The following is a 72,089-nucleotide window of genomic DNA, read 5'->3' as shown; positions in this document are numbered from 1 at the left end:
TGAGGATCTAATGTATAGCATGGTTACCATTGTCACTTTGGGAGGCCGAGGCAGGCGGATCACGAGGTCAGGAGATCGAGACCATCCTGGCTAACATGGTGAAACCCCGTCTCTACTAAAAATATAAAAAATTAGCCGGGCGTGGTGGCAGGCACCTGTAGTCCTAGCTACTCGGGAGGCTGAGGCAGGAGAATGGCGTGAACCCGGGAGGCGGAGCTTGCAGTGAGCAGAGATCGCGCCACTGCAGTCCAGCCTGGGCGACAGAGCAAGACTCCGTCTCAAACAAAACAAAACAAAACAAAACAAAACAAAACTGCATTGTATTCCTGAAATTTGCTAAGAGAGTAGGTCTTGCATTCACACCCAAAAAATTGAAAAAAATATAACTATGTGAGGTAGTGTTCTGTTAATTGACTTGTCTTAATTATTTCATAATATGTAAGTATATGAAATCATCACATTGTGCACTTCAAATATATGCACTTATGTTTTTGTCCATTATGCCTCAATAAAGCTGAAAGAAACTAATGAATAATAAGGACAAAAAAAGAGGGTGAGCTCTAGGCTCAGGCACCAACACCACCACTTACTAGTTCTGTAACTTTTGTCATATTAACATCCTCAACCCCATGCCTTAATTTTCTCTCTGTAAAATTGATTTAATGTTTTCTACAACAAAAGACTGTCATGAAGAATAAGAAAATGATGTGGAAAGTATCGGAGTTTTTCAAAAGGTAGAAATCCTAAAAATTAACTCCTTAACACAGTCTTGACACCCCTCCATTATTTGGCCCCACTTCCATCTTCAGTCCCATAAACTGCACCCTAGGTTCCAGCCTACAGAGCTACAAATAGTTACTGAATATTTAAGGTTGCTTCAGAACTCTAAGTCTCAATTCATGCTTTCTTCCCTTCATGTCTTTCCTGAACCCTATGCACACATTTTATTAGAGCATCTACTTTATTGCTCTCATTCATTTACTTCTCTGCCCATCTGTAATAGATTGTGAGCTCCGCAGGAACAGAGGCTCTGCCTGAGTTGTCTTAGTCTAGGCTCAGAGGCAGTATAATTTATTAGCGGCAGTAGGGGAAGTTAGGATAGCAGTGGTAGTATTAATAATACAGTCGTTCCTCAGTATTGGTGGGTAATTGATTTCGGGACTCCTTGAAGGATAACGACATCGATGATATCATGGCAGACAGAAGGCAGGACTACATTGCATCTCTGGATAGAGCAGCATGTGGTGGCTTGCATTGTGAATTTGAGCTCCAGATCGACTGCAAGAACAAACCAGCAATCCTGAGAGGACCCACAGACCCTCTGAAGGAAGTGAATTGCTCCTGCAGGACCTGAGAGACACCTCAAATACTATGAGTGTTGCAACTGCGGAAGTGGGAAAGGGAGAACCTCCTCTCCTGAACACAAACCCCCACTGGAGAAACTGAAGGTCTGTTTGTGGGATAAGTTTCTGACCTTACCTGGAGCTGAGTCAATTTAGAGAGCCGAGTAAAATAACAGGGGTAGAGGAAGCAGCAGAAGTGCCCTGGAAGCTCGCTGGTTCCCCAAGCAGCCCATTCCAGCCTGGTACCACAAGGATCCATCAGGAGGGTGGCCAGAGGAACAGGGGATAAAATGCCATAGGGAGAAGGAAATCTCTAGCTGAACTTTATAACAATTTGAATGAGGTGAGAAGCCTCCTGGCCAGAACTTGGGGGAGGGTGCAAATCCGGTGTGCAGACTCCACAGGCTGGGGAAAAGCCAAGCCCTTTCCTTTTGCAGCTGGGAGGTGGACATCCTGGGACAAGTTTTCAAGCCCATCTCACCCACCACCTGGAAACAGTCTCAGGGCTGTCAGGGGAGGACACGGTGGGAATGAGACTGGCCCTTGGGTTTGCTTGGGAGCTGGGTGAGGCCCATGACTGCCAGCTTTCCCCACTTCCCTGATAACCTGCTTGACTCAGTAGAGGCAGCCATAATCCTCCTAGGTACACAACTCCAGTGACCTGGGAATCTCACCTCCATCTCCCGACAGCAGCCAAAGCAAAATCCACCCAAGGAGAGTCTGAGCTCAGACAGCCAAACACTGCCCCCACCTGATGGTCCTTCCTTACCCACCCTGGTAGCTGAAGACAAAGGGCATATAATCTTGGGAGTTCTAGGGCCCTGCCCACCACCAGTTCCTCTCCATAATACCACAGCTGATGCTCTCTGGAAAGTGCCACCTCCTGGCAGGAGGCCAACCAGCAGAAAAATAGAGCATTAAGCCACCAAAGCTAAAAACCTTCATGGAATCCATTGCGCCCCTGCCCCCACCACCTCCACTGGAACTCATGGTGATATCCATAGCTGAGAGACCCATACACGGTACACCACAGAACTCTGTACAGACAACCCCCAGTACCAGCCCGGAGCCAGGTAGACTCGCTGGGTGGCTAGACCCAAGAAGACAGACAACAATCACAGCAGTTCAGCTCACAGGAATCCACATCCTTAGGAAAAGGGTGAGAGTACTACATCAAGGGAACACCCCATGGGACAATAGAACCTGGACAACAGCCTTCAGCTCTAGACCTTCCCTCTGACAGAGCCCACCCAAATCAGAAGGAACCAGAAAACCAACCCTAGTAATATGACAAAATAAGGCTCTTTAACACCCCCAAAAAATCATACTAGTTCACCAGCAATGGATGCAAACCAAGAAGAAATACCTGATTTACCTGAAAAACAATTCAGGAGGTTAGTTATTAAGCTAATCAGGGAGGCACCAGAGAAAGGCAAAACCCAATGCAAGGAAACCCAAAAAACAATACAAGAAGTGAAGGGAGAAATATTCAAGGAAATAGATAGCTTAAAGAAAAAACAATAAAAAATTCAAGAAACTTTGCACACTTTTAGACGTGAACTGCTTTGGAAAGTCTCAGCAATAGAATTGAACTAGTAGAAGAAAGAAATTCAGAGCTCAAAGACAAAGTCTTTGAATGAACCCAATCCAACAAAGACAAAGCAAAAAGAATAAGAAAATATGAACAAAGCCTCCGAGAAGTCTGGGATTATGTTAAATGACCAAACCTAAGAATAATTGGTGTTCCTGAAGAAGAAGAGAATTCTAAAAACTTGGAAAACATATTTGGGGGAATAACTGAGGAAAACTTCTCTGGCCTTGCTAGAGACGTAGACATCCAAATACAAGAAGCACAAAGAGCACCTAGGAAATTCATCTCAAAAAGATCATTGCCTAGGCACATTGTCATCAGGTTATCCAAAGTTAAGATGAAGGAAAGAATCTTAAGAGCTGTGAGACAGAAGCACCAGGTAACCTATAAAGGAAAATCGATCAGATTAACAGCAGACTTCTCAGCAGAAACCCTACAAGGTAGAAGGGATTGGGGCCCTATCTTCAGCCTTCTCAAACAAAACAATTTTCGCCAAGAATTTGGTATCCAGCAAAACTAAGCATCATATATGAAGGAAAGATAGTCTTTTTCAGACAAACGAATGCTGAGAGAATTCGCCATTACCAAGCCACCACTACAAGAACTGCTAAAAGGAGCTCTACATCTTGAAACAAATCCTGGGAACACTTCAAAATAGAACCTCTTTAAAGCATAAATCACACAGGACCTATAAAAAAAATAAGTTAAAAAGCAAAAACCAAAAACAAAAAATCCAAAGTACACAGGCAACAAAGAGCATGATGAATGCAATGGTACCTCACATTTCAAGACTAACATTGAATGTAAATGGCCTTAATGCTCCATTTAAAAGATACAGAACTGCATAATAAATAAGAACTCACCAGACAACTATCTGCTGCCTTCGGGAGACTCATGTAACACATAAGGACTCACATAAACTTAAAGCAAAGGGGTAGAAAAGGCATTTCATGCAAGCGGACACCAAAAGCCAACAGGGGTAGTTATTCTTATATCAGACAAAACAAACTTTAAAACAACTGCAGTTAAAAGAGACAAAGAGGGACATTATATAATGGTAAAAGGCCTTGTGGAACAGGAAAATATCACAATCCTAAACATATATGCACCTAACACTGGAACTCCCAAATTTAAAAAACAATTACTAATAGACCTAAGAAGTGAGATAGACAGCAGCACAACAATAGCGGGGGACTTCATTACTCCACTGACAGCACTAGACAGGTCATCAAGACAGAAAGTCAACAAAGAAACAATGGATTTAAACTATACCTTGGGACAAATGGACTTAACAGATATTTACAGAACATTTCATTCAATAGCCACATAATACATGTTATATTAAGTACCCTGAACAGCCCAATAACAAGCAGCGAGATTTAAATGGTAATTTTTTTTGGCTTGGTCATCCCCAGAGGATGCAGTTGTTTTTATTTATTTTTTATTTATGTATTTTTAAATTTTATTTTATTATTATTATACTTTAAGTTTTACGGTACATGTGCACAATGTGCAGGTTAGTTACATATGTATACGTGTGCCATGCTGGTGTGCTGCACCCATTAACTCGTCATTTAGCATTAGGTATATCTCCTAAAGCTATCCCTCCCCCCTCCCCCGACCCCACAACAGTCCCCAGAGTGTGATGTTCCCCTTCCTGTGTCCATTTGTTCTCATTGTTCAATTCCCACCTATGAGTGAGAACATGCGGTGTTTGGTTTTTCGTCCTTGCGATAGTTTACTGAGAATGATGATTTCCAATTTCATCCATGTCCCTATAAAGGACATGAACTCATCATTTTTTATGGCTGCATAGTATTCCATGGTGTGTATGTGCCACATTTTCTTAATCCAGTCTATCATTGTTGGACATTTGGGTGGGTTCCAAGTCTTTGCTATTGTGAATAGTGCCGCAATAAACATACGTGTGCATGTGTCTTTATAGCAGCATGATTTATAGTCCTTTGGGTATATACCCAGTAATGGGATGGCTGGGTCAAATGGTATTTCTAGTTCTCGATCCCTGAGGAATTGCCACACTGATTTCCACAATGGTTGAACTAGTTTACAGTCCTACCAATAGTGTAAAAGTGTTCCTATTTCTCCACATCCTCTCCAGCACCTGTTGTTTCATGACTTTTTAATGATTGCCATTCTAACTGGTGTGAGACGGTATCTCATTGTGGTTTTGATTTGCATTTCTCTGATGGCCAGTGATGATGAGCATTTTTTCATGTGTCTTTTGACTGCATAAATGTCTTCTTTTGAGAAGTGTCTGTTCATGTCCTTCACCCATTTTTCATGGGGTTGTTTGTTTTTTTCTTGTAAATTTGTTTGAGTTCATTGTAGATTCTAGATATTAGCCCTTTGTCAGATGAGTAGGTTGTGAAAATTTTCTCCCATTTTGTAGGTTGCCTGCTCACTCTGATGGTAGTTTCTTTTGCTGTGCAGAAGCTCTTTAGTTTAATTAGATCCCATTTGTCAATTTTGTCTTTTGTTGCCATTGCTTTTGGTGTTTTAGACATGAAGTCCTTTCCTATGCCTGTGTCTTGAATGGTAATGCCTAGGTTTTCTTCTAGGGTTTTTATGGTTTTAGGTCTAACGTTTAAGTCTTTAATACATCTCGAATTAATTTTTGTATAAGGTGTTAAGGAAGGGATCCAGTTTCAGCTTTCTACATATGGCTAGCCAGTTTTCCCAGCACCATTTATTAAATAGGGAATCCTTTCCCCATTGCTTGTTTTTCTCAGGTTTGTCAAAGATCAGATAGTTGTAGATATGCGGTGTTATTTCTGAGGGCTCTGTTTTGTTCCATTGATCTATATCTCTGTTTTGGTACCAGTACCATGCTATTTTGGTTACTGTAGCCTTGTAGTATAGTTTGAAGTCAGGTAGCATGATGCCTCCAGCTTTGTTCTTTTGGCTTAGGATTGACTTGGCGATGCGGGCTCTTTTTTGGTTCCATATGAACTTTAAAGTAGTTTTTTCCAATTCTGTGAAGAAAGTCATTGGTAGCTTGATGGGGATGGCATTGAATCTATAAATTACCTTGGACAGTATGGTCATTTTCATGATATTGATTCTTCCTACCCATGAGCATGGAACGTTCTTCCATTTGTTTGTATCCTCTTTTATTTCATTGAGCAGTGGTTTGTAGTTCTCCTTGAAGAGGTCCTTCACGTCCCTTGTAAGTTGGATTCCTAGGTATTTTATTCTCTTTGAAGCAATTGTGAATGGGAGTTCACTCATGATTTGGCTCTCTGTTTGTCTGTTGTTGGTGTATAAGAATGCTTGTGATTTTTGTACACTGATTTTGTATCCTGAGACTTTGCTGAAGTTGCTTATCAGCTTAAGGAGATTTTGGGCTGAGACAATGGGGTTTTCTAGATATACAATCATGTCATCTGCAAACAGGGACAATTAGACTTCCTATTTTCCTAATTGAATACCCCTTATTTCCTTCTCCTGCCTAATTGCCCTGGCCAGAACTTCCAACACTATGTTGAATAGGAGTGGTGAGAGAGGGCATCCCTATCTTGTGCCAGTTTTCAAAGGGAATGCTTCCAGTTTTTGCCCATTCAGGATGATATTGGCTGTGGGTTTGTCATAGATAGCTCTTATTATTTTGAGATACATCCCATCAATACCTAATTTATTGAGAGTTTTTAGCATGAAGGGTTGTTGAATTTTGTCAAAGGCCTTTTCTGCATCTATTGAGATAATCATGTGGTTTTTGTCTTTGGTTCTGTGTATATGCTGGATTACATTGATTGATTTGCGTATATTGAACCAGCCTTGCATCCCAGGGATGAAGCCCACTTGATCATGGTGGATAAGCTTTGCGATGTGCTGCTGGATTCGGTTTGCCAGTATTCTATTGAGGATTTTTGCATCAATGTTCATCAAGGATATTGGTCTAAAATTCTCTTTTTTGGTTGTGTCTCTGCCCGGCTTTGGTATCAGCATGATGCTGGCCTTATAAAATGAGTTAGGGAGGACTCCCTCTTTTTCTGTTGATTGGAATAGTTTCAGAAGGAATGGTACCAGTTCCTCCTTGTACCTCTGGTAGAATTCGTCTGTGAATCCATCTGGTCCTGGACTCTTTTTGGTTGGTAAGCTTTTGATTATTGCCACAATTTCAGAACCTGTTATTGGTCTATTCAGAGATTCAACTTCTTCCTGGTTTAGTCCTGGGAGGGTGTATGTGTCGAGGAATTTATCCATTTCTTCTAGATTTTCTAGTTTATTTGGGTAGAGGTGTTTGTAGTATTCTCTGATGGTAGTTTTTATTTCTGTGGGATCGGTGGTGATATCCCCTTTATCATTTTTTATTGCGTCTATTTGATTCTTCTCTCTTTTTTTCTTTATTAGTCTTGCTAGCGGTCTGTCAATTTTGTTGATCCTTTCGAAAAACCAGCTCCTGGATTCATTAATTTTTTGAAGGGTTTTTTGTGTCTCGATTTCCTTCAGTTCTGCTCTGATTTTAGTTATTTCTTGCCTTCTCCTAGCTTTTGAATGTGTTTGCTCTTGCTTTTCTAGTTTTTTTAATTGTAATATTAGGGTGTCAATTTTGGATCTTTCCTGCTTTCTCTTGTGGGCATTTAGTGCTATAAATTTCCCTCTACACACTGCTTTAAATGTGTCCCAGAGATTCTGGTATGTTGTGTCTTTGTTCTCGTTGGTTTCAAAGAACATCTTTATTTCTGCCTTCATTTCGTTATGTACCCAGTAGTCACTCAGGAGCCGGTTGTTCAGTTTCCATGTAGTTGAGGGGTTTTGAGTGAGTTTCTTAATCCTGAATTCTAGTTTGATTGCACTGTGGTCTGAGAGACAGTTTGTTATAATGTCTGATCTTTTACATTTGCTGAGGAGAGCTTTACTTCCAACTATGTGGTCAATTTTGGAATAGGTGTGGTGTGGTGCTGAAAAAAATGTATATTCTGTTGATTTGGGGTGGAAAGTTCTGTAGATATCTATTAGGTCCACTTGGTACAGAGCTGAGTTCAATTCCTGGGTATCCTTGTTAACTTTCTGTCTTGTTAATCTGTCTACTGTTGACAGTGGGGTGTTAAAGTCTCCCATTATTATTGTGTGGGAGTCTAAGTCTCTTTGTAGGTCACTCAGGACTTGCTTTATGAATCTGGGTGCTCCTATATTGGGTGCATATATATTTAGGATAGTTAGCTCTTCTTGTTGAATTGATCCCTTTACCATTATGTAATGGCCTTCTTTGTCTCTTTTGATCTTTGTTGGTTTAAAGTCTGTTTTATCAGAGACTAGGATTGCAACCTTTGCCTTTTTTTGTTTTCCATCTGCTTCGTAGATCTTCCTCCATCCTTTTATTTTGAGCCTATGTGTGTCTCTGCATGTGAGATGGGTTTCCTGAATAGAGCACACTGATGGGACTTGACTCTTTATCCTATTTGCCAGTCTGTGTCTTTTAATTGGAGCATTTAGTCCATTTACATTTAATGTTAATATTGTTATGTGTGAATTTGATCCTGTCATTATGATGTTAGCTGGTTATTTTGCTCGTTAGTTGATGCAGTTTCTTCCTAGCCTCGATGGTCTTTACATTTTGGCATGATTTTGCAGTGGCTGGTATCGGTTGTTCCTTTCCATGTTTAGTGCTTCCTTCAGGAGCTCTTTTAGGGCAGGCCTGGTGGTGACAAAATCTCTCAGCATTTGCTTGTCTGTAAAGTATTTTATTTCTCCTTCACTTATGAAGCTTAGTTTGGCTGGATATGAAATTCTGGGTTGAAAATTCTTTTCTTTAAGAATGTTGAATATTGGCCCCCACTCTCTTCTGCCTTGTAGAGTTTCTGCCAAGAGATCCGCTGTTAGTCTGATGGGCTTCCCTTTGTGGGTAACCCGACCTTTCTCTCTGCCTGCCTTTAACATGTTTTCCTTCATGTCAACTTTGGTGAATCTGACAATTATGTGTCTTGGAGTTGCTCTTCTAGAGGAGTATCTTTGTGGCATTCTCTGTATTTCCTGAATCTGAATGTTGGCCTGCCTTATTAGATTGGGGAAGTTCTCCTGGATAATATCCTGCAGAGTGTTTTCCAACTTGGTTCCATTCTCCCTGTCACTTTCAGATACACCAATCAGACATAGATTTGGTCTTTTCACATAGTCCCATATTTCTTGGAGGCTTTGTTTGTTTCTTTTTATTCTTTTTTCTCTAAACTTCCCTTCTCGCTTCATTTCATTCATTTCATCTTCCATCACTGGTACCCTTTCTTCCAGTTGATCGCATCGGCTCCTGAGGTTTCTGCATTCTTCACGTAGTTCTCGAGCCTTGGCTTTCAGCTCCATCAGCTCCTTTAAGCACTTCTCTGTATTGGTTATTCTAGTTATATATTCGTCTAAATTTTTTTCAAAGTTTTCAACTTCTTTGCCTTTGGTTTGAATTTCCTCCTGTAGCTCGGAGTAGTTCGATCGTCTGAAGCCTTCTTCTCTCAACTTGTCAAAGTCATTCTCCATCCAGCTCTGTTCCATTGCTGGTGAGGATCTGCATTCCTTTGGAGGAGGAGAGGCGCTCTGCTTTTTAGAGTTTCCAGTTTTTCTGCTCTGTTTTTTCCCCATCTTTGTGGTTTTATCTACTTTTGGTCTTTGATGATGGTGATGTACAGGTGGGTTTTTGGTGTGGATGTCCTTTCTGTTTGTAACTTTTCCTTCTAACAGACAGGACCCTCAGCTGCAGGTCTGTTGGAGTTTGCTAGAGGTCCACTCCAGACCCTGTTTGCCTGGGTACCAGCAGCGGTGGCTGCAGAACAGTGGGCTTTCATGAACCACGAATGCTGCTGTCTGATCGTTCCTCTGGAAGTTTTGTCTCAGAGGAGTACCCGGCCGTGGGAGGTGTCAGTCTTCCCCTACTGGGGGGTGCCTCCCAATTAGACTGCTCGGGGGTCAAGGGTCAGGGACCCACTTGAGGAGGCAGTCTGCCTGTTCTCAGATCTCCAGCTGCGTGCTGGGAGAACCACTGCTCTCTTCAAAGCTGTCAGACAGGGACATTTAAGTCTGCAGAGGTTACTGCTGTCTTTTTGTTTGTCTGTGCCCTGCCCCCAGAGGTGGAGCCTACAGAGGCAGGCAGGCCTCCTTGAGCTGTGGTGGGCTCCACCCAGTTCGAGCTTCCTGGCTGCTTTGTTTACCTAAGCAAGCCTGGGCAATGGCGGGTGCCCCTCCCCCAGCGTCGCTGCCACCTTGCAGTTTGATCTCAGACTGCTGTGCTAGCAATCAGTGAGACTCCGTGGGCGTAGGACCCTCCGAGCCAGGTGTGGGATATAATCTCCTGGTGCGCCATTTTTTAAGCCCGTTGGAAAAGCGCAGTATTAGGGTGGGAGTCACCCGATTTTCCAGGTGCCATCTGTCACCCCTTTCTTTGACTAGGAAAGGGAACTCCCTGACCCCTTGTGCTTCCCGAGTGAGGCAATGCGTCGCCCTGCTTTGGCTCGTGCATGGTGCGCTGCACCCACTGTCCTGCGCCCACTGTCTGGCACTCCCTAGTGAGATGAACCCGGTACCTCAGATGGAAACTGCAGAGATCACCCGTCTTCTGTGTCACTCACACTGGGAGCTGTAGACCGGAGCTGTTCCTTTTTGGCCATCTTGGCTCAAAATGGTAATTAAAAAATTACCAAAAAAAAAAAAAAAAAGGCCAGGACCAGAGGGATTCACAGCAGAATTCTACCAGACATTCAAATAATTGGTACCAATCTTTTTGACACTATTCCACAAGATAGAAAAAGAAGGAACCCTCTCTAATTCATTCTATGAAGCCAGCATCACCCTAATACCAAAACCAGGAAAGGGCATAACCAGAAAAGAAAACTACAGACCAATATCCTTGATGAACATAGATGCTAAAATCCTTAACAAAATAGTAGCTAACTAAGTCCAGCAACATAACAAAAAGATAATCCACCATGATCAAGTGAGTTTCATACCAGGGATGCAGGGATGATTTAACGTACACAAGTCAATAAATGTGATACATCACATAACCAGAATTAAAAACAAAAATGACATGATCCTCTCAATAGATGCAGAAAAAGCATTTGACAAAATCTAGCATCGCTTTATGATTAAAACTCTCAGCAAAACTGGCATACAAGGGACATACCTTAATGTAATAAAAGCCATCTATAACGAACCCTTAGCCAACATCATACTGAATCGGGAAAAGTTGAAAGCATTCCCTCTGAGAACTGGAACAGACAAGGATGCCTGCTCTTACCACTTGTCTTCAACTTAGTACTGGAAGTCCTAGCCAGAGCAATCAGACAAGAGAAAGAAATAAAGGACATCCAAATTGGTAAAAAGGAAGTCACACTGTCACTGTTTGCTGATGATATGATTGTTTACCTCGAAAACCCTAAGGACTCCTCCAGAAAGCTCCTAGAACTGATAAAAGAATTCAGCAAAGTTTCCAGATACAAGAGTAATGTACACAAATCAGTAGCTCTTCGACACAGCAACAATGACCAAGCAGAAAAGCAAATCAAGAACTGAACCCCCTTTACAATAGCTGCAAAAAAAAAAAAAAACCCGAAAAACAAAACTTAGGAATATACCTAACCAAGGAGTTGAAAGACCTCTACAAGGAAAACTACAAAACAGTGCTGAAAGAAAACATGGATGACACAAACAAATGGAAACCCATCCCATGCTCATGGATGGGTAGAATCAATATTGTGAAAATGACTATACTACCAAAAGCAATCTACAAATTCAATGCAATTCCCAGCAAAATACCACCATCATTCTTCACCAATTGGAAAAAAAAATCCTAAAATTCATGTGGAACCAAAAAAGAGCCCACATAACCAAAGCAAGACTAAGCAAAAAGAACAAATCTGGAGGCATCAACTACCTGATTTCAAACTATACTATAAAGCCATAGTCACCAAAACAGTATGTTACTGGTATAAAATTAGGCACATAGACCAATGGAACAGAATAGAGAGCCCAGAAATAAACCCAAATACATACAGCCAACTGATCTTCGACAAAGCAAACAAAAACATAAAGTGGGGAAAGGACACCTTTTTCAACAAATGATGCTGGGATAATTGGCTAACCACATATAGGAGAATGAAACTGGATCCTCATCTCTCACCTTATACAAAAATCAACTCAAGATGAATTAATAACTTAAACCTAAGACCTGAAACTATAAAAACCCTAGAAGATAACATTGGAAAAACCCTCCTAGTCCTTGGCTTAGGCAAGGATTTAATGACCAAGAACCCAAAATCAAATGCAGTTAAAACAAAGATAAATAACTGGGACCTAATCAAACTAAAGAGTTTTGCATGGCAAAAGAAACAGTGAGCAGAGTAAATAGGTAACCCACAGAGTGGGAGAAAATCTTTATAATCTATACATCTGACAAAGGACTAATATCCAGAATCTGCAATGAACTCAAACAAATCAGTAACAAAAAACCAATCCCATCAAAAAGCGGGCTAAGGACATGAACAGACAATTCTCAAAAGAAGATGTACAAATGGCCAACAAACACATGAAAAAATGCTGAACATCACTAATGATCAGGGAAATGCAAATCTAAACCACAATGTGATACCACCTAACTCCTGCAACATTGGTCATAATAAAAAAATCAAAAAACAGTATATGTTGGCACGAATGTGGTAATCAGGGAACACTTCTGTACTGCTGGTGGGAATGTAAACTAGTACAGCCACCATGGAAAACAGTGTGGAGATTCCTTAAAAACTAACAATAGAACTACCATTTCATCCAGCAATCCCACTACTGGGTATCTACCCAGAGGAAAAGAAGTCATTATTTGAAAAAGATACTCGCACACGCATGTTTATAGTAGTGCAATTCACAATTGCAAAATCCTGGAACCAACTCAAATGCCCATCCATCAATAAGTAGATAAGGAAACTGTTGTATATTTGTATGACGGAATATTTCTCAGCCATAAAAAGGAATTAATTAATAGCATTTGCAATGACCTGGATGAGATTGGGGACTATTATTTTAAGTGAAGTAACTCAGGAATGGAAAAACAAACATCGTATGTTCTCATTGATATGTGGGAGCTAAGCTATGAGGAGGCAAATGCGTAAGAATGATTCAGTGGACTTTGGGGACTTGGGGAGAAGAGGGGAGAGGGGCAAAGGATAAAACACTACAAATATGGTGCAGTGTATACTGCTCTGGTGATGGGTGCACCAAAATCTCACAAATCACCACTAAAGAACTTACTCATGTAACCAAATACCATCTGTACCCCAATAACTTATGAAAACAAAAAAAAACCATAAAACAAAATTGACAGATGCTCAAGTCACTGTTATAAAAAAATTTGCATATAACCTATGCACATCCTCTTGCCTACTTTAAATTATTTCTAGATTACTTATACCTAACATAATGTAAATGATATGTAAATAGTTGTTATACTGTATCATTTGGGGAAAAATGACAAGAAAAAATGTCTGTACATGTTTACTACAAAGACTTTTAAAATATATATACTTTAAGTTCTGGGATACATGTGCAGAACTTGCAGGTTTGTTACATAGGTATACATGTGCCATGGTGGTTTGCTGAACCCGTCAACCCATCATCTAGGTTTTAAGCCCCGCATGCATTAGGTATGTGTCCTAATGCTCTCCCTCCGCTTGCCCCCAACTCCCAACAGGACCCAGTGTGTGATATTCCCCTCCCTGTGTCCCTGTGTTCTCATTGTTCAACTCCCACTTATGAGTGAGAACATGCAGTGTTTGGTTTTCTGTTCCTGTGTTAGTTTGCTGAGAATGATGGTTTCCAGCATCATTCATATCCCTGCAAAGGATATGAACTCATTCTTTTTTATGGCTGCATAGTATTCGATGGTGTATATGTGCTACATTTTCTTTATCCATTCTATCATTGATAGAATGATATCATTCTATCATTGATATCAATGATATCATTGATTTGGGTTCGTTCCAAGTCTTTGCTATTGTGAATAGTGCTGCAATAAACATACATGTGCATATATCTTTATAGTAGAATGATTTATGATCCATTGGGTATATACCCAGTAATGTGATTGCTGGGTCAAATGGTATTTCTGGTTCTAGATCCTTGAGGAATCACCACATTGTCTTCCACAATTGTTGAACTAATTTACACTCCCACCAACAGTGTAAAAGCGGTCCTATTTCTCCACATCCTCTCCAGCATCTGTTGTTTCCTGACTTTTTAATGATCTCCATTCCTACTGGTGTGAGATGATATCTCATTGTGGTTTTTTCCTCATGACCAGTGAAGATGAGTTTTTTTCATGTTTATTGGCCACATAAATGTCTTCTTTGAGAAGTGTCTGTTCATATCCTTCGCCCACTTTTTGATGGGGTTGTTTGTTTTTTTTTGTAAATTTGTTTGAGTTCCTTGTAGATTCTGGATATTAGATCTTTGTCAGATGGATAGATTGCAAAATTTCTCTCCCATTCTGTAGGTTGCCTGTTTACTGTGATGACAGTTTCTTTTGCTGTGCAGAACCTCTTTAGTTTAATTAGATCCTATTTGTCTATTTTGTCTTTTGTTGCCATTGCTTTTGGTGTTTTAGTCATGAAGTCTTTGCCCATGCCTATGTCCTGATGATGTTGTCTAGGTTTTCTTCTAGGGTTTTTATGGTTTTAAGTCTTATGTTTAAGTCTTTAATCCATCTTAAGTTAATTTTTGTATAAGGTGTAAGGAAGGGGTCCAGTTTCAGTTTTCTGCATATGGCTACCAGTTTTCCCAACACCATGTATTAAATAGGGAATCCTTTCCCAATTGCTTCTTTTTGTCAGGTTTATCAAAGATCAGATTGTTGTATATGTGTGGCATTATTTCTGAGGCTTCTGTTCTGTTCCATTGGTTTATATATCTGTTTTGGTACCAGTAACAAAATGCTGCTTTTGTTACTGTAGAGTTGTAGTATAGTTTGAAGTCAGGTAGCATGATGCCTCCAGTTTTGTTCTTTTTGCTTAGGATTGTCTTGGCTATATGGGCTCTTTTTTGGTTCCATATGAAATTTAAAGTAGTTTTTTCTAGTTCTGTGGAGAAAGTCACTGGTAGCTTGATTGGAATAGCACTGAATCTATAAATTACTTTGGGCAGTATGGCAATTTTCTTGATATTGATTCTTCCTATCCATGAGCATGGAATTTTTTTCCACTTGTTTGTGTCCTCTCTTATTTCCTTGAGCAGTGGTTAGTACAAATACTTTTCAAAAAATATTTTTGATTTGTGTTTGGTTGAATCCATGGAGGTGGAACCCATGGATATGCAGGGCTGAATGTTAATGATAGTAGTAGAAATATTATACCATTAACATCAGCAATAATTGTTAATATTTATTATTTGTGCTTAGCACTTTATGTTATCTCTTATAATGCAATAACTTTATGAGGTATTTATTATACTTGTCCTCACTTTACAAATGAGCAACTGAGATGCATAAATATCAGGTATTCTGTGCAATGTTTTACCATCAGTAAATAGTAGCTCTAGGACTCACCCCTGGTTGCTCCAGAATGCACGCTCTTAATACTGATAGTGTCCTCTCTTCAGTGAAGGATGACAGGAGGTAAGAAGGTCAATCATGGGCTTACTGCCAAAAATCTTTTCCTTTAGAATCATAGAAATTCAGTTTGGGGAAATTGCTTAGCTATCTCTTCAGGTATACATCTTAAATTGATGCAGAAAATATATGAACAAGCTATTTATGAAAATAATTCAATCATATTAGATTGAAGCTCCAGGGATAAGTCATTGGAGGAGTTCATATCTGCCTGTAACAATGGGGGCATTGTGTTAACAAATGAAAAATGTTGACATACAGATTTCTTTATCCCACGGATGAGCAAACTGACAAAGCTGGACATTCGTCTTGTTATTTGTAATCATTCTCCGATTTTCTGTTTCTTTGATAATTGGCATGCTTATGGACATCTGGGACTTTGTCTGTTGGTCTTGGGAGGCTTCATGGCCTGTTATGCCAAGTCTGCAGAGCAGCCATCTGAAGATATCTCAACAGGTATTCATTACACTTACTTATGAGGTCCTGTCTCAAATCCTCTCACTGTGTAGATGTTGGTGGGGGATAGATTGTCATGCAGCCAGTACTGAAAGAATGTAAGAACATATTTACCCCCAGTGATATGAGGCACATTAGAATCTCTGTTTTTATATTACAATAACTCACAAGCTTTGCAACAAAACAGTTGAGGGTTAAATAAAAGTTGCAATTTTGAAATGTTATTAAATGATATATAAAATTTATGATGAATACTTTCAAATAATACAGTAGCAGCCAAAGAAATTGAATGAGGGTAAAAATTTACATAATATTTTTCCAGTATAAAAAACATGTTTTTGGAGTCCCCAGAAGAGAAAAGAGGGAAAAAATTGTAGCAGAAAAAATTATTTGAAAAAATATCTGATAAATTTCTAATTTTGATGAAAACTCTAAACTCACACACCTAAAGAGCCCAATTAACCTCAATCAGGATGAATACAAATAATTATACACCTAGGTACATTATAGTCAAATTTATAAAAACCAAAGATAGGGAGAAAATCTTAAAATTATCTAGAGGAAAAAAGGCATATATACTAAAACAACATTAAGAATGATCGCTATCTATTAAGAAATAATGTAATACAGAAATTAAATTACCCCTTTAAAAAGAATCCCCCATCCCCAAACTGTCTATCTGAAGTTCTATATCAAGAAAAATTATCCTTCAGTTTAATATAATTGTGGTCTACATGTATGACTATCTTTCTAAAGGGGAATTTAGTGCCTTGTGTGTCAGTCTTTTATATTACATTTTGCCTTTTAATGTTGTCATATTGGTTCATATCTTAATACAATGTAAATAGTTCTAATCTATCCTCTAGTATCTTCCCTTAAGATGTGTGAATATAACAAAATATGCACCCTTTTATCTTTTTTTGTTCAAGGAAAGAAACAATGCCTTCAATAGTTCCTCACATGACTTAATTTTAGAGCCTTCAGAATTCTGGTTACTCTGTTTGAAATATATTTTTGTTTAGTTTCTATCTTTCTTAAAATGAATGTAATTCCAGAAATAGATGTCATTCTCCAAGTATCATCTAAACAGAGGAAAGTATGAGAAGAAACTTCCTTATAAATTATGAAAGATTATGCAGTTACTGTAGAATTATTTTGTGTAATTTGAAAAAAAAAAATCTTATCTATCTATCTAGAAAGGAAAATAAAATCTTAGGGCTCCAGACTCCCTATGTCAAAGGGAAAAGTCAAGCTTGGGAACTGAGTCATGCAAAGCTGCCTCCCATTTTTTTCCTAAATAGATAGCTACAGAGATAAAAGGCTACATACGTCTCTCACAGTTTGCTCACAAGTAAATTCCTTGTGGGCCCCAAGATATATAAATAAGAGACAGAGGTCTTACTCTGTCACCCAGGCTAGAGTACAGTGGTACAATCATAGCTCACTGCAGTCTCCAACTCCTGGGCTCCAGCAACACCCCTACCTCCTCAGCCTCCTGAGTAGCTAGGACTACAGGCACTTGCCAATATGCCTGGCTCTCTCTCTCTCTCTATATATATATACATATACATATGTATATATTTGTGTATATATATGTGTGTACATATATACACGTATATATACATATGTGTGTGTATACATATATATGTGTGTGTGTGTGTGTGTGTGTGTGTGTGTGTATATATATTTATAGAGATGGAGTCTCACTGTGTTCCCCAGGCTGATCTCAAACTCTTGGCCTCAAGCGATCTTCTGACCTCAGCCTCCCAAAGCACTGGGATTGCAAGCATGAGCCACTGTGCCCAGCCTGACCCCAAGATCTTTACCTTGTAACAGTTGTGTTGAATTTCATCCTGACAAAGTAAATTAATAGCTTATGTTCACAGGTATGGAACAAAGGACAAAACTAGAAGTCATCCATCTGCTCACCTGAGACAAATGCATATTTGATTGTTTCCTCTCCTCTGTGTTTACTTTGTCTTATGTAAAAATGCAGATTCACTGAGCACAAGATGAATGCATAATTGGCTATTTCTTTATCTCTCCGTTCACATATAAAATGTGAATTCAGAGAAAGCTGATCAAAGACTCAAAAGAATGCAACTGCTTGCCACCTTTATCTACCCTTGCCCCCATTTTTTCTTTCTCTTTTCCCTACTGCCTGCTCTTTCCTCTTTAAATACAGAAGTCCCTGAACCCTTTTTGGAAAAAGCATGAATCACAGATATTGCCTGTGATTTTGTGTTCCTTTTTCCTCAGCATGTCCTCAACTTAGCAAAATAAACCTCTAAAATTATTGAGACTCACCTCTGTCAATTTCTTTAATTTAATATGTATAAAACAATGTTATACCACTGTTTATTTATATGAACTCATAGTCAACTAAAACCTCTTAGTCTTTTTAAATGTAGTTTGCTAAGACACCTTTGCTCTATTTTGTTCTTTCTTTTATTAATTTTAGGTGTCCTAAATCTTAAAATCTAAAGCCAACTCTTAAACAATTTAATCTGGTAAAATTTAGCTTCATTTTTTTAATCTGCATTTTTTTTTCTGAGAACTTGTGTTTGCCAGTGAATTTAAACTTTCACATCAGAAGACCCAGGTTAAAAATGACGTTTGTTTTTATAGTGTATGCATTCTACTTTTCTGCAGAATTGATTTTTTTTTCTTTTTGAAAAATATTATATCAGTGAAGAATTTCAGTTTTAGGATATACAGACCACATGCTGGACCAGAGTATGACACTGAGAATCATTTTAGAGGACTCAACCAACTGAATTCATGTAGGAAAAAAAATTACTTTAAACATAACCAGCACTATCAAAGCTGATAAATTTAAAGGCTTCAGAAATGATATCTGCTAGAAATCTAGGGCTTCACTTGAACACATACCAGTGCATTTGAATGAAAAAAAAGTAAAGAACCAAAACATTTTTGTATTAGTCCATTCTCATGCTGCTGATAAAGACATAGACTGGGAAGAAAAAGAGGCTTAATGGACTTCCAGTTCCACATGGCTGGGGAGGCCTCACAATCATGGCAGAAGGCAAGGAGGAGCAAGTCATGTCTTACATGGATGGCAAGAGGCAAAGACAGAGAGAGCTTATGCAGGGAAACTCCCATTTTTAAAACCATCAGATCTCATGTGACTTATTCACTGTCATGAGAACAGCATGGGAAAGACTCACTCCCATGATTCAGTTACCTCCCACCAGGTTTCTCCCACAACATGTGGGAACTGTGGGAGTTACAATTCAAGAGATTTAGGTGGGGACACAGCCAAGCCATATCATTCTGTCCCTGGGGCCAAGCCATATCATTCTGTCCCTGGCCCCTCCCAAACCTTATGTTCTTTTTACATTTCAAACCAATCATGCCTTCCCAACAGTCCCCCAAAGTCTTAACTCATTTCAGCATTAACTCAGAAGTCCACAGTTCAAAGTCTAATCTGAGACAAGGCAAGTCCCTTCCACCTATGATCCTGTAAAATCAAAAGCAAGTGAGTTACTTTCTAGATACAATGGGGGTACAGGCATTGGGTAAATACAGCTATTTCAATGGGAGAAATTGGCCAAAACAAAGGCTACAGGCCCCATGCAAGTCCAGAATCCAGCAGGGCAGTCAAATCTTAAAGCTCCAAAATGATCTTGATGCTGAAGCAAGAGGTGGGTTCCCATGGTCATTGGCAGCTCCAACCCTGTGGCTTTGCAGAGTACAGCCTCCCTCCTGGCTGCTTTCACGGGCTGGTTTTAAGTGTCTGAGGCTTTTCCAAGTGCATAGTGCAAGCTGTAGGTTGATCTAACATTCTGGGGTCTGGAGGATGGTGGCCTTCTTCTCACAGTTCCACTAGGTGGTACCCCCAGTAGGGACTCTGTGTGGGGGGTTCCTACCTCACATTTCCCTTCTGCACTGCCCTAGAGAGGTTCTTCATGAGAGCCCCATCCTTGCAGCAGACTTCTGCCTGGACATCCAGGTGTTTCCATACATCCTCTGAAATCTAGGTGGAGGTTCCCAAACCTCAATTCTTGACTTCTGTGCACCTGCAGGCTCAACATGATATGGAAGCTGCCAAGGCTTTGGGCTTGCACCCTCTGAAGCCACAGCACAAGCTGTACCTTGGCCCCTTTTAGTCATGGCCGGAGTGGCTGGGACACAGGACACCAAGTTCCTAGACTGCACACAGCCCAGGGACCCTTGGGCCAATCTAGGAAACCACTTTTTCCTCCTAGGCTTACAGGCCTGTTATAGGAGGGACTACCATGAAGACCTCTGACATGCACTGGAGACATTTTCCCCATTTTCTTGGAGATTAACATTCAGCTCCTTGTTACTTATGCACATTTCTGTAGCCAGCTTTAATTTCTCCTTAGAAAATGGGATTTTCTTTTCTATTGCATTGTCAGGCTGCAAATTTTCCAACTTCTATGCTCTGCTTCCCTTTTAAATCTAAATGCTTTTAGCAGCACCCAAGTCACCTCTTGAATGCTTTGTTGCTTAGAAATTTTTTCCACCAGATACCCTTAATCATTTCTCTCAAGTTAAAAGTCTGCAAATCTCTAGGGCAGGGGCAAAATGCCACCAGTCTCTTTGCTAGAACATAACAAGAATCACCTTTGCCCCATTTCCCAATGAGTTCCTCATCTCCATCTGAGACCACCTCAGCCTGGACCTTATTGTTCATATCACTATCAGCATTTTTGTCAGAGCCATTTAAGAAGTCTCTAAGAAGTTCCAAACTTTCCCACATGTTCCTGTCTTCTTCTGAGCTCTGCAAACTGTCCCAAACTCTGCCTGTTACTCAGCTGCAAAGTAGCTTTCATATTTTTGGGTATCTTTTCTGCAGTGCCCCACTCTACTGGTACCAATTTACTGTATTAGTCCATTTTCATGCTGCTGATAAAGACATAACTGAGACTGGGAAGCAAAAGAGGTTTAATGGACTCCCAGTTCCACATGGCTGGGGAGGACTCACAATCAAGGCAGAAAAGAAAAAGAAGCAAGTCACATCTTAGATGAATGGTGGCAGGCAGAGAGAGAGAGAGAACTTGTGCAGGAAAACTTCCATTTTTAAAATCATCAGACCTTGTGAGACTTATTCACTATCAGGAGAACAGCATGGGAAAGACCTGCCCCCATGATTCAATTACTGCCCGCCTCCCATGACACATGGGAATTGTGAGAGTAACAATTCAAGATGAGAATTGGGTGGGGACACAGCCAAACCATATCAATTTTTTTCCTAGGTAGACCTCCCCTTGTTCTTTTACTCTGAGACTGTTAACTTGTTGCCTTATCTGTTGTGAACTCCTGTTGAAAACATTCTCATTTGACAAAGGCATTTTTGTATTCAATGTATACATTTTTTTCTACAAAAAGATCGATATATATATGTTTTTTTTTCTTGAGGTGAGAAATGAAAAACTACAAAAGCTTTACTGGTTACTGCCTTGCTGTGGTAGCCTTTATGAGAGCAGGCTTTTCAGTAACTCATTGTCAGGTTATCTCACACTTGTCAGCTGAACAGCTGCACACTTCCTTCTCCAAGGCCATACTCATTACTGAGCATGGCATGGGGTCCTCATTCCATCACTTAAGTGTGGCTGTGGAAAGAAACTGCTGCCTGGACTTCCGGGCAGCTATACAATCCTTAGAAGAAGTGGTGAAAGAAGCATCAGAAGTGGTTCCCTGAAGGTACTCTTCTCTGAAAGCAGTGCCAGGCAGCTAGTAGGGTGCCCGAATGAATGGAACAGGAAAAGAATACACCTTGAAAGGATAAAAATCCCATATCACAGGCAGAATTCAGACAGCATGGATTAGAAGTAGTGTGTATAATATACAATCACTTACGTTTTGCAGATGGTCAATTAACACAAGGATAGGATTTTAAAATATCTTTCTTTTAAGATATATTTTCATATGGTGAAATGCACAGATCTATTTTTTACTATGGTTAAAAATGCATAATGTACAAATTGCCATTTAAACCTTTTCTAAGTACACAGTTCTGTTGCATTAAGTACATTCCAGTTGGAAATGCACAGATCTTCAGTGTACAATTCAATGAGTTTTGGCAAATACATACACCTGTGACACTAATATATCTTTCAAGATATTGAACATTTTTGTTACTCTGAAAAGTACTTTTATTGTCCCTATGTCCCTCAAGCATAAAATTTAAATAACAACTTACTTTTCTCCATTATATGATCTTTTTCATTAAATAGCATGTAAAAAGATTTGTAAGTATAGAAAAATAACACAAAAAGAATCATCCACAAGGCAAATCATAACCCATATTGATACATCAAATCCTTAAGTAAGCCAATGACACAGCAAGAAATAAAATACAGAAGTAAAGAAGTTTAAGAAAAAAATTATTTAATTTTATTTTTAGAGACAGTATCTTGCTCTGTTGGTCAGGCTGGAGTGCATTGGTACAATCACAGCTCATTGTAGCCTTGAACTACTCGGCTCAAGCGATCCTTCCACCTCATCCTCCCAAATAGCTGAGACTACAGGCATGCACAACTATACCCAGCTAATTTTTACCTTTTTTTTTTTTTATGTAGAGATGGGGTCTTGCTGTGTTCTCCAGCCTGGTCTCAAACTTCTGGCCTTGAGCTTCCTCCTGCCTCAGCCTCCCAAAGTACTAGAATTACAGGTGTCAGCCACTGTGCCTCACCTAGAAGGTGTTTATAACTATAGTGCAACTATAAATTTTGTTTTAGGATAATAGAATAATTCTTGAGGTCACTGTCTCACTCATCTCTCCCAAGAAAGTTTAAAATAGTGTAGGATCACTAAGCCCACAATTCCAGGCTTCTCTCACCTCGAAGATTTCCCATTCTATATAAGCTGCTGAAATCACCAGCTTTTGGATACACCTCCAAGAAGAACAAGGAAAGCACCAGGGGGGCGAAATGGATTCATAGCATCATTTATCCCTGATGAAAATAACGTTAACTGGGTCTGATGTGTTACTCTTGATAATCTGAGAACCTGGCTGAACCTTTATTTCTTTGTTACTTTGGTGCAGTTGGCAGCATTGGCCAGAATGACCAGAATGACAATGTGGTTTAGATTGGGATTGTGGAACAAATGAAATAATGGTTAGAGACACCCCGTCCTCCCAATCACTGAGCAGAATCAATAGATGCTTACGGTTTAGGTGTGGCCTTAGAAGATACTTCTGGGCATATGCTAGTGCATGAAAGGGTGGAGCTGTTAGGGCAGAAGAGCAATTTATGGAGATAATGACCTCTCAGGGAAGAGAATGTCCCCATTTGTGTCAGCATGAGATAGAAATGGCACTGGGTAGTTACAGGAAAATGGAAAACCTCAAACAACAGCTAAAACAGAAACTAGGCAAAGAAACCACAGGATAACAGAAAATCCAAAATAAGGGAGAGAAAATGGCCAAAATCCTGGTCGGGTGACATGTCCATGACTCTTCCAGGCAAACCCAAATAGGGGAGAAAGGGGCGGTAGGAGTGGAGGCACATCCCTGAAATCATCTCCTTTTCCAGAACATCTAATGATTATTCCACCTTTCAGTTAAAGAAACACTCATAAAATTCGAAAGTCAAGCTTTGTATGCATGACTTGTTCTCACAAGCGTGCCTGGACTTCTCTCTTAAGTGTGTACTTTCGCTTTACAATAAAAGCTTCCTGCCTTTCACCTCCTTCTGACTCATCTCTGAATTGTTTCTTGTGATGGTGTCAAGAATCTGGAAACTAGCTGGGGCTGGGGTCTCACTGGCATGCAGAGACTCTCCTGGGATCACACTGGCATCCACAGAGCCTCTTGAGCCCTCCAGCAACAAGTTGATCTGGTAATAGCTTTGGAACTTTGAGGGGAAGTTGGAGACTTGGCATGAGGGATAAATGCAGTGGACTGAGACTTTAGACAAGTGGGGATGGGGTCTTTGACCAGGCGCCAGTGGTAGCTCTCCATGCAAGCTGCTCGTTTCCTATGGATCCCCCTAGCTGTGGTGGGCATTGCAGTTGCCCTTGGGTATTTCGAGTGGCAGGGTCTGCTCACCCTGGATAGACCATCACTATCCAGCTGTGCCACTTTGCATGCTCCATCCTTCCTCTGCTCCTTCTCGGCTGCTGATTTTAGAAACAAGGTAGACCAGGGAAGTCTGACTGTTTACAAATACTCCAGTCTAGCCTGATCTTCAGGCCTCCGGCTGCTAGACGGCTCCAATGAAGGGATCTCGACTATGTTAGGGTACCCCCGTTCACTTGAAAAGCTGTCTTTCTCTGGAAGCAGATGGCTCAGAGTCTGTTGTGTGAGCGAGGGTGAAGGCGGCCTCCAAACTTAATGCCAGATCTGGCTAGTTTTAGCATCAGAACACCAATGGAGAGTAGGTCCTGTGCCTTTAAAAAGTTGGCTTCCAAGGGGTAAGGAAGACAGATGTCTTCGTCATCTGGATTTAGTAAATCAAGTGCCTACCATTTTAGGTGATCCCCTTCTTGAGCATGCACTTTTGGAGCGTATCAAAACCTGGGGTTCATTGTGAGGGCAGATAGATGAGGAAATTGGATGCACACCTGTTCAGTCTTTTAACATGGGGGTATATCCTCTGTGTGAGGGGGTTCTGAAGGCCTGTGAGATTGAGACTGGCCTTTACTGGTGCTGATGGAGGCTCCTGCTACTGCAAACTGGGCTGCTCCGTGGAGTCATTGTTAAGTGGAGCTGTACAGACTGCAGGGCTAAGCACAGGGTTTGGTGTAGACTATGCGGTGCCGGCTCTGCGTGCAACCAGGTTTGCTATAGTTCAGCTGCAATGAGTGCTGCTGATGGAGTTTTGCTTGACACTGCATGCACATGGCCAGCCAGATGGTAAATTTTCTGCTTCAATGTTCATTAAACCCAGCTCATGGTTGATGCACAGCTGAGTCATTCCCTTTGCCAATGGCTGAGACAGTGCCTCTGACTTAGCGGTCTGCATGGCTCACTGCCAGGTGTGCAGATCTCAGGAGGAAGCGTGGATCAATACCAGGCAGCCTGAGTTATTCAGCTAGAAATGATCTTGTGGACTGCCTCTACATTGACAAAATGGACATCAGAATATTCAATAAATGTATACCCAAAGGAAATAAATGATGGAAGCCCTTTTCCCCCTCAGATTCTACTTCATTTGACAACTTTGAAAGACATTTTCTGAGAGATTTGGCTTTGGGTTATACAGATATTTTTGAATATAAACTTAGTACTGGAGCAGTTTCAGAAGAAAACAGGGGATGGTCCAAAAACATGTAATGGTTGGTGGAGAACACCAGGTAAATTTTCTCTAGGAAAAATATTCTGTGTCATCTTTGAAGAGAAAAAGAAACCTCTTTATCCATTTGAAAGGATATTTCCGCAATATATTTATATGAAATTAAGTGAAGTAGATAAATTGGCCTTCCTATATCTTAAGGGAAATCCTCAAAATGAAGAGATAGGCACAGAACTATGTCACAAATAACTATAATATTATAAATCATAAACACTTAAAACTTTTATGGCCTCTACTATGGGGACAATCAAGACTGTGCTTCTTGAGCTAAGAGAATAGCAGATTCTGGACAGGCTCCAAGTATTGCCAATTACTTAAAGTCACCCACCCTTTGAGGGGATTTGGGAGAATCTTCTTGTGCTTCAGTCCTGTGAAGTAAGAAGTGATTGCAGCTTGGGTCGAATAATGATTCACATGCACTATTATCAGAGTGCAAAGTTAACAAGGGACAGACTATGTTGGTTTTTTTTTTTTAATGTATCAACTTGAGCAGGCTGCCATCTCCAGTCTTTCAATCAACACTACTAGGTGTTGTGATAAGATTTTGCAGATGTAATTAAAGTACCTCATCAGTTGACTTTGAATAAGGAAGATAATTCTGGATAATCCAGGTGGGCCTGACATAACCAGCCGAAAGCCTTAGAAGCAGAACTGAGGCTTTCCCAAGAGAACAAATAATTCTCCCATATACAACAGCTTTAGCTTCGACCCATGGAGTTCTATTTGGAGTTCTTGTGAGTTCCCTTCCTGACCACTTGCCCTATGAATTTCAGACTTGATTAGCCCATCACACAATTGTGTAAGATAATTCCTGTAACAAATCTCTTAATGCATCTATCTCTTATGGGTTCTGTTTTTCTGGCAGATGCATACAGCTCACATTCAAGAGATTCTCTGCTTACTGAAATTTTAATTTATCTAACCTTTGTGACTTCTACAGATCTCTGATACCTTTAAAAAGATGACTATTGTACCTCATTTGTTTTTTTCTAGTTGTTGTTGTGGGAGTTTTGGTCTCCCAGTGTCTACTGTAGGGTCTCCCAACAGATATGGAGTAGAAAAGAAGAAGAAATGGTATTCAACTTACAATGTGGTTCTGACATTATTTGTATAACAAGGTCTAAATATTTACATTCTGAGACATGGGTATAATTAAATATTCCAAGTATTGCCTGTCCATAAATTCTTAAATCTTAAACTCAATCTAAGTAGCACTTAGAGTTTTACGATGACTTTAATATTCCCTATTGCAAAGTAAAGTAATAGGATTGGAGTCATAAAGAAAGACACGTGATCCTGTATAATGGAACTCCTGACACTTGGTGGGAGCATCCTGTACATCAAGAGCCAGTATATCCTTTGCTCATTTCGTTTCAACTGCCATTTATTTCTTCAAGGTGACTTCTTATGATGCTACTTTTTGCTTCCCACTTTATTCTCTTTCATTTCTTGTAAATTTCTTTGGAGGGGGATGCTTCTTATTTGTAAGGTTGTACATGTAATACAAATTCAGGCTTAGAGAAGACAAATAAATTCAAAGAACCAGCATAGGGCATGGGCTGTAAAATGGGCAGCTGTCTAAAGAAGCCCAGTTGAAACAACTGGAGATGCGGGTGTGGGATCTGGAGTGAGAAGCAAGGCAGAGTCTGTGGTGACTCTGAATCTTCACAACAGGCATAAGTGAAAAGAAGAAAAGGCAGGTTTGATTAGGAAAAGAATATGCAACACGCCTCACATGCACTGGGTAGCCTGTTCTATATATGGAGTTTACCTCATACTACAAGGATTTATGTGTATGTTTTCCACAGTTATCTGAGAGCTCCTACAATTCACTGTTTAGGTCTTCCTGTATTTTGATTTCAGACCCTACCTCCCCTTAATATCCTCTACCAACTACCCTCCATTCTCTCATCCTCCAACCCTTCCCCCTGCCCTTTGACTTTGTCTCAGAATGTTATGGTCTATTGTACAAAGGCACAAAAAGAGCCACTGTACTCAATTTTGTTGGCTATATACAGCTAAGTACATCCTAAAAAATTGTTGCATTTTTAAAAGAACAATTTACATCCTAGAAGGTATCTTCATTTATGGACATAAGCTCTTTTAAATGCAATAGCAATGCTACACCCAACAATTACTTTATCTGTATAAGGATGCAGCATTTGGGGTTACATTTTATAACGATATGAAATAAAAAAATTATGCTAGAAAAAAGTTACACTTCCAAAATTATTTAAACTTGATTTTAGTTTTCAGCATCAGAAATATTGCAATTACAGCTCAGAAAAATGAGGAAAGGCCTCTAAGAGACTCTTCTTGCTGAAATGTGATTCCAAATAAATAAATAAGCATACTTGAATTGATAATAAGGCTTTGAGCTATTCAGCTTAAAAATAGGCTTACCCCATTAAGATTATTAAACTCAGAGGCATATTCTGAAAAGAGCTTTTGAAAATGGATTTCTTGCAAACTGTCATCAAATATTCATAGATAAAATAATTATGTGGAAAGATAAAGGGATTGTGGAAATTAAAGGGGGCTGATAATAAAGGGAACTGGATGAGATAGTTAAGCAAACTTTTTGAGAGGGAGAATTTTTTTAGAGGAGGTTGGCGTGAAGCTTAGACTTGAACATTTGAACATCTGTTTTTTTAGCCCCTCATTGCTTCTGCCCTGGTGAATAAAGTGCATGGATAAGCATAGGTGACAATTGCTTGACTGTGATGGAATTTAACTCCCATATGGGTTTGTATTCTTTGTTGCTATACATTCAGTCTTTTCCTTACCATGAGCATGGATGCGGCTATGCAGTGTTCTTTGCAACCTTTATCATGTCTAACACAGTTCAGGGAAGTGTCACTGAACAATAGGCTGGTGGCTGAGAAGAACACTGTATACTCAGTTTCATATTTCCTTGCTAAAAGCCAACACATAAGATATTTAAATTTGTATGGTCTTACAGCTAACTGAGTGGAAAGAGAGGGATTTGCAAATTTAACCAACTTAATTATTTTATACCTGAATATTTGATGATAGAAGTAGGAAATTCTTTTTTTTTTTTTTTTTTTTTTGAGATGGAGTCAAGACTGTGTCACCCAGGCTGGAGTGCAGTGGTAGGATCTCAGCTTACTGCAACCTCCACCTCCTGGGTTCAAGCAGTTCTCCTGCCTCAGCCTCCTGAGTAGCTGGGATTACAGGCAACTGCCACCACACCCGACTAATTTTTGTATTTTTAGTAGAGATGAGGTTTTGTCATGTGGGCCAGGCTGGTTTCGAACTCCTGACCTCAGGTGATCCACCTGTCTTGCCCTCCCAAAGTGCTAGGATTACAGGCATGAGCCACCACGCCCATCCCAGAAATCTACTTTTAAAAGAACTTTGTGTAAAGCTCTTCCTATATGAAGGTCTTCTTGTTTATATTTCCTAATGCTCTCTTGAGTAGCAGCTGGAAGTTTAGACTGAATATTTGTCATTTTCTTTTACTTTCCAAATCACTCCAATCTGTGTGACTCTATCTTTTGTTGTAATCAAGTCTCAGTGAATAAACCAGGCACCTTCTAACCAAAGTAGACAATTTACCTCCTGTATTGACCTCCACACAAAATTGTATAATGGGTCTCTACCCTGCTCAAGTATCCTCTACCCTCTGAGTACTTTCTCAACCAGACACCTAAAGGAAACAGATGCCTGAGTCAGAGCAGCTCTGGAGCAGAAATTTGTTTTCTGCATTGGCAAAGATACCTATTAAGTTACAGAAAAATATATCTACATTTTATATTTTACAGCATGCAAATAAATATGTGTATAAAATATAAATATATTTAGGTTATGAATCAATATATATATACATAAATCAATGTTATTGATTTAATAGGTTTTAGTGTTTACTAGAAAAGGAATTATTGAATTTGTAAAGATGGCTCACATAAATATGCTTAAAATACGTTAATCATAATGTGTGAATGTGTTTAAAACAAAGACAATTTCACAATATTAATAGCTACCAAGAGATATTCTACATGAAATTTGTTTGATGTTTTATACTAGAAAGATTAAGGACTATGAAATGTTTCCCTTGATCATTTGACAATGTAATATTGTATATCTTGTAACTATTAGGCATCATCCTAGGTTCTAAAAATAAAATTTTTAAAATGGAGGAAAAATTCTGCCACCAGGGAGTCAGGGAGACAGAGGGTGACAGCACTTAAATGCTACAGCATATAAATCCCAGGAGGCTGAGTGTAGCACTTGACGGCCACCTAGTCCAGACGGGGTCAGATACCATCCAAGTGAGTTGATGTTTGAGCACAGTCCCTGTATCCTTCACTTTCTAAAGCATGAATGTCCTGAGCCCTATTCCTACAGGATTCTATTCTAAGGTCTTCACATTAAAGAGCATCATGAATAAACACACACTGAAGTGTTAATAGCTGATGATGAGTTCATGTGTTATCTCGTCTCACATTTTATTAAAGAACAAAAGACTTTATTTCTAGCTCATGTAGCTAATGATAGACTTAAAAATAAAAAAAGTGTTAATAGTGAATGATGGACTTTCAGGTTCCAGTAGCACAGTTAATTAATTTGGATGAAGTGTATTGTCTTAGTGCCTTTAAATTACAGATGCAATTTTGCAGATAATACCGCTGTTCTCACATTTCTCTCTCTTTAGCTGCTACGTGGTTCTCCACTTTTGCATCCATAGCATTTTAGGAAATTTCCAGGACTCTGAGCTAGATCTCAAAATCTCACGAGCCCAGAAATCAATCAGGGTATAAAAGTGGAGACTAGCTTTTAAAACTGATTTATAAACCAGCCAACAGGTATCTAAGGAAATGAGTTTCAAACTACCCTTAATAATATCTTTTTTCACCACAACACAATTATCAAAATTAGGAAATTAACATTGGTACAGTAGTGTAAACACAACTATAGACCTTATTTAAATTTCAGCAACTTTTCCACAAATGTCCTTTTTCTATTCTGGTATCCAGTAGAGGTTCTCAAATAGCATTTAGTTGTTATTTGTCCTGAGTCTCCTCCAATATATGATTGTTTCTCAGCCCTTTCTTGTCTTTCATGACCTTGACACTTTTGAAGAGTGCTGGTCAGCTGCTTTGTAGAGTGCCCTTCAACTTAGCTTTGTCTAATGTTTTCTCACGATTCGATTGAGGTGCGGCACTGTTGCCAGGTATGTCACAGACAGGCTGTGCTGTTCTTAGTATATCCTATCAAGGGCACATGGTATTCATATGTCTTACTGCTGGTGATGTTAACCTTAATCACTTGGTTAAGGTGGTGTCTGCTGGATTTCTTAATTGTGAAGTTTCTCTTTTCACTTTGTAATTCATAAATATCTTGGAGGAGATACTTTGACACTATGAAAATATCCTGCTTCTCTTCAAATTGATACCTTTAATTCCAACCCCCACACTACACATTTCATTCCAGTCTTCCCTCACTCTTTATTTGTAAGGAATATGTTCCCAAACAATGAGAAACTTGGCTCTAATTATCGCCTATATTTACTTACTTGTTCAATCCTAGCATAAATATAAAATGGCTTTAGAATTGCTAAACCAAAATCCTGTGAGAAACAAAGTTACTAATTAGATTACAGTTTTTTTGTATAGAGTTTTGTCTTTAGCCTTACAATGTCTAATTAAAACATTGTTTTCCAAAGATATTTTGTTTGGTTAATTCTTTTCTTTCTCAACATCTTCAGTGGTATTAAGGTATTCATTCATTTAGGCTCATTTGTTACTGCGTTATTTTATGTTGAGTCTTTCTTTCTCCATCCTGGCTGAATTTAACTGTTTACGTGTTTTGGGATATTTTATAATATGTGAAACCTTATAGAAGTTTTAAGAATTAGAGCTATGAAACAAGAATATTCAAAGAATTGTCACTACCCATTCCTGTTTCTTCTTTTTTTCCATCCTGTTAACACCTACCCTCCATAGGTAACTACTCTTTTTAGTTTCTGGTTTATACTTCTTGCATTTCTTTACAGAAATGAACAGATACATGTCTATGTTATTCTACCCTTTTCTTACATGAAGGGTAGTCTACAATAGTATGGACACTTTACTTTCTTCACTTAATATCATATCACAGGAATCACTTGGTATCCTTTCATAGAGATCTTCCTCATCCTTCTTTATATGTGTAATACTACATCACATGGAGGTTTACTCAATCACTCTCCTGTGTAGGGGCATTTAGGTTCTTTGTGTAATTAAAACAATACTCCTCTGATGTTTTGCAATTATAAAAAACACTGCAGTGTACAAATTCACTCATATATATTTCTGTTTTTTTGGATAGTAAAAATATACTTTATTTTTAAATACAATAGCTGCTAACAGTATACTGATGTTGATGTTCCAAGAAAATACATGTATTCAATAATAAGCTTGCATTTGCCTCTTCAAGAAATTCTAAAGAAAATAATCCAATTCTGTTCAACATTATGCCTTGAGGAGTTGAAATTTTTTCCATGATAAAAATATAATTTGTGAGGCCCAAACTTGATTATTTATAAAAGATGGTGTTTCTAAAAGCCCATATATATCAACAATGAATGCTCCCTTCTCTTTGAATGCTTAATTCAAATTGATGTAAGACATTGGTGAATCAATAAACTTGATGAAATGTGTATCAAAATGTTCATGAAAAAATACATTTCTATTTCCTCTCCATTTTAATTTGTAGATATTTTCTAAATGGGATTTTTAAGTGCACAGAAATAAAAGCTATCTACATGTAACTCTGGAGAGATTAAAAACACAACACAAGTAAAGTTAACATGCCTAAATCCTAGGGTTGATTCACTTAGTCTAAGAATAAATGTCAGAAATCTCTTAATTATATATAGATTGCTCAAGGGTTTAAAGATAAATTTAGAAAGCCAGAATTACCAAGAAATAAAATCTTATTTGAATTTTATCACAAAAGTTAACAGTCCTAGTAAAAGAAGACAATAGAACTGTATAGAAAATTCAAATCTACATCAAAAAAGAGTTTTATGAACTAGAACAGTAGAGCGCTTTTCAACTGTTAAATAAGAAAATTTCTCAGAATCCCTTGGAAAACGAGACTTTCCATTCAGACTCCAATCTCATTTAAGTAAAACAAAACAAGATGTTTAAATGAAGGGGAATGATTTGTTAGTTTTAAAAATAGAATCAGATGTTTTCCATTATGTTAATTCATACACTACATGAATTCCCTACCATAAAAACTTTTATGTCCCAAATTTCTCAAGATTTTAAGCTATGATCTTTCCATAAACCATACACTGAGGTAAAAGCATGTTGTAGGATCACACTTTTTACTAGCATTCATCCATTTGCCAGTTTTCACTGCATTTGACTAACTTCCCTGATAAAGTAGTATCTGTCTTTCTACAGAGAAAAATAATTCTGCCTTCATCATAATCATAATAGACCTGCCTTCCTTGAACGTCTAGATAAATGGCTAAGTGTAATCACTGGATAAATAAAAAACAATGAAGAGAATAAATAAAAATGAAAATACTTTGCATTTCAGAATGTGTTTTTCATCACTCTGTTTTGAAGAATGAAGCTCTTTCTTTTGTTAGTCCTCCACTCTGCACCTCTTGGTCCACCATTCGCCGGAAGGAACAAACCTCACCTCTCTTGAATCTTTTTTATACATTCAGCTATAAAACAAGGTCCAATATTACCAGAATGAATGCCAAGTTGCCACTATTTTGAGAGTAGGTGAAGAGTGATAATGCCTGCCTGTGTACTGTACAGATGGGACAGTCTCACTAAATCTACTGCAAAATAATTTCTGAATAGATAACTATATAGTGCTTCTTCCTTGAACCAGATAAATCATCATCCAATATTTTATTACGAAACGATGGGTGCTTAAACTTTGATCAGCAGTAAGGAGTTTTAAGAAAGGTAAGGCAAAGGAATCTCCCTGAGCCAAATGGATACAATATGGAGCTTTTTGTATCTTTCTATATTAAGCTAATTACTGATAGGTTCAAAAATTGAAGTATGCTTATAAAAAGCTGCTTCCATAAAGCCAGTGCTTACTAAGTGTTAGCATGTCAAAGGGAGAAAACACTGTGATTTCAAAGTAATACACTTAAAATGTTAAAAAAAAAAAGCCTACGAGAAACAGTACTTCCTACACAAGTTAGGTATCAAAAATTAGTAAAAATGGGCCGGGCACGGTGGCTCACGCCTGTAATCCCAGCACTTTGGGAGGCCGAGGTTGGCTGACCAACATGGTGAAACCCCATCTCTACTAAAAATACAAAAATTAACTGGGCATGGTGGTGCACAGCTGTAATCCCAGCTACTAGGGAGGCTGAGGCAGGATATCGCTTGAACCTGGGAAGCAGAGGTTGCAGTGAGCTGAGATCGTGCCACTGCACTCCAGCCTGGGCAACAGAATGAGACTCCATCTCAAAAAAAAAAAAAAAAAAAAAAGTTAGTAAAAATGTATTATAGTCACAACCAGTCTTTGGAATAGTAGTTAGAAAATTTGATTTTTTTACGTAAAGAATAAATACATAGCCAAGTGTCAGCAAGTTCATCCTCCCTTGTTAGAGGACAAATAATTTCTTATTTAGGACTTCAATTTAATAACAAAACAAAAAGCCCTCAAAACCCAAAGAGGCAGAATGCTATTCCTCAGCTTGGTTATAGACAAATTTGACTCAAGGAAGTGCAATGAGTAAGATCAGGCAAGACTGTAGTAAATATACACTCACCATGACTATAATTTAGTCCAAAAAGAATGAACAATCCTCTACACAAGGTATATGGGCTGAGAGAGTTGGTAATCTGTTGGTAATCTGTGTCTATATTAAATATGCTTTAGAAACAAAAATTTACTTGATATTTTGGCAACCCCCCCAGTCATTCCTTAGGTTAATTTCTGTAAATGTTAATTTTTACATTACTAATCATTTTACTTCTTAGCTAAACTAAATATTAGCTTATGTAGTATTGCTCAAGAGATCAACAAATAATAGCAAGCTCTATGATCACCTAAAAATGAGCTATGTAAACTAAAGGAATAAAGCAATAATGTTCCAAATGAATGGCACAGGGCACAATACGTATAATAAACAAATTTAGAGAGAGTATAAGGTATGTATCAGTTTATCTTATAAGGACAAAATGCTTGAGGAAGTTCTTGAGAAAACCCTCCCTCCCTCCCTCCAAACGTTTAGCATCTACATCGTGTCAGATATTACAATTGGTATGAAGGATAAATGCTTTTAGGCAAAAGTAAAAACTTACCTACAAAGCAAAATAGCAAAGTCTAGTGTAGTGACTTTTTGTAGAAGGCTTTCTTCTCTGGTGGTAATGTTCTTTAGTACATGTCCAGGATAAACTAAATTGAAACCATGTTTTTGATACAGTAGCAATCCTTTTATATACTTTTACTACATTTTACAAAATTCTAAAAATTACGTAAATTTTTGGTACCATGCATTATGCACCAGTTTGGGGCTGCCTGATGAAGTCATGGCTACTGTTATAGTATTAAACACTGCACCTGAAAAGTTCGGCCCTCTGCATTAACGGGCACAATGCTGAGGGCTCCTAAGAGATGGCAAATTACCTCTATGCAAGGCTCTTGTATCGGTTCGAACCCCGAGAGTGCACCAACAAACAACACAAGGTGGTGTGGAGCAACACGCTATTTTTGATGACCGCCTGGGTACTAATGGGCTGAGGCCTAAAATGGCGTCAGCACCAAATGACGACGGGGCAGGGGTTTTATAATCTCCTGTAAACAGGAAGTGTCTCAGTCTGATGTAACTGCTAGGCGGTACCCGGATGGCCTCTCTCTTGGTCTTCAGTGGGTACGTGTCTTCCGGCCAGCTCTCTTCCTGCTTCTGCTATGTTGCTGATGCACACTGCTGGCGCAAGTGGCCTTGCGCCTTGGGATCGGGCCTGAGGAGAGAGGAGTTATTCATTCCCTTAAAGCTTTCATGCCCCAGGGTGAATCTTTCAATCTAAAGTAAAAAGTTTGTGATGTAGTATCTCCAAATTTGAGGAAATGGGGACATGGGTACGAGGGGTAGGCAGGGTAAAAGGATTTTAAAATAATAGGGCTTAGGAATGTATACTTCAGGATAACTACTATACCTTGCTTGTCTATCCTTGACCCTAACCTTGAATGACTGCATGTTCGTGCAAAATACAATTTCTACTCTGTAGAAAAAGGAGCTGTCTGTTAGGAAAAGCATATTAGGGGAAGACATAAAGACATCTCCATCATAAATGTGATTTTACTTGTTGAGTTTTTTGGATACATCACTATAGGCTATTTCAACCTTCTTACCATGGGGACAGGTATTGGTAAACTCATCCCTTTTACATGCGTTAGTTAGATAGCTCCATATGCCAGTCATTCTTTCTGGAATATCAAAGTTGTGATATTTTTTGGCCACCACCTTGACAATATGCAGTTTGGGCAGCAGGTCAGCTAATGTCATTTCATTGCCAACCGGAAATTTACGTATAGAAAATGTAATGTCCTCCCTGCTATTTTTATCAATTTCATCAGGGAGGGGAGGATTCAGATATTCATTCAGTTTCTGCAGGGTTTTCAAGAGACTCTTCACCAGTGCTTCATTAGCCTCTGGCCTTGAATTCTTGATATATGCAGAGAATTTGGCAAAGACGTCCATTCCAGCAGTATTTGATTCTGCGTGTTTTGGTGAAAGCTCTAAGTACTTGGGAGGGCATACGATGTCTTCAAGAAATTCCTCAATCTTATTTACATTTGTTTTGACCTCATTGTTGAAAGTTATAAATGGTGGGTGGGTCCTGAGGGGCAAGTTTTGCAGGTCTGCAGGCCTCCTTTTCAGGTCAGCAATTGTAACACTGAATACAACTCCTTTGAGCCAAAGAATCATGAAGAGCCTCTGGGAAAGGGGGCAGTTTCCTGTCCTTTCACCATCAGTGCCAGCCTTGATGAAGAGCTTGATGAGGGGCTCTGTCCTCCTCCTTCAGCCTGTTCAGTAAAGCACATTCAGCAACATCGACAAGGCCGTGGCCTGCTCAGCTGGGCTCCTGGAATGGCGGTGGCTGCCTCTGTTCCAGGGCTGCTCTGGTTGCTGGCTCCCGCCATGCTGCTCACTGGACAGTCCTCATATATGTTTCTGAATTGTGGGAGGTGTGGCATCAGGATAGATTCCTAGAGGTATGATTCCTGTGTTGAAAGGTAACATTTGCTTCCTCGCAGGCTCTCCAGTAAGAGTGTGCTGTCACATTTTAAAATTTATACCAATCTGATAGATGAGAACTGGTATCTCAGTGTTGCCTTAATGTGCCTGTCTCTAATGATAAGTGGCTTTGAACATGTGTTTGTCTATTCGAGGACTAGTTTTATATCTTTGCTTGGAAAATTGTTTATTCATATATTTTTCCAAAAATATTATTTTCAACAGAACAGACCATCTAGGAAAGCAGATTAAACTCAAGAAGAATTGTTTTGAATAAGTTTAACATTGATCAGTTCAAAGATGATGGACATTTCCCTCTCAAAACAAGTCAACATATAGGGTAAGTCCACATTACATTTTTAGATTCTAAGTAATTTTATACATGCAGTGATATAATGATTGTATCATCCTCAGACTCAGATAAGTGAGGTTCCTGTTTTGGTTTCACATTTTACAAGGCTCAGAGGTGGCCCTCCTCCTGCCATGTCCCTCTCTGTAGAGTAAGGATTCCATGGGCCAAGAAGAGAAGTCACCCAGAACTGGTAAACCCTTCTAGACTCACACCTAGTATATGAGATCTTGCAATTCTCTGCCCAAATGGTCGTGAGTTGGCTTCCAGGGCCTGGGTGAGCCTGCTTCTTGAATCCATCCCCTCAAAGGTAGATGATGATAGGCCCCACGGGTAGCAAAAGAATGGCTGCTTGAAGGGAATGGGGTGGAATGAGCTTGGATATGTGGCTATGGTGTGCACTCAAGTACATAAAAGGCCCCTTTGTTGTGTGGGGTGGAGCCTGGATTGGGAAGAGGATGGAAGGTGGCTGTGAGCTGGGGCCCTCAGACTTGTATCCATTCCCAGGACTTGTAAATGTTAGTGGCAGTCCTATATATTGAAGTGATCTTTTAAAAGTGCATGCTTAAAAAGAATTCTTTATTCACATATCTGAGAAAATTGATAATATAGAGACACCTCCAAGTCCTGAAGTATGAAATGTGTAAGACCAAATAGAAATCATTTGAAAAAGTTGGAGGGCAAGTACTGCCTCATCTAGAGCAAGTTTTAGTTAGAGCAAGAACTTGAAGAGAATGTTGAGAGAAAAGGATGAGGATAAAGATTTAGCGGATGACTGACCTTGTGTTCCAGGGGGCACAATGAAGGAGTTTCAAGTGAGGAAAGGGCATAAGATATGGGGTCAAATAGGGCATCTATGAAGTCAAAAGGTGAGTTAAATGTAAGAAATGAATGATTAATTTGGAGTGCTGGGCTTTCTATGGCAGTTTTAATAGCTTTATTAAGATATAATTCACATATAACATTTATCTATTAAAATATATAGTTAAATGGTTTGTAATATAGCATATTCACAGAGTCGTGCAATCACTAACATAATCTAATTTTAAAATGTTTTCATTGCTCCAAAAAAGAAACCTGGTACCCATTAGTAATCATTCCATATCCTGCTACCTTCTAGCCTCAGGCAAGCACTAATCTACTTTCTATCTCTGTAGAATTGCCTATTTTGGAAAATATGTAAATGGAATAATAAAATGCGTGTTTTTTTGTGACTGGCTTCTATTGCTTAGCATGTTTTCAAGGCTCATCTATATTGTAGCATATGTCAGGTTTTGTTATTGCTATTTGTGATTGCTGAATAATATTTTGTAGTATGGATATACCACATTTTGTTTATCCAGTCATAAACTGATGGGCATTTAGATGGTTTTCACTTTTGGCTATTATGAATAATGCTGCATTGAACGTTTATGTATACATATTAATGAGGACATCTGTTTTCATTTCTCTTGGGTACATGCCTAGTGGTGGAATTTATTGGCCATGTAGTAAATGTTATATAAATGTGCAAAATATAGACTGGGTATATTGACCCTGTATTAGTCTGTTTTCACACTGCTATAAAGAACTCCCTGAGACTGGGTAATTTATAAACAAAAGAAGTTTAATTGACTCACACTTCTGCATAGCTGGGAAGGCCTCAGGAAACTTACAATCATGGCAGGAGGCAAATGGGAAGCAAAGCACGTCTTACATGGTGTCAGGAAAGAGAGTGAGTGCAGGGGAAACTGCCACTTTGAAAATCATCAGACCTCTTGAGAACTTTCACATTACTGCAAGAACATTGTGGGGGAAACTGTCTCTATGATCCAATCACCTCCCTTCCAGGCCCTCCCTAATAGGTGGGATTAAAATTCAAGAAGAGATTTGGGTGAGGACACAGAACCAAACCATATCATCTGTCCCTCCCGCCTCCCAAATCTCATGTCCTTTTTACATTTCAAAACCAATCATGCCTTCCCAAAAGTCCCCCAAAGTCTTAATTCATTCCAGCATTAACTCAAAAGTCCAAGTCCAAAGTCTCATCTGAGACAAGGCGAGTCCCTTATGCCTATGAGCCTGTAAAATCAAAAGCAAGTTACTTACTTCCAAGATACAGTGGGGGTACAGGCATTGGGTAAATGTTTCCATTCGAAATGGGAGAAATTGGTCAAAACAAAGGGGCCACAGGCCCCATGCAATTCTGAAACCTGGCTGGACAGTCATTAAATTTCCTTTGACTCCATGTCTCACATACAGGGCACACTGATGTGAGAGGTGGGCTCCCACAGCCTTGGGAAGCTCCACCCCTGTGGCTTTGCAGAGTACTGTCCCACTCCTGGCTACTTTCATGGGCTGGCATTGAGTGTTGGTGGCTTTTCCAGGCACACAGTGCAAGCTGTCAGTGGATCTACCTTTCTGGGTTCTGGAGGACAGTGGCCCTATTCTCACAGCTCCGCTGTGCAGTGCCCCACTGGGGACTCCATGTGGGAGCTCCAACCCCACATTTCCCTTTCACACTGCCCTAGCAGAGGTTCTCCTTGAGGACACTACTTCTGCAGCAGACTTTTGCCTGAACATCCAGGCATTTCCATATATCCTCTGAAATCTAGGTGGAGGTTCCCAAACCTCAACTCTTGTCTTCTACACATGTGCAGGCCCAATACCACATAGAAGCCACCAAGGCTTGGGGCTTGCACCCTGTAAAGCAATGTCCAAAGCTGTACCTTGGCTCCTTTTAGCCACAGCTGTAGCAGCTGGGATGCAGGGTGCCATGTCCTGGGGCTGCACAGAGCAGTGGGTCCCTGGGCCCAGCCCAGGAAACCATTGTTCTCTCCTAGGCCTCTGGGCCTGTGATGGGAGGGGCTGCTGCAAAGGTCTCTGACATGCGCTGGAGACACTTTCCCTATAGTCTGGACTATTAACATTCAGCTCCTTGTTACTTATGCAAGTTTCTGCAGCCTGCTTGAATTCCTTCCCAGAAAATTGGTTTTTCTTTTCTATCACATGGTCAGTTTGTAAATTTTCCAAACATTTACACTCTGCTTCTCTTTTAAACATATATTCCAATTTCAAACCATCTTTTTGTGAGCACATATAACTGTACACTTTCAGGAAAAATCATGTCACACCTTGAATGCTCTGCTGCTTAGAAATTTCTTCTGCCAGTTACCCTAAATCATCTCTCTCAAGTTCAAAATTCCATAGATCTCTAGGGCATGGGCAAAATGCTGCCAGTCTCTTTGCTAAAGCATAGCAAGAGTCACTGTTACTCCACTTTCCAACAAGTTCCTCATCTTCATCTGAGACCCTCAGCCTGGACTTCATTGTCCATATCACTATCAGCATTTTGGTCAAAGCCATTCAACAAGTCTCTAGGAAGTTCCAAACTTTCCCACACCTTCCTGTCTTCTTCTGATCCCTCCAAACTGTTCCAACCTCTGCCCATTACTCAGTTCCAAAGACACGTCCCCTTTTTTGGGTTATCTTTATAGCAGTGCCTCACTCCTGGTACCAATTTCTGTATTAGTCCATTTTCACACGCTATAGAGACCTCCCTGAGACTGGGTAATTTATAAACAAAAGAGGTTTAATTGACTTACACTTTTGCATGACTGGGGAGGCCTCTGGAGACTTATAGTCATGGCAGAAGGTGAATGGGAAGCAAGGCACGTCTTACATGGTGGCAGGAAAGAGAGTGAATGCAGGGAAACTGCCACTTTTAAAACCATCAGATCTTGTGAGTGAGAACTCCCTCAGTATCACAAGAATAGCATGGGGAAAACTACCTCCATGATCCATTCACCTCCCACCAGGTCCCTCCCTTGACATGTGGGGATTGTAATTCAAGATGAGATTTGGGTGCGGATACAGAGCCAAATCATATCAGAACTTCTGTTGTTTAAATCTTCTTAACAGGCACCCATTAGGTCAAAAGCCCTTTAGTGCCAAAGTAAAATTTTTATATATCCAATTGTTTTAAATATAACCCATGTCAACAGACTTAGCCATTTAGAGACTGCCTGCTTTGCATACTTTGTAAAACTGTACCTAATATCTGTTAGCTATAGGTAAGATAAACCCTGTGGCTTTAAAGGACTCCAAGTTTTTGCTGCCTTGCAGAGTTCTCTGATCCAGCAATTCCCTGCAGTGCTGTGCAGTGACATTATTTAGACCCAAATCTTCTTGATCTCCTTCTCCCCTAGAAAGCTTCCCTCACCCTTCTTTTCTGGTGGTAGCCCATAGGCCTTTGCTTTTGAAAAGCTTCATACCGTGCAGGGCTTCCCTCACATGCAAACCTGTCAAAAACACCACCTAAATAAAGCTTGTATGTGCTACTACTACTGTGGTTATATCTTGTAGTTATGTTTTTATCATTGATCAGCACTGAAATGATTAAGCCAGGAATAGTAACTCTATGCTTAACATTTTGAGGAATTGTGAAACTATTTTCTAAACTGCATGAACCGTTTTGCAATCCCACCAGTATTGTATGAGGGTTTCATTTTCTCCACATCTTTGCTAACACTTATTATTGTCTTTCTGATTGTAGCCATCATACTGGGTATAAAATGGTATCTTATTGTAGTATTGATGTACATTTCTTTAATATTTAATGATGTTCAGCATCTTTTAGTGTCTTTACTGGCCATTTGTTTATCTTCTTTGGAAAAATGTCTGTTCAAATATTTTGCTTATTTTAATATTGGGTTATATATATATTTATTACTGAATTGTAAAGGTTCTTTGTATATTCTGGCTACATATACCTAATCAGATATATGCTTTGCAAATATTTTCCCCCATTCTGTACTTTGTCTTTTTACTTTCTTGATAGTGTCCTTTGGAGCACAAAAGTTTTCAATTTTTATAATGCCCAATTTATCTTTTTTTTCCCTTTTACTTCTTTTTATTTTGATGTCTTATCTCAGAAGCCATTTCCCACCCCATCATCATGATGGTTTACTCCAATTATTTCTTCTGGTAGGTATATTTCATATGCTTGGGTGTGATTTACTTTTTGTTAATTTTGTGATGTAGTGTGAGATAGAGATCCAAATTCATTGTTTATGTGGATTTGTCCAAGTATCACTTGTTGGAAAGACTATTCTTTCTTCAGTGAATTGTCCAGCCAACTCTGTTGAGAATCAATTGCCCATAAATGGGAAAGCTTATTTCTGGCTCTTAATTCTATCCATTGTTTTATATGTACATTCTTATGTCATTACCACCCTGTTCTGATTACTGTATTTTTGTAGTAAACTTTGAACTCAGGAAGTACAAGCCCTCCAACATCGTTCTTCTTTGGCTTTTCTGATTCCCATTTAATTTCATGTGAATTTTGGGATTAGCATGTCTATGTCTACAAAGAAAAGGCAACTGGAATTTTGATAGCAATTGCTTTGAGTCTGTAGATGAATTTGACAACTGTACTAGGTCATATTCACAGGGGCCAGGGTTTAGGACTTTAACATGTCTTTTGAGAAGACACAATTCAACTCATAACAAGGAATATTGTCATATCAATATTATTCTATGGATATGTGACATTTTTCCATTTATTTAGATATTCTTCTATTTCTTTCACCAATGTTTTGTATTTTCAGTGTACAAGTCTTGCACTTCTTTTGTTAAATGTATTCCAAAGTATTCTTTTTGATGCTACTATAAATTATATTTTCTTAATTTAATTTTCAGATTGTCCATTGCTAATATATAGAAATACAACTTATTGTTATATATTTAATCTTATATTTTGCTACATTGTTGCACTCATTTATAAGTTATAACAATTTTTTCTATGGATTCCTTAGTATTTTCTGTACGAAAGGTCATATCACTTGCAAATGGAGATAGTTTTACTATTTTCTTTGTTTCTTTCTTTTTTTTTTTTTAAAGTAGAGACAGGGTTTCACCATGTTGGCCAGGCTTGACTTGAACTCCTGACCTCAGGTGATCCACCTGCCTCGGCCTCCCAAAGTCCCAAAGTGCTGGGATTACAGGCATGAGCCACCAGTCACACTTTTCTTTTTCTTGCCTAAATTTCCTGGCTAGAATCTCAAATACAATGTTGAATGAAAGCGGCAAAAGTGGACAGCCTTGCTTCTTTCTTATTTTTGGAGGAAGGCATTCAATCCTCTGTTGTTAAGTATGATGTGAGCTGTGGGGTTTTTGGTAGGTGTTTTTTATCAGGTTGAAGACATTTACTTGGTATTAATTCTTTAAATGTTCTGGATAATTAATCTGGAACTGGGCATTTCTTTATAGAAAGCTTCAAGATTATTAACACAATCTCTTTACTTGTCATAAATCTACTCTAATTACATATTTCTTCTTGTGTCTGTTCCTGTATTTTGTGTCTCTCCAGGATATGGTCCATTTTATCTGTTATCTAATTAATTTTTTGAAAAACATTTGTTTCTAGGATTCCCTTATAATCCTTTATATTCTTTAAGGGGGTAGATATATTCCTTCTTTCATTCCTGGTTTTTGAAATTTGAATCTTCTCTCTTTTTCTTGGTCAGCCTAAGGTAAAGATTTGTCAATTTTGCTGCTCTTGTCAATGAACTAGCTTTTGGCTTCATTAACTTTCTTGATTTTTCATCTCTGCTCTATTGCATTTATTTCAGCTGTAAGTTGTGTCTTCTTTCTGCTTGCTTTGAATTTATTTGCTTTTCTTTTTTAGTTTTATAATGTGGAAAGTGAGATTACTGATTTAAGATCTTTCTTCCTTTTTGATATTGGCATTAGCATCTATATATTTCCCTTCAATAACTGATGCTGCATCTCAAAAGTTTTGGTATTTTGTGTTTCATTTTCATTTACTTCAGAATATTTTCTAATTTCTCTTGTGATTTCTTCTTTGACCCACTGGTTATTTAATAGTGTGTTTTTGATTTTTAAAACTGTGAATTTTCCCAAAACCTTAGGTTGTTGGTTTCTAATTTTATTGGTTTAGGTCCGTGAACACACTGTATTATTTCAGTATATTGAGGCTTGTGTTATGGGCTAGCACGTAATCTATCTTGAAGAATGTTTTACATGATTTGAGGAAAAGTGTATGCTTCTTCTGTTGGGTAAAATGTTCTATAAATATCTGTTCAGTTTAGTTGTTTTATAGTGTTGTTCAGGTCTTCTTTTGTTACCTTGTTGATCATTGGCCTATGTGTTTTATCCATTACTGAAAATACTGAAAGCAAGGTATTGAAGTCCCCAGCTATTATTGAATTTTCTATTTCTTCCTTCAGTTCTGTATATTTTGCCTCATATATTTTGGGGCACTGTTATTAGGTACATACATATATTGTAATTGTTATTTCTTCCTGATGACTTGATCCTCTTATCATTATAAGATGTCATTAGTTTCTTTTAACAATGTTTGTCTTAAAGTCTATTTTGCCTGATCTTATTCTAAAAGCCCATCTTTTTGTTACTCCTTTTGTGATAGCGTGGTAATTCTTTCCATCTTTTCCCATTTAACTTATTTGGGTCTTTGAATCTAAAGTGTGTCTCTAGATCATGGGTTTTAATTTAAAATTTTTATTTTCTTTAATCTTTCCTTCAGTTAGAATATTTAATCCATTTATATTTAATACAATTACTGGTATACTAGAATATATTTCTTCCATTTTGTTATTTGTTTTCTGTGTCTTCTGTGTTTTTTATTTCTCTACTCCTTGATTACTGTCATCTTTTGTATTGAATAGATGTTTTTAATGTAATGTTTTTAATATCACATTAGTTTCTTTGTTGCTTATTTTACTTTTTTTGTTATTTTCTTAGAAGTTGTTCTGGATATTACAATTAGTATTTCAATGTAAAATAATTTAATTCAGATTAATAGTGTGTTAATTTCAATAGGATACCAAGTATGATTTAGTGGTCAGCCAATGATCAGTAGAAGATTTTAATTTTTGTGGGTACATGGTAGATGTATATATTTATGGGGTACATGAGATGTTTTGAAACAGGAATGCAATGTGAAATAATCACATCATGGAGACTGGGGTATCCATCCACTCAAGCATTTATCCTTTGAGTTACAAACCAATTATACTCTTTAAGTTATTTCAAATGTGCAATTAGCTTATTATTGACTCTAGTCATCCTGTTGTGCTATCAAATAGTAGGTCTTATTCATTGTAACTTTTTTGAACCCGTTAACCATCCTCCCCTCCCCTGCAGCTCCCCTCTATACATCCCAGTCTCTGGTAACCATTCTTCACTCTCTATGTCCATGAGTTCAATTGTTTTGACTTTTAGATCCCACAAATAAGTGAGAACATGTGATGTTTGTCTTTCTGTGCCAGGCTTTTTTTACTGATCATAATGATCTGTTACATCCATGTTATTGCAAATGACTGAATCTCATTCTTTTTTATTGCTGAATGGTACTCCATGGTGTATATGTACCACATTTCCTTTACCCATTCATCTGTTGATGGACACTTAGGTTGCTTCCCAACCTTTGCTATTGTGAACAGTGCTGCAACAAACATGAGTGTGCAGATATGTCTTCGTTATACTGATTTCTTTTTTGGGGGGTATATACCCAGTAGTGGGATTGTTGGATCATATGGTAGCTCTGTTTTTAGTTTTTTTGAGGAATCTCTAAGCTGTTTTCCATAGTGTTTGTATTAATTTACATTCCCACTGACTGTGTACAAGGGTGCCCTTTTCTCCACATCCCCTTGGATTTGTTATTTCCTGTCTTCTGGGTATAAGCCATTTTAATTGAGGTGGCTGAGATGATATCTCATTGTAGTTTGGATTTGCATTTATCTGACGATCAATGATATTGAGCACCTTTTCATATGCCTGTTTTCCATTTGTATGTCTTCTTTTGAGAAATGTCTATTCAAATCTTTTGTCCATTTTTTGATTGGATTATTAGATGTTTTTCTATAGAGTTGTTTGAGCTCCTTATATATTCTGGTTATTAATCCTTGTCAGATAGGTAGTTTGCAAATATATTCTTCCATTCTGTGGGTTGTTTCTTCACTTTGTTCATTGTATCTTTTGTTGTGTAGAAGCTTTTTAACTTGATGTGAAACATTTTGTTTTGGTTGCCTGTGCTTGTGGGGTATTGCTTAATAAATTTTTGCCCAGACCAATGACTTGAGGATTATCACCAATGTTTTCTTCTAGCAGTTTCATGGTTTGAAGTCTTGGATTTAGGTCTTTAACCCACTTTGATTTGATTTTTTTATAGTCTGGCTAAAGATTTGTCAATTTTGCTTAATATTTTTTAAAAAACCCTTTTTGTTTCATTGATGTTTGTATTGTTTTTTATTTCATTTATGCTTTGATCTTTATTAATTTTTTCTTCTACTAATTTTGGGTTCAGTTTATTCTTGCTTTTCTACTTCTTTAAGATGCATTGATAGATTGTTTATTTGAAGGTTTTCCTCTATTTTGATGTAGCACTTATAGCTAAACTTCCCTCTTAATACTGCTTTTGCTGTTTAGGTTTTGGTATGTTGTGTTTCCATCATCATTTGTTTCAAAAATTTTTCAGATTTCTTCTTAATTTCTTCACTGACCCACCCAGTCATTCAGGAGCATATTGTTTAATTTTCATGTATTTGGATAGTTTCCAAAATTCCTCTTGTTTTTAATTTCTAGTTTTATTTTATTGTGACCAAATAGGATGATTAATATTATTTAAAATTTTTTGAGTGTTGTAAGACTTGTTTTGTGACCTAACATATAGTCTATCCTTGAGATTGATCCATATGCTGATGAAAAGAATGTGTATTCTGCAGCTCTTGAATTAAATGTTCTGTAAATATCTATTAGACCAATTTGGTCTATAGTGTAGATTAAGTCTGACGTTTCTTTGCTGGGTTTCTTTCCGGAAGATCTGTCCAATGCTGAAAGTGAGGTGTTGAAAGCTCCAGCTATATTGCATTGGGGCCTACGTCTCTCCACCATGATTCTAAGTTTCCTGAGGCCTCCCCAGCCATGCAGAACTGTGAGTCAATTAAACCTCTTTCCTTTGTAATTTACCCAGTCTTGGGCAGTTCTTTATAGCACTATGAAAATGGACTAATATACCATTGTATGTTTTTTGGTTTGATGTTACCATGAGGTTTGCAAATACTATCTTATAACCCATTATTTTAACGTGTTAACAGCACTGTTTACATAAACAAATAAACATGCAAAAAGAAAACTAATAAAAACTGCATCTTCTATTCATCCTCCCACCTTTTAATTTTTTATTGTTTCTATTTATATCTTATTTTACCGACTATGTCTTAAAAACTTGTTGTAGTTATTATTTTTGATTGGTCCATTGTTACGTCTTTCTACTTAGTATGAGCATAGTGTACACACCACAGTTACAGTGTTGTAATATTTTGTGTTTTTCTGTGTACTTACTATTACCAGTGAGTTTTATACCTTCAGGTGATTACTAATTGCTCATTAATATCCTTTTCTTTCTCATTGAAGTACTCTTTTAAACATTATTCTAGGACAAGATCTCTTAAATCAGCTTGTGGTTAATGCTGCCTGGCCTGGGACTCACCCATCAGAGTAGCGGGTTCCCCTCTGGTCAAGGACAGGTCCGGAAATGCCATCTAAGGGTCAAGTCTTGGAATTGAGGACTCCAAGAGCCCACTTGGTGATCTACCCCACTGTGGCCATGCTGGTACCTAAAATGCAAGACTAAGTCCCCTTTACTAGTCCCTCTGCTTTTCTCAAGCAGGAGGAGTTTTGCCCCATAGCCATCATAGCTAGTAATGTGCCAAGTCTCACCTGATGCCAGCAAGTCTCAGAGGCTCACCCAAGACCCTCGACGTAATACCTGGGTATCACTGCTGGTTATTCAGGGACCAGGGGCCTTTCAGTTAGCAGGTGATTAGTGCTGCCATAACTGAGTCTTTTCTTTCAAGGCATTTGGTTCCCTGTGGCCCCAGGTTTGTCTAGAAATGTCATCTGGGGGCTAGGGTCTAGAACAGGGGCCTTACAACTCTGACCAGTGCCCTATCCTGCCGTGGCTGAGCTGGTATCCAAGATGCAAGACAAAGTCCTCCCCACTCTTCCCTCTCCTCTCCTCAAGCGAAAGGATGTGTCTCTTTTGAGCTGTGAGCCATGCAGCCTGGGGTTAGGGGAGGGGTGATACCAGCAGTTCCTTGCCTACCCCAGCTGGTGTCTCAGTGCATCTTTGCCCCCTATCAGGCCACTGTCTCTGGGCCTAGTTCAGCACTAGGACTCGCCTAATAGTTGCCATTTTTATGGCCTAGACTTCCTTTCAAGTTTACTTGGAGACACACAACAATGTAACCTTCAGTGGCGAGGTTTGTGAGAACTCATGTTCTGTCTGCTGGGACAGGTGATTCTGCTCTGGATAGGGCTGATTTACATGCTCCCTTTGTGGGTGGGTGTCAGCTGAATTTGGTCCGATTTTCCTTTCTGCTCTAACAGGACAGCACTGAGTCCAGTGCCTCACAATTGCTATATTCTCCTCCCCCAACACCCAGAGATGCTCTCAGCAACCCCCTGCCATGGCCAGGGGTGGGGGAGGAGTGGCGTCAGTGATTCAGGACTCTTTTCTATCTCTTCAGTACCTCTTTCAGCAATAGGAAGTTAAAACCAGGTACTATGAGTGCTCACCTAATTTTGGTTCTTATGAAGCTGTTTTTTTTTTTTTTTTTTTCTGTGTAGATTGTTGTTAAATTGGTGTAAATTGGTGTCCTTGTGGAAGGAACAATTGGTGGAGCCTTATATTCTACCATCTTGCTCTGCCTCCAAGCACATTTCAGTAAGTTTTTAAAGACAATTTTAGCCTTCAGTTTCTGTCTTCTCAAGACCCCAAGTTCAGGCAGGGGTGATGACAGGCTTTTCCTTTCCCAGGTCTTTCTGGGCATATATACAACCTTGCACATGCAAACATCCTTTTAGATCCCCAGGAATATATTGAAGTTTTTTGTTTTTGTTTTTGTTTTTTCTTTTGAGCCGGAGTCTCATTCTATCGCCCAGGCTGGAGTGCAGTGGCGCGATCTTGGCTCACTGCAAGCTCCACTTCCTGGGTTCATGCCATTCTCCTGCCTCAGCCTCCTGAGTTGCTGGGACTACAGGTGCCTGCCACCATGCCTGGCTAATTTTTTTTTGTATTTTTAGTAGAGATGGGGTTTCACCGTGTTAGCCAGGATGGTCTTGATCTCCTGACCTCGTGATCTGCCCGCCTCGGCCTCCCAAAGTGCTGGGATTACAGGCATGAGAGCCACTGCGCCCGGCCTGAAGTTTTTAAAACTTCCTTATGCTCACCTTGTTTTCCAGGAGCTGCTTTTAAATTATGGCCAGGCTTTTGTTTGCACCAACTGACTTCACAGCTCAAGGCAGCTGCAATGTTGTCAGTAAATTGTTATTGTTTTGGCAATGCCCTGGGAGTAGGGCTTTTGAGAATTTCAGCTGAGCTGGACTCCGAGTTAAGTCAAATAGCCGCAACACCCCAGGAATAGAGATTTTGTGAGTAGCTGGAAGTTGAGACAAAATATTGACTATGCTGTGGAAATGCTGCTTTTAATGGAGTACCAAACAGGGTCAATCTTGTCTGTTAGCTCTGAGATTGCTTGTTTTTCATCAGGCTGTCAGGCCACTGAGCTTGGGAAGGAGGAGTGATGGAAATAGCCACATGTCAAAATGTCAAAGACCCCACTGTCTTACGAAGGTTCAGTAATTTGTTTTGCATATACGTTTTTTTTCAGTGTGTTCTCTGGCATTGTTTAATTTTAAGATTTCAAAAATGGTTAATTTTAGTTTTCTCAGCATTTTTACTGTTTTGCAAGAGACTAGTCCACCATCGAGGTCTTCACTCCCTCATTCCAGAAGTTGATTATTTCTATAGCAATTAATATAAGCAGACAAAAATGGCATTATGTCATTAGTCCTGATAATTCCAAGGCAAAATAAATAAATAAATAAATAAATAAATAAATAAACAAGTAAAACGGTTGAGAGGCTCCAAATGTCAAGTGTCAAGGGGATGAGAAGAACTTTCCCAGAGCCAGAAACAGTTCTAAGACCTCCATCTGACCACAGTTGATGAAGACATGGAGGCTTGCAGATAGAATTATCTCTAAGATAAATTAAAGGAAGGGTGGTAATTATTTACATGGTTTAAGCATCCATGGATGAGGGGATTTCTAGGTCAATCTACCAACCCCACCTTAAACTTTAATGCCTTTCTATTTGGAGTGGTAGTGGGATGAAAGAGACAGATGCCTGCAAATGTCTTATTTAGTATCATCTTATTCCAATGTTTAATATATTATGATGCTCTAGAACTTTGGCAGAAAATTACCAACTGGTGGAAATTGGTGTTCCAGATTGATTGGTAGATGCCTCCTCCTCTGTTTTATCTCCAGGCACATTAAATGTGAACAAAGCTAGTATAAGTAGAAAGGAATTATTTTGGGCATCCAGAAAAGTTGCCTAAAACTGCAATAAATTGTTGGGAATATGGTATTGGCTAAGAACACATTTTTCACCTTATAATCAGGGAAGGTATACTAGGAATATTTGACTGCAGTTAATTATATATTGTTTTGGTAGCATCTAACGTGGAAAAGTCAGATGGCTTCCTTAGGGATAGGGAAGCCTCTTTCAAAACTTAGGAAGTGGGTATATACAGGATCTTAAGACAATGATTATCTCATGATTGATCATGCCAAAGTAGGCTTCTCTTTACCTTGTTGTGAACTGTGTCCAAGCCTAGCGCATTCCCTGTTATGCTATATTTCCCCTTTCCCATCCCATATTTTGATCTTAGAACAGATTATAATTATGCTTTGGAGTCATATGTCAGGTTCATTACAGTGGTATAAAATATTTTATCAATACATAGATAACAAAAAATTGGGGGGCTTCATTCTAAAGGATGTATTTCATCTTGGGAACGTCTCAATAAAAGTATTATAAAATTAAAAGCCAGTGAGATTAAAAAGCTCTATGGCTGCACCAGCTTTTCCCTTGCAATCAAATTTGCTCCTAGGCAGAGGGAAAATTTGCTGTAAGAATCTCAAACTTCAGAGTTTGACAAAAGGAAAGGGCTTTAGTAGGAAACCCAGTCTCAGGGAAAAAAGGGTGTTTTTCTCTTGCAGACAATTCAGGAGGGTGAGAAACAGAAAGAGAAGGATGGCATGCCAATAAGGGAAACAGATTACATTTCTTTTGGAGGAGGACCTAGGTTGTATCTGCTTGAAAGGGGTAGAGGAAGAATAGAGGTAAATTAAATACTGTATAATTTTCCATGAATAGAGAACAAGTGGTAGAAATGCATGTTTCTGTTGCTATTAAAATAGCAAAAAATACCCAAGACTGGGAAAATTAAAACATGAAGGGAAGACAAGGCAACGAGCACACAAATGACACATTAGCCTTCATTTTGCCCTTGAAGGGAATGGCTTCGGAAGCATCAGCTGCTGCAGTTCAATTCGGTTTAGGTGTCTGTTGACATCCACTCTCTGGCTGGATCAAACATGGGGGCAAAGGAAAAATTTTCCTAATGATGCAGTGTCAAAGACAAAACAAAAATGTGAAGATGAATCTCTAAATTTAATGTTTTATTTGGGAAAAATAATTGCAATTTGGGGTATACATGCAGACCGGGTGGTCTTTGGTATGTCTGAAGAACAAAGAGAAGGTTAGAGGTTTTATGAAAAAGGTAAATGTTAGGTATTGCCCTTTGAAATAGTTCATTGGTACTAATAAAGGTTTGGTGGGCTTGCAGGCTTCAACTGGGAGCAATGGTGGTGGAAAAATTAGTCCTAGAGTTGTAACAAGTTATCCTCGAAGCAGTAGATAAAACTGATTTTAGGTTACAACAAGCAGTTTCAGCAGTCAGGCTTGCAGAAAACTACATTCTTGGAACAATGTTTTGTATTCAGGGTACTCTTTTAGTTGAGTGCAACAAGAGTGATCCAATTCATATGATCAACTTTCATAACAGCATACATATGCTCACAAAAAAAGGGGTGAGCATATTTACCTTTACTAGTGCCAATGAACTGTTTTGAAACCAGAGCAGGAGGCTGGGGCAGCAGGACAAAAATGCTTTGGTTAGCAATATGGCTCTGTGTTGCCACCGAAATCTTATATCAAATTGTGATCCTCACTGCTGGAGCAGACTCCTGGTGGTAGGTGATTGGATCATGGCAGTGGCCTTCTGCCTTGCTCTTCTGGTAATAGTGAGTGCTCACCAGATCTGGTTGTTTAGAAGTGTGTAGCACTTGCCCCTTCTCCCTCTCTATCTCCTGCCAGGCATGTGAAGATGTGCCTGCTTTCCCTTCACCTTATGCCATGATTATAAATTTCCTGAGCCATGCTTCCTGTACAGCCTGTGGTACCATGAGCCAATTAAGCCTCTTTTCTTTATAAATTACCCAGTTTCAGGTAGGTAGTTATACCAGTGTGACCCAGTTTCAGGTAGGTAGTTATACCAGTGTGAGAATGAACTAATACAGTTATCATCCTGGTTGAAATATAAACACAGAGTAAAGGACTGAACTGTAAGAAATACCAAGTCATAGATTTTGCCTGAGAGTTTTGGATTACTCTTCTCAAAGTAGAGCTTCTAAGTAGACCTCTGCACCATCTGGCTTTATAGTGCTGGAAACTCAGGGAGTCAAAATAAAATAGAAGTGAAGGTAACTTAAATATATAGGCTGTTCCCTGTTATAAACATGTGATCAATCTGGTGATTTCAGTTTCTTCCATTTAACATTTATATTATTGTGTTTCAGAAGGCAGGAGTAATTTAAATGCCATCCTCTAATGAAAGAGGAACCATGTATAGGTGTGTCATCCAACGGACCACAAGGATGGCTAAATAGAAAGAAGAGCTTTATTGGTGATATCAGTTTGTAAGTAGGGAAGAGACAGTCCCTGGTGTGAATCAAAGGTGCTCTGTCTCCAAAGAGGGAAAGGAGGAATTAGCTTTTATGCCTCATGGGGTCTGTATTACACAATAGAGTCATACATATTCAGCAGGTTTGAGGGAATATCTGTACATATTTATGAAGGAAGCTGAGTGTACACACAACGAATAAACATATATGTAACATACATCCCATGCTCACTTTGGGGCGGGGTTTTAGCATTAAAATGAAGTGGAATTTGGCTCGATATATGAAAAGGTAAACTATAGGATGCAAATACAGCTTGTGTACAGTCTCCATAAGCTGGCTGAAAACTGGCTTGCAGTCTGTGGTTGTTTATCAGGAAAGAATGTGTGTAAGGCAGGTCCTTTGTCCAATCTGAGTTGTAGTGGCCTGGGTCGTAAATCAGTTAGGAACGGTATGACATTTTGCCTGATAGCTCCTATTGTTAGGCAGTTCAGCATGAGTGTGGTTTTTTTGTTGCTATAGAAATTCAGGGAGTTGCCATGCCAGCTGAGCCCTGGGCCCTTGGCCAGTAGGTAACTTTTTGTTTCCTTAACCTTAGAATCTATCTTAGTTGATACAGGGACATCGATTTAGATCTTTGAAATTGCAGATGGATGGTCTTCTCCTAAAGATATAGAAAGCATAGTATCATGATTCACTTCTTGTTGGGAGCTTTCTTCCATTTGACTCTAAATTCATAGGGTGTACAGCAAACATTAAAACATTGATTGGTATATGGTGAATTATTATGCAAGAGTAATTTCTCTTTTATTTCTTTATTTTTTCCTGTTCTTCCAGATAATACTACATTTCTGTTATGGTTTGTAGCCGGTAACAATGTGTCTTTAGATTATGAAGTGTATTGGTTTATTGGTTAGGATGATTTTGGCTACAAGTAACAGAAGACCACAACTCAAAATAGCTTATTCAATAAGAAAGATATATTTTCTGATAAATAAGAAATCTGGAGATAGAAGAAGTCTCAGTGTTGGTTTGTGCAGAGCTCAGTGATGTAAACAAGAGCCCAACTTCTTTCCTTCTCTCTATTCCTCTATCATGGTGGATTGTGTACTGTGAATAACTTAGTGAAGTTGGAAGTGTGTTTCTAAGAGTTTCTTTTCCTCTGTAGTTCTAGACTAGGGTTGACCTCAAGATAAATTTGCATGAGATTTGGATGTGAGAGATGAAGCAGCAGCCACTATACTTAGAAGCTGCTGCTTTTGGTTGTGCACATTGTCTTGATCTGCCAGCTCACATTATTGGCATGGAATGGCACACAGCTTCTCCAACACTCATGATATCTTCTCCTTCAGCTTCCCTGAGCCTTGGGACAGATGTGTGTGCATCTCTCTGGTGAAGGGCCCGACCTTCTATAGGTCATGCACAAAACCAAATTTGGTTGGTATGAGAGACAGATGCAGATTTCAGTTTTTTTCGTGGATTCCAGTGTTGGCTTTGCTTTTTCTCACTTCACTTCCAGCTTTTCCTTTTAAATGATTACCTGTAGTGACTTCAAACCCACCACCAGATGCAGAAGCAATAACTTTCCATGGATCTCTTCACCAGCTCCCTTTTATGATCTCTGGTTAATTACTTCTCTATGATCCTCTAACAATTCCTTTCTGGATGTTTATTTCCCCTGCTTCTCCTAGAATTGAGGAACGTCTAATTCCTATAATAAATTATCTGTTCTATGTCACTCATACAAGTTTTACTTCTCAGAGTGAATCTCTGCTGACACAGCCATCACCAATATCATGGTTAGCCCCCCTCATAGTTACAAGTCAGCCACCTCAGAATCAGGTAGCACATAGAGACATGATAACACACAGTAGGAGAAATATGACTGGGGTTTGGATTCACATCTTTGAAATCACTCGGTTTCATAGAGAAGGTTGGATATTGGAACAAATTCAGATGCTTGCCAACAAGAAGGAAAGAGTTAATAATTATTGGGGAGGCTACCAGTAGAACTGCCAGTGCTTTATAAAAGGCTGTGAAGGTGGAACTGGTACTTGATAACCTCTAGATGTCCTTTGGTTGTTGAAGTTTTCAGAATATAGGACACATGAGAAATTTGGAATTAGATTCTGAAAAAGCTACATCCATTCCAGCAGAAGATGGTGTGGGCTGTTGAGGGTGATAAAGAAGGAAAGCAAATCACCTAGGCATCCAAGTATGGATGTTGTGGCTAGAATGAAAAAAAATATAACAAAATTACGCAGAGAAGATTTTGGAACTTTAATTTACTTGGGAATTTAATGTCCTCAGTGGATAAAATATTTTAGTTAAGGATCTTTTTCTCACTTTTGAAAAAAGAAAATGGAGCTTCCATTTTTAGAATTTTTATTCTCTGTGTTGAAATTTAATGTCAGGGGTTTATATTTTACTAATTTGGGGCAACTATGTAGTGCTTAGATTTTCTCATGTTTAGAGTCATCTTGAGTTGTTATATTGGACAACAGAGCTAGGTATGCTTTAAGATAGAAATAGATGATGGATTGAATTTTCAGCCTAGTTGATAGTGTGGCCTTCAAATTAACAATAGTTTTTTAGACCAGTACTGAGCTCCCATCTCACCACTGCCCGGAGGATGTACATACCGAACAGCAGCACTGAGGAGGTAACCACATGGTGGTCAGGCGGGATTGACTCTGCAGCTCCTCTGTAGTGGGGCAGCCTTTATCAGATTGGTCATAGACTTGGCTCTTGTGCGTTTCTGGATATGGATCTGACTGTAGGAGATGCACACATTTCTATACCTCTGGCTATTGTCCTTCTTGCTCTACCTCTTCCTTCTCAAGAGAAGAGGATTTGCTAACATGTCTGAGCCATGTTTGCAGAATGGATTCACCTTAGCATACTGACATTTTGGGTCAAAAATGCATTGTTGTGGGAGCTGTCCTGCGATTGGTAGGGTGTTTTGCAGCATTCCTGATCTATACTCATAGCTTCTGGTGTTATGTTAAGTAGATGATGTTCTCATCTTCTTACCCAGCAGCCGGAACTCTAGTGTTGGAGATCATTCCCAGATTCTCTTGTACATATGGGTAGCCAATGAGATATAAGCAGAAATCAGTGGTCTGGGCTGCCAGAACAAGTCTTCAAAGGAAATAGTAGGGATATGACTAGGTAACAGTAGTATCCCTGCCCGAGTCAGGGCATCAAAGATGCTCAAGACATTGCCACATGTCCCCTAGAAGGCAAAACCACCCCTGGGTGAGAACCACTGAGTGAAAGGAACATGGGCTTCTGTGTCTGTTTATCTTTGGCTCTATTTGTTAAGACTGTGGGGCTAAGTCAAGAGGCCCTTGAGTCTTGGCTACTTTTTTTTCTCTATAGAAGAGACTTGTAGTTGTTCATCTAATAGACATTCTCATCTTCTTACTCAAAAGCCAGAACTCTAGTGTTGGACATTATTCCCGGATTTCCTAGTAGATATGGGTAGCCAGCCAGATATAAGCAGAAATCATTGTTCTGAGCTGTCAGGACAGGTCTTCAAAGGAAATAGTCAGCTACAAATGGTGTTTTGTCCTTCCCCCATCCTCCTTATTCCTGGGTGTAATGTGGATGTGTTGACTAGAGTTCCAAAAGACATGTTGTTAACATGAGGTGCTCTGGAAGATCGAAGCTAATGATAACAATAGTGAAGCAAAAAGTTACAAATAGCTCCCCTAACAGCCCTGTATGATTACCACTGTATTATATGCTATGATAGAAAAATCAAAACTCATACTTTTGTATACAGGTGATATAGAAAAGAAAGCTTGGAGGATTCTATGTGAGGTTTTATGTCTAGATGAGAAGTGTTGTCAATAACACTTCCTTCCATAAACTAGAATGGCTTCTTCCATTAACCTCCTTCCATTAACTAGAATGGCTTCTATGGCTGCCCCTGTCTGCAAAGGAGGCTGGAAAAGCTAGTATGGCTATACAAGGAAGAAGAGGCAATGAGTTTTATGAGTGTTTTAGGTTGCATTGTGTTTCTCCATGTGTTAGTCTGTTCTTCACACTGCTAGTAAAGACATACCTGAGACTGGGTAATTTATAAAGGAAAGAGGTTTAATGGACTCACAGATCCACGTGGCTGGGGGGGGCTTCACAATCATGGCAGAAGATAAAGGAAGAGCAAAATGACATCTTACATGGTGGCAGGCCAGAGAGCATATGCAAGGGAACTCCCATTTATAAAACCATCAGATCTTGTGAGACTTAATTCACTACAAGAACAGTATGGAGGAACAGCCTCCATGATTCAATTATCTCCACCTGGCCCTGCTTTTGACACATGGGAATTATTACAATTCAACGGGAGATTTGGGTGAGGACACATCTAAACCATATCACTCCAAAAGTTACAGTATATGGAAATTCTAATCTTCAGTGCTTCAGAATATGACCGTATTGGATATAGGTTATTACAGATGTAATTGGTTAAGATAAGGTCATGCTGGAGTAGGGCAAGTTTTTAATCCAATGACTGATGTCCTTACAATGACTGACATGATGACAGTTGGAGACTGGGGAGTTGCATCTACAAGGATACATCAAGGAGTGCCAGCAAACACCAGAAGCTAGAAGAGGCAAGGAAAGATTCTATTCTATAGGTTTTAGAGGGAGTGTGGCCCTGCTTACATATTGACTTCAAACTTTTATCCTCCAGAACAATTTGTCAATACATTTCTGTTTTTATAACTCACCTAGTTTGTGGTATTTTATTACAACAGCCCTAGGAAACTAATACAATGAGTACTTAGCCAATCTTGAGGACAATGCATTTTGATATTTTTTTTTTTTGGTCAATGTGCTCCAAGAGCTATTTAAACATAGGCAATAGTATAGACTGAATAGACAATGGAAGTTATAAGACTGAGATAGGAGTGTATCAGCATTGGAGGTGGCTTCACTTCCTCACCTTCCAGACAAATGCGGTTCCTCTCTTTCATGTTCTCACGTAACATGTTGCTCCTTCAAGGACACATGAAATCCAAGTAAGGCTCACCTGAGACACATCTACTCTTCAGGTTCCTGGCCATACAGAATTCTGTGTGTGGAAAATTATAGAACCAATATTATAAGAACAGAGGCTGTAACCTCTGAATATACTAAGCAAATAAACATGACGATAAAAACAAAGATAAAAACAAAACTCTGTAATACCCTGTAATGTCCTCATGAGAGTCACTGCTCATGAGTTTCATAACAGTCAGTAAGACACACATGACCCCTTTACTCAGGAAGCTTGTTGTGAAAATAATTTGAAAGATAAATTCCTATTTCAATGGAAAAAATAATAATGAACCAAAACCACACAAGTTCCTAAACAACTGTTTCTTTTGCTGCCTTTTGGAGACAAGAAAACAATAGATTCCTATACACTTTTTTAAATAACATGCTTTTATTTGGAAATTTAAAACCTTAAGATTGTTCATTGAATTATGTATGTCTCCATCGTAAAAACTCATCATTATGTGTAGGACTTTGACATTTTTGTAAAATGGAGAAATCTCATAATGTCATCTAGTGACTATTGAATACTGTTCTATATTAACAAGAAATTATTCATGAATTAGTATTTCCTAGGAAATTCTTTTTAATATTATAATGTTTCTGATGATGTTATTTTGATAATAAGAAATTCAATGTCTCTGTCATTGAGAAACATTAGATTATTAGTGAAATTCACTTATCCTTTACAAAAGTCACTTTTATGTACCATTTTCTTTTCTGTGAAGTCTTCTGATTATTTCCTGGGATTTGCAAAATGGGCTCTAATTTTAGTGTTAGAGGTATTGTCATATTGGAATAAAGAAAAAAATAGAAAAACTCATCAGTATTTTAACTTTTATTTTAATTATCCAAATGTGAGTTTGAACTCCTAGTATTCATTTAGTAGCTATAGTAATTTCAGTAACTCCACAATAAAAATAGGTGCATATAATAATACATCATTTCAAAGAGGCCCTTCTATCATGTGCCTAGAGGCCTAGATATACTGTGTCACAAAGACACACCCATGATTTCTGCTTTTTTTTTTTTTGAGTAATGGTTTCATTCTGCCACCTAGGCTGTAGTGCAATGGCATGATCACAGCTCATTGAACCCTTGAACTCCTGGGCTCAAGTTATCGTCCCACCTCTGCCTCCTAAGTAGCTGAGACAACAGGCACATGCTACCATTTAAAAATTTTTTAAAATTTTTTTGTAGAGATGGGGTCCCCTTATGTTGCCCAGGCTGGTCTGGAACTCCTGGGCTCAAGTCATCCTCCTGCCTTGGCCTCCCAAAATGCTGGGTTGACAGGCATGAGCTATCTTATGCCCAGATGATTCCTGCTCTTATAGAGTTGGTATTGGTGTCCTCTGTCCTTCCCCTTGGGGGTGGCATGGGGGCCTTGTCATTCCCCTTGGGGGTGGCATGGGGGCACTTTTGGGCTGGGCACAGTGGCTCATACCTGTAATCCCAGCACTTTGGGAGGCCGAGGAGGGTGGATCACGAGGTCAGGCGTTTGAGACCAGCCTGACCAACATGGTGAAACCCCGTCTCTACTAAAAATACAAAAATTAGCTGGGTGTGGTGATGCATGCCTGTAATCCCAGCTACTCAGGGGGCTGAGGCAGGAGAATCGCTTGAACCCAGGAGGTAGAGGTTGCAATGAGTCGAGATTGCGCCACTGCACTCCAGCTTGGGCAACAGCAAGACTTCGTCTAAAAAAAAAAGAAGGCACTTTTACTGGGACATTATGGAAAAATCTTTGCTCCTTCCCACTCCTTGCTAAGAACTATTCTTAAAATCAAGTAAGAAAGATTAAAGATAAAAGGAAATGATCTGGAAAAGTAGTGAAGTGAAAATTCGGTCAGAAAAGGAAGGAAGTAGGTGTGTGCTATGTGTATAACCCTGCTGTTAATGCGACGAGTTTTGTATGCTGAATGCTCTATGTTCTATGTTACTATTTACCTTCACTTAAGACAAATTTCTAATATATTTAAAAGGTTCTGGAGACTCAGGCATATATATGTTTATATATGTTGGGTAATTAGAACTGTGACATCTCTTAAATATACAATTGACCATTGAACAACACATGTTGGAACTTCATGGGTCCATACATGGATTTTCTTCTGCCTCTGACATTGCTGAGACAGCAAGACCAACCCCTACTCTTCCTTCTCCTCCTTCGCAGCATACTCAATGTGAAGGTGACCAAAATGAAGAGCTTTATGATGATCCCCTTCCACTTAATGAATAGTAATACATTTCCTCTTCCTTATGATTTTCATAGTAACATTTTCCTTTCTCTAGCTTACTTTATTGTGGTAATACAGAATATAATACATATACAAAGTATGTGTTAATTGACTGTTTATGTTATCTGTAAGACTTCTGGCCAACAATAGGCTCTTAGTAGTTAAGTTTTGGGGGAGTCAAAAGTGATATGCAGATTTTATCTTATGAAAATCCAGGGTGTGAAGGGATTGGCCGCCAACCCCTGGTTCAAGGGTCAACTGAGTATCTAGGTTGGCTTATATAGTTCATATATTTTCTTCTTGTAATATTTAAGTTTTTTTTTCACCAAACTTCTCCTCTACTTATTTCCTCATACAAAATAATTAAAAATACTCCAAGAAAACAAAAGGTGCTTTGTTCTTTATTTCTCCAAAGCATTTAGCATAAAGTAATCTGTGTGGCAGTCTCTCAATATCTTAGCTGAATAAATGATATGCTTGCAACCTAGTAGGCTTTAAATAAATGTTTTTTTGAATTGCATCACAATTCTTCAGGGTTCTAGATTCTATGGAAACCAGCGTGTCTCTGTCCTACTTTCTTGGTTAAGATATTGGCAGTGTAAACTGAAATATGTCTGTGTTGTTAAAATCATCATGAACACTTTATTCCAGTCTTACAGTACACAGGAAGAAAATATCCACTTGTTCATGGTTTCCGTGAAGATTGATCTTAACCAAGTCACTTCCCATTATTTTATCACAATTTATTGGCTTTACATATTTTCATGTATGCTCCTTAACATGAATCAAAATAACTTCAGGAGACTGTTTCTCCCAGATGTAACTCTTTGCGCAGTGAGAAATTTATTAATCTACTCCAAGGTCCCTGGGATGTTTCGTTATACTAATTCAAAGTAGTAGACTTGTTCTGTCTTTATGTGAAAAGAAATCATTTAAGAAAATTTGCCCTTTTAATTTGTTAAAATGCATTAACTGTAATGGAGATTTTTCTCTAATTCGTAGTGGAATTTTCATTCTAACAATAAGGAAAAGATACCAGTTGTTATATGCATTGATTTATTATTTCTTATAACAGAAACCAATGCTCAGTAGATGTTTACATAATATGTCTTTCATAAAAAGTATTATGTCTCTACAAACTATATGACTCACATAGATTCCAAATAGAACTATGAGGCTCATAGCACAAAGAAAACTTATAAGAATTTTAAGTGCTCATTATTCTTCTCCTAGATAGAAGAGAGTAAGTAACATTACTGAATATAGTTCAGCAATATTATGCTATTGCAACAGAACTAATGACTTAATAGAGGTATTAATTGTCTTAAAATGTATAAAATTATACATTTTTTGAGTTACATTATTTCTTGGCATTCTTCGCATCTAAGCCTATTGTTTTGGTAGATGGGGAAAATATTACTGAGCTCGAAATACTCAGCTCATGCATTCAACCCAATGCAATCAGTGATGACAGGCATAGCAGGAGCACAGGATAAAGGAACAGCTTATGCTGAAGGAATAAATGCTTCAGCAGCTTTTTTCAAGAAGAAGAAGAGGTTTATGAAAGTGCCTACCCAGAACCAGATGACTAGTGTTTCCAGGAGTGAAAATGATGTGGAGATGAGGAAGAAGTGATTTAGAACTACCTTTGTCAATTTGGGCTGCTATATAAAAACCACCATCAACTGGATGGCTTACACCCAACAGAAGTTTATTTCTCATAGTTCTGGAGGTGAGAGAGTCCAAGGTCAAGGTGCCAGCTAACTATGTGTCTGGTGAACCTGTTTCCTGGTTCTTAAATGGTACCATCTTCCTGCATCTTCACTGGCAGAAGTGGCAAATGAGCTCTCTGGGGCCTTTTCTTTTTCCTTTTCCCTTTTCTTTTCTTTTGAGACAGAGTTTTTCACTTGTTGCCCAGGCTGGAGTGCGATGGCACAATCTTCAGCTCACTTCGCCTCCTGGGTTCAAGCGATTCTCCTGCCTCAGCCTCCCAAGTAGCTGGAATTACAGGCACCTGCCACCACGCCCAGCTAATTTTTGTAGTTTTAGTAGAGACGAGGTTTCACCAGGTTGACCAGGCCTGTCTCAAACTCCTGACCTCAGATGATCCGCCCACCTTGGCCTCCCAAAGTGCTGGCATTACAGGTGTAAGCCACCATGCCCAGCCTCTGGGGCCTCTTTTAAGTGCACTAAATTCACACAGCACGTCTCATTTTAGGGTGTATGTGGTGCTGTAAATGAATATCACTAGATTTTAGATGTATGTTAATGGCAAGTTGTTTTACATTTGAATCTAAGGCATTATTTATAAGGCATATCCTGTGAGATAATAAATAGGAAGTTCCCTATTATATATTTTGCAGTCTTTCTGAGTTGTGTGCATGTAAGACCAAGAATATATGAATCAATAAGTCATGATTATTTATGCTAGTTATTCAGACCGGAGTAGTGTTGGCTTTGAACCATAGAGCCCCTCTAGAAGTGGCTGCTGATAAAAAACTGTATAAAAGGCCATCTGGATTTAGCCTTTAGACTTTGGGAACTGACAGTATCCCACTTTGTTGTCAGTGCTTCAATCATTGCCTTTGACCACTGTCTTATCTAGGATGGTGACGATTCTCCAATTTGGTACAGCACCTACTTCTTAAAGCTTTTTCAAACTTGTAACATATATGATATGGTGCATTGTCACAGCAAAAAAATAAAACAAAAGGGACTACTTGTAGAACATTAGTGAGTGTATCAGCCAATAACAATATGCACTTTTTGGGGTGATGTAATCACCTTCCAAAGGTCTTACCTTCTAATGCCAACACATTGGCGATTAGGTTTTTCTTTAAAAAAAAAAAAATTAGTATTTTTTTTTTGTTTTGTTTTAGAGACAGGGTATCCCTCTTCAGCCCAGGCTGGACTACAGTGGTGCAGTCATAACTCAGTGTAACCATGAACTCCTGAGCTCAAGAGATATTGTTTAGGCTTCAACATGTGAAGTTTGGGGGGATCATTCTTCAGACCAAAGCAAGAACCAAAAGACAAAATACAGTGCAAGTCATAGTGATAGCAGAGCAGACAGAGAAAGAAGATATCTGCAGTGAAATAACAGAGAAGCCTTTTTGTTAGGTATCTAGGGGAGATTGATAGAAGTTTCTCCTAGAAAAGGGGGTTTCCTGTTTGTTCAACCATGTAAAAGACATAAAGGTGTCTTGGTGTGTTTTGTGCTGCTATAAGAGAATACTTGAAACTGGGTAATTTATAAAGAACATTTATTTCTCATCGTTTTGGAAGCTGGCAAGTCCAAGACCAATGTACTGGCAGGTTTGGACATTGGTTCCAAAATCGGGACTTGTTGCTACGCGCTCCAGAGGGGAGGCATTCTGTGTTCTCACATGGCAGAAGAGGGAAATCCACTCCTGCAAGTCCTTCTTATAATGACATTACTCTATGAATGGAGGCAGAGCCCTCATGACCTAAAAACCTCCTAAAAGGCCCCACCTCCCAACAAGTTTCCAACACATGAATTTTGGAGGTCTCATTCAGATAATAGAAAAGGCAAATCATGTCTGGAAAATTAAATGTACTTTTAAGCATAAAAATTCTCCACTTTTAGCCAAGTAAAAGAGGTTTTTGTTTTTTGTTTGTTTGTTTGTTTTCCCCAAAGGAACTAAATCTACCTTTCTCTTAAAATATCAGGCTTGTGTACAATGAGATCATCATTTTTGAAACTATTTCTTACCTGGTGTGTATGTGTATTCTGGGCACTAAAGTCTTGACTGAAATTGTAAGTTATGACCCATCTGATAATTGAATATCGTATTATACACTGGAGGTGGCATAGAATGGTTCAGCTAGGAGTAAATATGCTGTGATATATTAAGTTCATTCCTACATATATATCCCCAAGGAACTGCTTGAACATATCAACAACAACAACAAAAATGTACAAATTGAAGAATTATGTGTGGTAGCCAGGAGGGAAGGTTGGTTTTCAGAAAATGGTGCTGAGTGAAAAATAAATAGGAGAAAGAGAATGAGATTTGTCTTCATCCATTTTGTGTTGCTATAACAGAATATCATAGACTGGGTAATTTATAAACAGTTAACGTTTATTTGACTCATGGTTCTGGAAGCTGTGAAGTCCAAGAACATAGCCCTAGCATCTGGTGAATTCCTTCATGCTGCGTCATTCCATGGCAGAAGGTGGAAGAGCAAGAGAGGGTGAGAGCAAAAGAGCAAGGGGTACCTGAACTTCCTTTTTTAGCAATCTAGTGTAGTAATAACTAACCCATTCCCATGAGGACATAGATCCATTCATGAGGGCTCTGTGCTCATGACCTAATTACTTCTTATTGGCCCATTCCTCAACATTGTTACATCAGGGATTAAGTTTCCAACACATAAACTTTGGGGGACACATTTAAACCATAGTAAGATCTACAATAAAATTTGCACAAATCAGATAAACACATGTTCCATATATTTTGCAAATTCAATCGTACGTATTGAATGTATTAGGCATTCACCTCTGTCTGAGAGGGTTTGGAGATGTGAATGAGTTAAAAACAAATAAGTGGCAGGGCGTGGTGGCTCATGCCTGTAATCCCAGCACTTTGGGAGGCCAAGATGGGCAGATCATGAGGTCAGGAGATCAAGACCATCCCGGCTAACACAGTGAAACCCCATCTCTACTAAAAATACAAAAAATTAGCTGGGCGTGGTGGCGGGCGCCTGTAGACCCAGCTACTCAGGAGGCTGAGGCAGAAGAATGGCATGAACCCAGGAGGTGGAGCTTGCAGTGAGCCAAGATTGCGCCACTGCACTCCAGCCTGGGTGACAGAGCAAGACTCTGTCTCAAAAAAATAAATTAAATAAATAAATAAATGAGTAAAAAATGAGCAATAAGTATGGTAAAAAAATTGATAACTGCAAGAAATTGAGGAATATATGTTTTTTCCAACTTTAATATCTTAAGTCAAAAGAACATAAGGTAGAAAGAAAAAGAGAAGAAAGGAGGGAAGACAGGACAAAAAAGGAAGGAAGTTTTGTAGTATATGGATGGATTCCTTCACTGTAGAGCAAGATAAATTGGAAGATGCTAAACATGCTCTACGGAATTTTACAGTTTACTGAACAGTTAATAAGAAGGCCATCAGCTTTGGTCTGTCTGCTAGAGACTTAGATGAACTGAGTCGTTATCCAGAGGACAAGATTACTCCTGAGAACTTGCCCCAAATCCTTCTACAGCTTAAAAGGAGGAGAACTGAAGAAGGCCCTACCTTGAATTATGGTAGAGATGGCAGATCTGCTACACGGGAGCCACCATACAGAGTACCTAGGGATGATTGGGAAGAAAAAAGGCACTTTAGAAGAGATAGTTTTGATGATCGTGGTCCTAGTCTCAACCCAGTGCTTGATTATGACCATGGAAGTCGTTCTCAAGAATCTGGTTATTATGACAGAATGGATTATGAAGATGACAGATTAAGAGATGGAGAAAGGTGTAGGGATGATTCTTTTTTTGGTGAGACCTCGCATAACTATCATAAATTTGACAGTGAGTATGAGAGAATGGGACGTGGTCCTGGCCCCTTACAAGAGAGATCTCTCTTTGAGAAAAAGAGAGGCGCTCCTCCAAGTAGCAATATTGAAGACTTCCATGGACTCTTACCGAAGGGTTATCCCCATCTGTGCTCTATATGTGATTTGCCAGTTCATTCTAATAAGGAGTGGAGTCAACATATCAGTGGAGCAAGTCACAGTCGTCGATGCCAGCTTCTTCTTGAAATCTACCCAGAATGGAATCCTGACAATGATACAGGACACACAATGGGTGATCCATTCATGTTGCAGCAGTCTACAAATCCAGCACCAGGAATTCTGGGACCTCCACCTCCCTCATTTCATCTTGGGGGACCAGCAGTTGGACCAAGAGGAAATCTGGGTGCTGGAAATGGAAACCTGCAAGGACCTAGACACATGCAGAAAGGCAGAGTGGAAACTAGCAGAGTTGTTCACATCATGGATTTTCAACGAGGGAAAAACTTGAGATACCAGCTATTACAGCTGGTAGAACCATTTGGAGTCATTTCAAATCATCTGATTCTAAATAAAATTAATGAGGCATTTATTGAAATGGCAACCACAGAGGATGCTCAGGCCGCAGTGGATTATTACACAACCACACCAGCGTTAGTATTTGGCAAGCCAGTGAGAGTTCATTTATCCCAGAAGTATAAAAGAATAAAGAAACCTGAAGGAAAGCCAGATCAGAAGTTTGATCAAAAGCAAGAGCTTGGACGTGTGATACATCTCAGCAATTTGCCGCATTCTGGCTATTCTGATAGTGCTGTTCTCAAGCTTGCTGAGCCTTATGGGAAAATAAAGAATTACATATTGATGAGGATGAAAAGTCAGGCTTTTATTGAGATGGAGACAAGAGAAAAGATGCAATGGCAATGGTTGACCATTGTTTGAAAAAAGCCCTTTGGTTTCAGGGGAGATGTGTGAAGGTTGACCTGTCTGAGAAATATAAAAAACTGGTTCTGAGGATTCCAAACAGAGGCATTGATTTACTGAAAAAAGATAAATCCCGAAAAAGATCTTACTCTCCAGATGGCAAAGAATCTCCAAGTGATAAGAAATCCAAAACTGATGGTTCCCAGAAGACTGAGAGTTCAACCGAAGGTAAAGAACAAGAAGAGAAGTCCGGTGAAGATGGTGAGAAAGACACAAAGGATGACCAGACAGAGCAGGAACCTAATATGCTCCTTGAATCTGAAGATGAGCTACTTGTAGATGAAGAAGAAGCAGCAGCACTGCTAGAAAGTGGCAGTTCAGTGGGAGACGAGACCGATCTTGCTAATTTAGGTGATGTGGCTTCTGATGGGAAAAAGGAACCATCAGATAAAGCTGTGAAAAAAGATGGAAGTGCTTCAGCAGCAGCAAAGAAAAAGCTTAAAAAGGTGGACAAGATGGAGGAACTTGATCAAGAAAACGAAGCAGCGTTGGAAAATGGAATTAAAAATGAGGAAAACACAGAACCAGGTGCTGAATCTGCTGAGAACGCTGATGATCCCAACAAAGATACAAGTGAAAACGCAGATGGTCAAAGTGATGAGAACAAGGAGGACTATACAATCCCAGATGAGTATAGAATTGGACCATATCAGCCCAATGTTCCTGTTGGTATAGACTATGTGATACCTAAAACAGGGTTTTACTGTAAGCTGTGTTCACTCTTTTATACAAATGAAGAAGTTGCAAAGAATACTCATTGCAGCAGCCTTCCTCATTATCAGAAATTAAAGAAATTTCTGAATAAATTGGCAGAAGAACGCAGACAGAAGAAGGAAACTTAAGATGTGCAAGGAGATTTAATGATTTCAAAGAAAATAATGGTTCTTTGTTTTTAATGTTAACCTTTTTTAAATACAATACTGATAGTTAGAAGAAAACTATTGTACTCTTTTGTTTTAGTGGAGAAATAATAGATGTCTGTTCATGTGTTAAGTGTTATAGCAAAAAAAATACACATGGTTAAGTTAATGAATAGTTTTTGTTTTATCAGAATGGCAACAGACAGAAGTACTTTGTAGAGATTGACTTCTTAAGCTACTTAAGACAACTTGCACCACTAAGAAAAAAATGTAGAACCATTTGGAAAAATGAAATTTAGTAGTTCCAAGTTTCAAAGAAATGTCAACATTTTATTCCATTCAATAAAGAACAAAACCAATAGTGTTTTTATTACTTTCATCTGAAACATTCCATGTTTTAATCTGAGCCTTGCAGACTTTGATTTGGAGTTTGAACCCGTTTTGGTTGCATTTCATTTTTGGAGAACTTAATTAACGTGAGATTGGCAATTGAAACACAGGTGCAGTTTTCTGTTAATGTCATGCTGTTGTTTAGGTAATAAGAAATATTAAGTAATTGGCTTTAGATTTTGTAATTTTTTTCCCTGAGTTCCTGCTAGATTTCGTATTCTAGTAGTCAATGTATTTTCAGTGAAATGTAAAAATATTCCCGTTATCTTTGACCAGTATTAATTTTTGAGATCTTACTGCTTGTCACTTGAATCCCGTGATTGTCATACATCTCTGGTATAAGCAACATTTGATTTTTGAAGTGTGTAGACCATCTCTTCATATTTTCAAGATGTAATTTTACATTTCTGCATTTTTAAAACAGTTTGGCCATAATCCTAGATGCACGCTTCTAATTCATGTACCTGCACATGTGACCTTTGTGAACAGAAATTTGCATGTATAATTTGTGTTTACTTGTAACTTTCTGGTTATATACTGCTTATATCTGTGGATTCAAGTTACTGAAGTGAATACCAATAAAAAGAAAACCCTAGGCCATGTTAATTGGTTATACATGTTTGGAATGTTAACCAAAAAAAAAAAAAAAGAAGGCCATAAGTATTCATTGTCTTCACTCCCTTGACCTTGCCTGCCTATCCTCCTTCCCATAAAATAAACTACAAACAATCCTCTTTCAATCATTATTGAAAAGGAAACGGAAGCATATTAAAGAGATATGTGCGTCTAAGGCTGAGCCATTTCTGTAGGAGAAGCATGTGCTGTCATTTGCTGATAATGTTCTACATGTGATGCCACATTTTCCAATTTGCTAAAAATTTGTTTAACATTTGCAATTTATAATGTTTAAGGAGCACGTTTACCCGATTAGATAATATACCTATGGACAGCTCAGAATTCAAACAACTGAAAAAACAGATTTTGGCTTATTTAGAAAAATTTAAAACATAGAGCTGGGCCTGGTGGCTCATGCTTGTAATCCTAGCCCTTTGGGAGGCAGGGGGATCAATTGTGCCTAGGAGGTTGAGGCTGCAGTGAGCTACGATTGTGCCACTGCACTCTAGCCTGGATGACCCTGCCTCTAAGAAAACGAAACGAAACGAAACAAAACAAAACAAAACAGCAATCCAGAAAGCCCCATGCAAAACTGTATACTTGCAAGCTCTGACCATGCAAAATAAAATACAATTGAGGAAATTATTTGGAGCATATAGATAGAAAACGTACTGAAGGATGTAGTGCCCTGTCCTTTTCTCCCTTCAGGATGAAGGTGCTTGTTCCCCTGCGACTGGCTGGCTAGGAATCCCTCTGCGGAGTCCTACTCTAGGCATTGCGTTGACTAAAGGGGGCTGCCTCCTTGAGGGAGGGCCCCACCCTAAGCAGCTTGCACCCAAAAGCTTGGTTCTGTGAGGTCCACATCTTCACACCTAAGGGAAGAACAACTCTGAGGGGCCTTTCCAGATGGTCTCTGCTGAAGCTGTTGTGAGGCCTTCATGAAGCCCTGCATCCAAGCTCAACTTTCTCTCCTGCTAATTTTCTTCTCCCAGGTTGATCCCGAGTGCTGCCCCATTAAGGCCACTACACCTGATTCTCCATGGACTCTGTTTCCCATGGGGGAACTGGAACTAAATAATAATTTAATAAATTAATTATAATTTATTATAATTAATAAATTATAATAAAATAATAATAAAAGAAATTCCCAATGATGGAAAAGAAACATTTGAGATGACTAGATGTCTTGTCACCAACACTGTTATGCTGACTTCGGTTCTGGAAAAGAATGATAATCACAATCATAACAATGATACTACTGCTAACAGAGTTATGGCTTTGTGTTAGGTACTGTCTTAAACAATAGAATTACAGAGACTGGTAAGACATGGCCCTTGGCCTAGAGAATCTTAGGATGAGTGAAACTTCTAAACAATTATTTAATGGCAAATTTTCTTTTATCTGTGTAGTTGTGTCTTTGGCCTGTTCTCATCACAAGAAAGTTGAGCTATACCGTGAAATATCTGGAATATATATTAATAAACGGGTAGGTTTTTCAGTCATCTTTTAAAGCCTGGAATCAGTGGAGAAGATAATTTAAAAATTTATACTTATATTACCTAGAGTGGAATTCCAGCTTTTATTTATTTTTGTTTTGCCAGCCATAATATGCTATCAAATTACTTTTCATTTAGTAAGTAAGTCCCCATCAGCTTAGGCTGCTAAGACACGGGCAAAATCTTCCAGGGAACAAAATATGTATCCTGGATGAATAATTCAGAAGTAGTTAAGGTTGAAATATTTGTATCAGGTTTTCTTCCTAAAATCTTACACTTTGAATGTGTTGCATTGCATAAGCACAGAGAATTCCAATGACTTTTTAAAGATTTCTTAAAACGATGTGTTAATGAAAGTACCTCTTTAGGAGATAAAGAGGGAGAAGACCTTAATTATAATCTGGTAGAAGAAAAATATATATATGTAACCTAGATACCCTGGGATACCAATAGAAAACAGTATGCTATAATTGATATTACAGTTCTATATCAAAAACCTTAACTTTAAAAATAAGTTTTATTTCAGTATCTTTAGGGGTACAAGTGGTTTTGGTTACGTAGATTAATTTTGTAGTGGTGAAATCTGGGCTCTAAGTGTACCTGTCACCCAAATAGTGTACATTATACCCAACAGGTAATTTTCCATCCCTTCCCCCCAATCCCCCTTCCCCCTGCTGAGTCTCTAATGTCCATTATACCACTCTGTATGCCTTTGCATACCCATAGCCTAGTTCCCACTTACAAGTGAGAACATGGAGTATTTGATTTTCCATTTCTGAGTTACGTCGCTTAGGAAAATGGCCTCCAGTTCTGTATAAGTCACTGCAAATGATATTATTTTGTTTTTCTATGGCCCAGTAATATTCCATGGTGTATATGTATTTTGTTTATCCACTCATTGGCTGATGAGCACTTAAGTTGATTCCATATCTTTGCAATTGTGAATTGTGCTGCAATAAGCATATGTGAGCAGATGTCATTTTTATATAATGACTTTCAAAAACATTAAATTTATCAAAGATACGTGATTTCAAAAAATTGAACCCAGTCAGTTTATCAGTAGAATAGAAAATAAGTCAGTAAATTTCAGACACCTCTGGATGTGGGACTAGATTGATCTTCCTGCTGAATTTACAGATGTGAAGGGGATGATCAAATTGGCTGAGTTGACTGATTCTCACTGTCAAGGGCAAATTCAAGAGGGATTGGGGTCACAACAAGGAGGAGTCTCTCAAATGTTGAAGATCATCAGGAGTCCTCAGAGAGCCCTGTTGTCCTATGGTAACTGTATTAGTCCATTTTCATGCTGCCGATAAAGACATACCTGAGGCTGGGTGATTTATACCGAAAAAGAGGTTTAATGGACTCACAGTTCCACGTGGCTGGGAAGGCCTCACAATCAGGGTGGAAGACAAAACGCACTTCTTACATGGCAGCAGGCAAGACAGAATGAGAGCCAAGCAAGAGCAGTTTCCCCTTATAAAACCGTCAGCTCTCGTGAGACTTATTCACTCCCATGAAAACAGTATAGGAAAAACCACCCCCATGATTCAATGATCTCCCACTGGGTCCCTCTCACAATACGTGGGAATTTTGAAAGCTACAATTCAAGATGAGATTTGGGTGGGGACACAGGAAATCTGTATCAGTAACCATGCCAACAAAGGACACAAATCCTCAAGAGTAAAGGTTTGGGTCACCCCATCTGGCAGCAAACCACAACATTCCTGCTGAATATAAAAGGAACATGGAATGGGTAGAAGAAAATGTGGTAACTTCATCAATATTCATCCAGTTTTAAAACATTTCCAGTTTTTTAAAAAGGCCTAAAGTATTTATGAGTATTTTTCTTCTTATAATATGAATATAATTGTAAATATATTAACCAATTCTTTTTCTCCCCAGCCTCCATTTTCTTTTTATCTAACGTGATGTATTAATAATGGATAACCTTATATTTCAGTATTTAAGATATAGGATAACAAAGGCAGTGATAACAGCAGTAAACACTAACCAGGGATGGACAAAGTGCATGTTTTCATATCCTCTTTTGGGGGGCATTAGCATGTGTTTGGTTGTATGACGGGTAGTTGCATCATACTGGGTAAAAGGGTGATTTTGCCAATGTCTCTATCTGGAAGATAAACATGGGTAAAGCAGGTGTTTGTGGATGCCATGTTGATAAGGAGCAGGTTGTGCAGGATTGTGCTGGGTCACCTTGGCTAAGGCTGGAAACTACTTTTCCTAGAAC

At 38.8% G+C, this 72,089-nt stretch overlaps 2 protein-coding genes across 2 annotated transcripts; one reads left to right on the top strand and one right to left on the bottom strand.

The window, feature by feature from the left end:
* Positions 1–35,560: 35,560 nt before the first annotated feature.
* LOC100975038 (chloride intracellular channel protein 4-like) lies at positions 35,561–41,099 on the bottom strand. The gene is made up of 2 exons (XM_055104514.1): positions 41,050–41,099; positions 35,561–36,281 (listed from the first exon to the last, which is right to left on the bottom strand). The coding sequence occupies exons 1-2, from the start codon at positions 41,097–41,099 to the stop codon at positions 35,561–35,563; spliced, it is 771 nt and encodes a 256-aa protein (XP_054960489.1).
* A 6,476-nt stretch (positions 41,100–47,575) lies between these two features.
* On the top strand, positions 47,576–68,333 carry LOC100975373 (matrin-3-like). The gene is given in 3 exon segments (XM_034938588.3): positions 47,576–47,690; positions 65,096–66,402; positions 66,405–68,333. Coding segments are annotated over 3 exon segments (2,337 nt in total). The 3' UTR covers positions 67,320–68,333.
* Positions 68,334–72,089: the final 3,756 nt, after the last annotated feature.

Source organism: Pan paniscus, chromosome 1 (genome assembly GCF_029289425.2).
Source record: "Pan paniscus chromosome 1, NHGRI_mPanPan1-v2.0_pri, whole genome shotgun sequence".
In the NCBI taxonomy this organism is placed as follows: domain Eukaryota; kingdom Metazoa; phylum Chordata; class Mammalia; order Primates; family Hominidae; genus Pan; species Pan paniscus.
Note: the sequence above shows the minus strand (reverse complement) of the source record. Positions and strands in the feature narration are given on the sequence as shown.

Bases quoted from the DNA above. Each gene is read 5' to 3' on its own strand.
- LOC100975038 (XM_055104514.1), bottom strand. From the start codon at position 41,099: ATGAAGCTTTTCAAAAGCAAAGGCCTATGGGCTACCACCAGAAAAGAA. The intron at 36,282-41,049 runs GTGAGGGAAGCT...AACAGGCTGAAG, and splicing joins GCTACCACCAGAAAAGAAGG to GAGGAGGACAGAGCCCCTCA.